Genomic DNA, 71,470 nt, shown 5'->3' with positions numbered 1-71,470 from the left:
GGTGTGTTTGAGAAGCAACTTCCCTACAGGCCAGAGCAGACTTGATTGAAAACTTTTAAGTTTTCCATCGTAACATGAATCTTTGAGAAAGGACATCATTTGAGACAGGATAAGTCCTTTTTTTTTCTTTTTTTTTTTGGCAGAGGCAGAGAGAGTCAAAGAGAGACAGACAGACAGGAAGGGAGAGAGATGAGAAATACCAATTCTTCGTTGTGGTTCCTTAGTTGTCCATTGATTGCTTTCTCATATGTGTCTTGACCCAGGGGCTACAGCAGACCGAGTGACTCCTTGCTTGAGCCAGCGACCTTGGACTCAAGCTGGTGAGCCTTGCTCAAACCCGATGAGATGGCGCTCAAGCTGGTGACCTCGAGATCTCGAACCCAGGTCCTCCATGTCGCAGTCCGACGTACTATCCACTGCGCCACCGCCTGGTCAGGCTCAACCTTTCATATTACAAATTTCAGTTCATACCAGTGTTATTTCCTATGGGCAGTGACCAGGTGTCAGTAAAATAAGAAGACTTTTACATGTTGTAAGTGAATTTTTATTAGACTCCTTTTTATTGGGTTGCCTCTCCAGAGACAGATGAAATTCTCAGATTTACTGTTTTGATTGTTTTGGTGAAGGATTTTGTGTATGGAGTAGTAAGACAATTATTCACAGCTTCAATACTTATTAGCTATGATAGTCTTAAGGTCTAAGCTTTCATTTGTTTCCTGTTTACCCTTGCTCACCTATGTCCCAGATGTCAGGGTCAGGAATCTGATTGGCAGCATTAGAAAGTTTTTCTTTTCTTTTTTCTAATGAGAGAAGGGGAGCCAGAGAGACAAAATCCCACATTTGCCACGACCGGGATCCACCTGGCAAGCCCACTAGGTGGTGATGCTCTGCTCATCTGGGGCTGTTACTCTGTTGCTTAGCAACTGAGCCATTTTTTTTTTTTTTAGCCCCTGGGGTGGAGGACATGGAGCCATCCTCAGTACCCGAGGCCAACTTGCTTGACAATTGACAATGGAGCTGGCTGCAGAAGGGTAAGAGAGAGAGAGGAAGAGAGAAAGAGAGAAGGGGGGGTGGAAAAGCAGATGGTCGCTTCTTCTGTTGCCCTGACTGGGAATTGAACCTGGGACACCCACATGCCAGGCCGATGCTCTAACACTGAGCCAACCAGCCAGGATCGAAAGTTTTCATTTGGTTCCAAACTCAGAAAAATTATCTTTGGAAGATTAAATGGCACTGAAGTAAAGCAGATCAGAAATTACAGAAGCAGAGTAGAATATTTCTTTTGTATTTTATTCCTCAATTGGTTAAGACTTCCATAGCTGTGAAATATGGAGGGCCAGCAGCAATAGAACTTGTTGCCACTTATCTGCCCCCAAAATAAAAACCTTCACCAATGGCAATTTTGTTGACATATTAGTTTCATGTTCCTTAAGCCTTTTGATTATGAATGTGTGACAAGCATTATATTTTCAGTTAGCCATTTTTTTAGCTAACTTTGGATTTTTCTAAAAGGCAAGTTTTTGTTAAATGGCCATCAGGTTTTACCTGTATTCCATCCTCCATTCCTTTCTGTAAATGCTGAAGACATACTATGTTCCAACATTAAGAACTGCTAAGTGCTATGTATCGATATGATCAGAAACTTGTTTTATTTATTTACTTTTTAAGGTCTTTAACCTTTTGTATTTTTAGCTTATTTTTCTCCTTCTAGTGACTTAATAGTTCTTATGAAGAAAGCTCACCTTTCTAAGGTGGTATTGTAACCTGCTGGCTGGCATCCTGTGGTTTGGGTTATAAGGACATGTTTCTAAGGCTTCTGGTTCCATGAGGCCTAAAGAGCAGGACCTGTTGATTGGCAAAGACAATATTGACATTTGAGATCAGGTAGTTCTGACATAGGTCTATTTTCTGTTCTCGAAAGAAGAGAGGTATAAAAGATATGGGGATCACAAATCCTACTTATGAAACTTTTGAATAATTAAAGCAATAGTTAAATAATAGAAGAAATTCACTGCTTATATGCCTTGGAAGACCAAAAATTAACATTTGTACATATTTTTTAGTTTTAGTGTTTGTTTTTTTTTAACTCAAAGCTCTTTGGATATTTAATCAAGAGAGACAAAGACAAGATTGCAGAGGAACTCAGGGCATTATTGGCAGGTGTGGGCTCCACTTTTATAAGATATTTTACATAAAGTGCTTTGCCCCCAAATATAATATAAAAGGCAGTATTCTTGGGAACACTCATAGTACTGGGATAAGATGAAGTTTATCATCATAAGCTTGAGTGCTGGAGAAAGCAAGGATGGAGCAGGTGGTTCCTTTACTTGTTCAGCATTGCCCCCTTCCACCTCTTCTCCAAATGTATCCAAGTTAAGCTCTTTGCCTGACAAGAATGCTACTTGTCAGGTAGGTCAGCACAGCTACTTTTGGGAAGAGAAGAATAGAAGAATGAACAACACCATGTTCAAGTTCAGGCCATTTTGTAATTATCTGAGGTTGCCAGTCTGAAGTCTCTAAAGTTGTAGGTATTAACATATAAAGACTCCCAGAAGTGAAATAAGAATACATCATCTCAAATCTGCTGAATTTTACTGCTGATAGGAGGCCTACTTTCCCTTAGGGTAGTGGTCCCCAACCCCTGGGCCGTGGACTGGTAGCAGTCCGTGGGCCATTTGGTACCAGTCTGCAGAGAAAGAATAGATAACTTACATTATTTCTGTTTTATTTATATTTAAGTCTGAATGATGTTTTATTTTTAAAAAATGACCAGATTCCCTCTGTTACATCCGTCTAAGACTCACTCTTGATGCTTGTCTCAGTCACGTGATACATTTATCCGTCCCACCCTAAAGGGCCAGTCCATGAAAATATATTCTGACATTAAACTGGTCCGTGGCCCAAAAAAGGTTGGGGACCACTGCCTTAGGGCTAGCTGTCTTTAGCTATCCCAGCAGACATTCACTTCAAGGACTCTCAAGTTTCCAGGCAACAGTTACAGCTGAGATTTCTTTCTTTCTTTCTTTCTTTCTTTCTTTCTTTCTTTCTTTCTTTCTTTCTTTCTTTCTTTCTTTTTTCTTTCTTTCTTTTTTTTTTTCAGAGACAGAGAGAGAGTCAGAGAGAGGGATAGATAGGGACAGACAGACAGGAACAGAGAGAGATGAGAAGCATCAATCATTAGTTTTTCGTTGCGACACCTTAGTTGTTCATTGATTGCTTTCTCATATGTGCCTTGACCGTGGGGCTACAGCAGATTGAATAAACCCTTGCTAGAGCCAGCAACCTTGCTCAAACCAGATGAGCCCATGCTCAAGCTGGCGACCTCGGAGTCTTGAACCTGGGTCCTCCGCATCCCAGTCCGATGCTCTATCCACTGCGCCACCACCTTATCAGGCACAGCTGAGATTTCTGCAAAGCAGGGACAGCATAGTCTGATAAGGGGTAAAATGATCAAGGCAGACTTGCATAAGCAGCAGGGATAAAAACGTACCTAGAATATCCCCTTTCCATTCTGCTTTGCATAATGCCTAGGGCATAGACAAAGGGCACAGAAATAGACTGTTAAATGTCAGTTTTCCTGAGGGCATTTAGGAGATTAAGTCCAGGGATTGAGTCAGGTACCTTTCAGAAACATGAGCCAGGGTGATTCTTTAAAGCTTACACTGCATATTAATGATTATATTAGAGCCATGAACACTTATTATGGAATGAATTGGAGCTCTAGAAAATAAAGGCTATAGAATGGCTTCTGGTCAAGACAGAGTAGGTTAATGTAGTGTGCTATCCTCCCACAAGCACATCAGAATTACAACTAAACTGTAGAACAATCATTACTTAGAACCACCTGAATTCTAGCTGAACAGAAAGAAGCCCTACAGCTAAGGATATAAAATAAGAAGCCACAATAAGACTGGTAGGAGGGGCAGAGACAAGTGATGGGCTGGTCCCACACCCACATGTAGCAGATAAAAATCAGGAGGGACCTGACCAGGTGGTGGCACAGTGGATAGAGCATCGGACTGGGATGCCGAGGACCCAGGTTTGAGACCCCGAGGTCGCCAGCTTGAGCACCGGCTCATCTGGTTTGAGCAAAAGCTCACCAGCTTGGACCCAAGGTCGCTGGCTCAAGCAAGGGGTTACTTGGTCTGCTGAAGGCCCACAGTCAAGGCACATATGAGAAAGCAATCAATGAACAACGGAGGTGTAGCAATGCTCAACGAAAAACTAATGATTGATGCTTTTCATCTCTCCGTTCCTGTCTGTCTAGTCTATGACTCTCTCTCTGTCTCTGTTAAAAAAAAATCAGGAGGGTTATCTTGGCTGCAGAGAGATCCCTTCTGAGGAGTGAGGGGTCCAAGCCCCACACCAAGTCCCCCAGCTTAGGGTTCTGGTGCCAGGAAAAGAAGTACCCTGGCTTTAAAAAACAGCAGGGATTGTGGCTGAGTGAGATGGAGGACTGCTGGAGTTCTAAGTGTTTCTCTTAAAAGGCCCATGCATGGACTTACTTGGACTGAGCTCCTGCACTGGGGCAGTAGCTTGAAGGGCATCAGGGACATAGGGGTGTGTGTAGGGGGACTGAAGTGGTTGTTATCAGCACGAGAGCTGGAGGGGCAGCTTTCTCCCAGACAGAAATGCTAGCAGAGGCTGTTGTTCCTTTTCTGAGCCCTCCCCCTACAGAGCCAGCAGGTGGGCACCATATGTGAGTCTTTGTCAACCAGCTGACATAGTTATCCCTGCCCTGATGATTCTCTGAGACTTCACCCCACCCAACTTGTGGGCCCACCCAAGCTGTTTCTAGTGGCTTTTCCATCTTGGCTTACGTTTCAGACTTTCTTATAATCTCTCAAACCAGCAGCATCTGGCCTCAGCAAGCTTTATACCTTGTGCTAAGTAGCCCCAGGCCCAGCACTAGCAGCAACCAGGCTTGGTTCACAGCCTGGCCTTGTATGGGTACCTCTAAGCTCAGCACAAGTAGCAGCCATCTGCAGATTGCTTTGTAGGTCATACTGGGCGGCACTGGGGAGAGCACAGGTGGTGGTTGACCTTGCCCTGCACCTCCTGGGAGGCCCCAGAGTAGCATGCCTGGTGGGCAGCTTCAGGCCACATGAAGCACCACCCAACCACCTCTACAAGTGACACACTCAAGGGGCAGACTCAGCAGGCCTCAGAACCCTGCTGAAGTAAGTCCTGCTCTGTGGGGTGGTCCCTGCAAGGTGGTCAAAGTCAGTCCTTGCAGCCAGTTTGCCTAGGAGTAAAACCTTCCCATTGATGTGTGTAATGCTGGTGGCCAAAGCCAGGCAGGTTCATATTGGATTCAGGGAGATGGTAGAAGAATCATGGAGCCAGAAAGCATAAGGCCATTCCCATCTAATAGATTCTTGCAACAGCAGGCGAGCAAACAGGCAGGGGAAAACTGCTTCTCATGGCAGCAGGCCAATGAATAGCAAAACAGTTCCTCACAGTGGTGGGCAGGCAATTCACAATTTGCTCTAAGAGAAAACACCTGTAGCCTTACATAGGCTATACACACCTGGCTCTGCCACATGCTCATGCACTGATCATGCAAAGTGCAAGTGAGTAAGCCTAATACAGCTGTTTTCCCAACAATCCACTACTTTAGGGTTGCTTGCCTCACAATCTTTGTGACATCACAGAAACCAAAATTACAAAGGCACAAGCTATCCTCAAAATGACAATAATTACAAAGGTGCCTTTTACAATGTCTCCCTAAGCACTCTTCCCAGGGAGTTAGAGGTTCACCTCTAGTCTCCTATCCCAGTGGTCAGCAAACTCATTAGCCAACAGAGCCAAATATCAACAGTACAATGATTGAAATTTCTTTTGAGAGCCAAATTTCTTAAACTTAAATTATATAGGTAGGTGCATTCCTTATTGAGGTAGTGCCTGGACGTGGTATTTTGTGCAAGAGCTACACTCAAGAGGTCAAAGAGCCGCCATGTGGCTCACGAGCCGCAGTTTCCTGACCACTGCCCTATCCTATGGCAGGTGGTTGAGCCTGTATAGTCCAGGACCATGTTTATTGAAGAAAGTGGTGCATCTCTGCTCTGGATGGGAGCAGCTTCCTGGTGCAGGAGGGTGTCCACCAGTGCCGTGCCCCTCCCATCAGGGTCTCTCATATTGTCCACAAGTGGCATGTCCATCCAGCAAGAGAGCCAATGCTCCTCTTTTGTCACAGTCTCTGCTTTAAAAGTCCATCACACTGCTCAATGATCAGTCCATGATAGACAGCCCAGCTGTCTGTGCAAATCACTGAAGGTGAAAGTCCATTACAGGCAACTAGCCATACAGCCCTTTGATAATGGACTTCAGTGCCTTGACATAAGCACTCTGTTCATTGCCACAAGCCCCATCCAAACCCCTCAGCAAGCTCACAGGGCCTAGCGCGGTCAAACACATTTAAGCCTTGTGCTACCTTGACAGTTCTCTTAGCTGCTGCTGCTGCAGTAGCAAAAAAAAAAACACCCATTATCTTCTAAGGCCAACACCTGCTACACATTAGAAGGGGACCCGTGGATTGCCAATTTCATATGGGGCCACTGGCCCCTGTCCATCCCTGTTTGATGGGTCCCTCAGCCTTCCCCCTATTCAAACTGGAACAACAGGTCTGGGAGATGCTCCTCTCCCACAGCTGTCTCCATCATACAATCCTGCAACTGTGCAATCCTGAATGCCAGCCATTTTCTTGGCAGCTGCTGGGGTTACCCATTTTTCCCACTTTTTCAGCGGCTGGAGCCTCTGTCCCAGCTTAAGCTGCTGCCAAATCTCTCACAGGCCTTTATTAGACCTGACATCTAATTTCTCTCTATCTCCCCTGGCCACAATCAAATTTACCCACATCTGTGTTTGGGTAACCTTTACAGGTTCATTTCTCTTGTTAGTTGGGGGGGAGAGCAGCATGGGTAGCAACCCACACAAACTTATGGTTCTGTACTGCCTCCACCTCCCCCAAATCTGACACCATTGATGGGCTTCCCCACATTAGGGCTCAAGATAGCCACTAGTGACCCAAAAAGGGCTGATGGGGTGCTACAGAGAATAAGCTTCCTCATCCCTGCCATAAATACTTCCTCATCTGGCCCACAGGACTTCAGGTTGAAAGAAGCATTCCTCATACCTAGCTCCTAGAGAACCTACTGCAGCTCAGTATATGAATGTCATTGACTCACTGCTCCGGCAAGTCTCCAGCATTCTGCCAGACCGTACAAATGGCAGCCATCACCCATTGTAATAGGGTATGGTTTTCTATTTATTTTGTGGTAGTTTTGAAGATGCTGCCTCAAGAAGGAGTACATGGTAATGCACTCTATTTGCCAAAGGTGGCAAATTTCTCCATCTCTGTTCTGGAGAGCATGATGCCATCTACTCCTATGTTCCACATCTGCAGAAACTGAGCTGTCAGGGACTCAGTGGGTTTCTGCCTGAATTTTGCTCCTAACTCTATCAACTCTGTCTGGGTGTAGGGCCAAACTATAGAGTGCTCCACTACTTATAAAGGAGGCTGTGCCTTCCCCTGAGGCACTTTCTGCTGCTGGGTTTTTGCCTTATGGATTATCACTGGCTGGGCTCTGAGGCTGCTGATGGTCATTTTAGCCTGAAACTCTTCCTCCTTCTTCAGCAACCACTTTGGCTTTTGCAGTTGCTGGCTCTTGGCCTAAAGCTGAAACTCGAGCTCTTGAACCTGCAGCTGTGTTTCTAACAACTGCCAGTGTCAGTGTTCAGCTTCTAGGGAAAACTGGAGTTCTCAAACTCAGGTGGCCTCTCAGATAGAGCTTTGAGTGTCTTCTCACAGCGTTGTAAAAGACACCCAGCCCATGGCCTTTGGTAGGATAGCCAAGGGAAACCATATGCTGGAGAAAAACAGCCACTCCTCTATTCTACCCTTCAAGGGTGTCGGCGGCTCCATACTGATCTGATCCATATCCTATCCACTATGCCAGATGTAATGCTGTAGTGGGCAAGATTATAATGTAATGTTGGCTGAGGCCAGCCAGGTTCCCATTGGATTCAGGCAGACAGTAGAGGAACTGTAGAGCTGGAAAGCATAGAGTCATTCTCATTTAATAGATTCTTATAATGGCATATGAGCAAATAGGCAGGAAAAAACTCCTTCTCATGGCAGCAGGCCAATGGACAGAAAGCAGACTCTTACAGTGGTAGGCAGGAAACCCACAATTTTTCCTAAGAGAAAACACTCATAGTCTTACATAGGCAAAAAGAGGGTGTACACAGCCCACATGTTGAGGGTGGTGGTTTCGTGGCATGCCCAGCTCAGGTGATTAGGGAGGTTGCGCCATTGGACCCTATAGAACTCCTACCACATAAGGCCACTCTACCAAGCCTGGGGGATGCAGCAGCTCTATGTAACACATAGAAACAAATGCAGGGAGGCTGCCAAAATGAGGAGACAAGAAAACATGTCCCAAATGAAAGAACAGAACAAAGCTCCAGAAAAAGAGCTAAACAAAATGTAGACAAGCAATGTACTAGATGCAGAGTTCAAAACACTGGTTATAAAGATGCTCAATGAACTTAGGGGAAGGGTAGATGAACTTAGTGAGGACTTCAACAAAGAAATAAAAAACTAATATGAAGACTACATTATAGGGAATCAACAACGGAGTAAATGAAGCAGAAGATCAAATGAGAGATTTGGAAGATAAGAAGGCAGAAAATACCCAATGTGAATAGCAAAAAGAAAAAAGAACATAAAAACTGAGGATAGTATTAGGAACCTCTGGGACTTCAAGATACCAACATTTGCATCGTGGAGGCTCTGGAAGAAGAGAGAGAGAGAGCTAGGAATTGAAAACCTGTTTGAAAAAGTGACAAAAAACTTCTCTCTCCTGGTGAAGGAAATAGACATATCAGTTCAAGAAGCATAGAGAGTCCGAAATAAGATGAATCCAAAGAGGCCCACACCAAGACACATCATAATTAAAATGCAAACGGTTAAAGACAAACAGAACCTTAAAAGCACCAAGAGAAAAGCAGATAGTTACCTACCTATAAGGAAGCTCCCATAAGACTGTCAGTTGATTTCTCATCAGTAACTTTCAGGCCAGAAGGGATTTGCATGAAATAGTCAAAGTGATAAAAACTAAGGACCTACAACCAAGATTACTCTACCCAGCAAAGCTGTCATTTAGATTTGAAGGACAGATAACGAGTTTTCCAGACAAGAAAAAGCTAAAGAAGTTCATTATCACTAAACCAGTATTACATAAAATGTGAAAGGGTCTTCTTTCAAGATGAAAAAAAAGATACAAAATATGAATTAGAAAAATGACAATAGCCATGGCCAGATAGCTCCATTGGTTAGAGCATTTTCCAGAAGTGCAGAGGTTGCCGGTTCAATCCCCAGTCAGGGCTCATACAAGAACAGATTGATGTTCTTGTTTCTCTCTCTCTCCCTCCCTTCCTCTCTTGCCAAAATCAATAAATAAAAATAAAAAAAAGACAATAAATGCATATCTACTAGTAACTGAATTTAAAAAACAAAATGAATGAATAAGCAGAACAGAAACAGAGTCATAGATACAGAGAACATTTTGATGATTGCCAGATGGGAGGTGGATTGTGAGAATGGGTCAAAAAAGTGAAGGGAATAACAAGTACAAATTTGTAGTTATAGAATAGTCATGGGGATGTAAAATATAGCATAGAGAATATAGTCAATAATATAATAACTATGTATGGTGTCAGATGGGTACTAGATTTATTGGGATGATAACTTAGTAAGTTATATAATGTTTAACCACTGGGATGTACACTTGAAACTAATATAATATTGTATATCAGCTTTAATTGAAAAATAAAAAAATTAAAAAAATAAAGGCTACATTAAAATCTAATGTTGTATATAGTTATCTTTAGATTCTTAAAGATAATGGGGAAAAGAGCTTTAAGGCCTAAATATTGTCCTCAGACAACCCTGAACCTTTATTTTAGTCAGCAGCCTAGAAAAGTATAAAGTTTGACCACGTTGATAAGGCTGGTCTTAATAATCAAAGAGTGCTTCAGAATAGGCAGTGAGAATTGACAACTTTGAGTCATTCATCTAATTAGTAGTAGTTGACTATGAAGTAGGGAGGCCAAGATTATAATGGATGCCATTTGGTTTAATACATTATAGGCTTGGTAAGACCTTGATTTATTTGACAACTAAAGATTTTGAGACTTACCTTATTCTTTAAGCATTTGTCTCAAAAATCCAAAGGGAAGTGTCACTTGAAGAAAACAATGATCTGTAAGGCAAAACAAGGCAAATAGCTGAAGTTTGAGGAGAGGGAACGCACTGTACCTTTCAGTCAAGTGATATGAATTAACTTTCTGTTTAGGCTATTCAATTCTTTTCCCATCATGTGTTCTATGGTTTCTCAGAGGTTCTTAAGTTTTTGATATTATAGATAAGTCTCTGAAAAGTGGTTCTCAATCCTGGTTGTGTATAAGGAACACTGAGTATTTTAAGGTGACAGATGGTTTGGCCCTACTCCAGCCAGAACTATTGAGTTAGAATCTTCACAAATGGGGTCTGGTTAACTGTGGCTTTAAAAGAGTTCCACAGCGGATTCTAATTTTTAGCTAGGGTTACTAGGCCCTGCTCTGAGGTAATTAAACTACCCTTGGATGAGCTCCTTTCATCTCTAGAAGAAACTACCACATGATCTCTCCAATGAAGTTTCTCTAAAGACTACCAGTTGCATGATTAACCCTATTTTTAAACATAGCCTTTTTCTTTCTTAAAAAAAAAAGAAATTATTAGGCCCTGGTTGGTTGGCTCAGTGGTAGAGTGTCAGCCTGACTTGTGAATGTCCTGCATTTGATTCTTTTTTTTTTTTTTTAAATATGGGGTATTTCTCTTATAATTCTTTTTTTATTTTATTTATTCATTTTAGAGAGGAGAGAGAAAGGGAGAGAGAGAGACAGAGAGGGAGAGAGAAAGGAGAGAGAGACAGAGAGAGAAGGTGGGGAGGAGCTGAAAGCATCAACTCCCATATGTGCCTTGACCAGGTAAGCCCAGGGCTTTGAACCAGTGACCTCAGCATTTCCAGGTCAACACTTTATCCACTGCGCCACCACAGGTCAGGCTGCATTTGATTCTTGGTTAGGGCACACATGAGAAGTAACCATCTGCTTCTCCATCCTTCCCCCTCCCCCTTCTCTCTCTCTTTCTTCCCATCCCACAACCATTGCTTGATTGGTTTGAGTGCATCAGCCCTGGGTGCTGAGGATGGCTCCATGGAGCCTCTGCTTCAGGCACTAAAAATAGCTCAGTTGCAAGCATGGCCCCAGATGGGCAGAGCATTAGCCCTAGATAGGGGTTGCCAGGTGGATCCCAGTCAAGGCATGTGTGGGAGTCTATTTCCTTTCCTCTCACTTGTAAAAGTGGAAATAAAATACATTGACTTTAGAGAGAGAGAGGAGAGAGAGAGATAAAGGAAGAAAGGAGAGAAAGAGACTGGCAGGAACATAGATCTGCTCTAGTATGTGCCCTGGCTGGGGATCGAACCGGCAACCTCTGCACTTCAGGATGATGATCTACACAACCAAGTTATGTGGTCAGGGCAAATGTAGCCTTTTCATTTTGGGGGTGTCAAATGGAATTCCACAGAAAATTATAAGCTCATACATACTCAGAAATCAAAATTTCACTTTATTGTTGGCATTCCTAATTTAATGTACAGATCTTAAGCCAAATGTTTAATCAGGGATGACCACCATTTTACAAGCTAGGAAAACAATGCTGTAGTGGTAGATAGCCTAAAGTTACAAACCTAATGCATGTCTGAGTACCATTATTATTATTTGAGGTAATTCATGTAAAGTACTTAAAGTACCTGGTTCATAGTAAATAGCTAGATCATCACTTTACATGTAGAAACTTACTTAATACATACAATAGCCCCTTGAGATAGGAAATATTAGCAATATCATCTTCATTTTACAGGCAGAGGAACTAGTTTGTAAAACTGAACTGGTAAGTAATAGACTTGGGATATGAATTCAAGCTTTCTGGCCCTAGAACCTGGGGCCTCAGCTTCTAAATCATAAGGTTTAGTTCACTGTGTTTCACTACCCAAAATTTGAATCTGAAAGTCTGTCTGATGCCAAAAATTTAGACCTATCCTATATATCAGGTCAGGCAAATAAGTGTTTCCAGGCTCCAGCAATCTTACAGGTCAGCTGAGGTGGCAGTATAATATGAAATAGACAAAGGTGGACCAGATTTTGGATGTAAAGTATGTACTATAGGTCAAGTATGTAGGAGTTCAGCAAGGGCTGGGCTTGAGTCTATTTGAGCTAGATCCAGAAAATTGACTAGAATTTGGGTTAGCAAGAGGGAAAGCATATGTAAGTGAGAAAGGCCGAAATGAACATAACATATTCACAGTACACCAAGAACATGGTTCCCACTTGGTTGGGAACTACATATTAGGAGATAGCAGGAAATAAGATTATTTCGGTATGGAAAGTCATCAATACAATTTTCAGGATGAGGATAAGAAATGCAAGTGAGAAAGATCCAACAGAACTCTACTCACTTGTAAGGAGGCAACTGTTACACTGCTGTCAAAAAACCAATAGAAATCCTACAAATCTCTTTAGTAGAACCTGGGTTTCTTTGATAACAGCAAGTGATTCAGATCTTCAGGGCTTTTATTCCTAATGCCATGCCCACAGCTTTCCAGGGATACAACTAGTAAATAAAGTAGAAGGCAAGTTCTATTTTCCAAATATGCAGTTTCCCTGCGAGATGTTTAAAATTTCATGTGTTAAGCATTGCTATCTTACTGTTTCTTTAAAAAAAATACGTTCTTGGCCCTTGCTGGATAGCTCAGTTAGTTAGAACATTGTCTCGATACACCATGGCTGCTGGTTCGGTCCCCAGTCAGGGCACATACAGGAATCAACCAATAATGCATAAATAAGTGGAGCAAAAAATTGATCTTTGTTTTTCTCTTTCCCTTCCTTTATCTCTAAAATCAATCAATCAATCAATAAAAATAAAACTAAAAATACATTCTCTTGGGAGAAAACATATTAAGTTTCTTAAATAATAATGCTAATCAGCCCTGACCTGTGGTGGTGCAGTGGAGAAAGCATTGACCTGGAATGCTGAGGTTGCTGGTTTGAAAGCCCGGGTACATATGAGGAACAACTACTATGAGTTGCTCCTCCCCCCTTTTCTCTTTCTCTCTCCTCTCTCAAATCAAAGAATTAAAATAAAATAAAAAAATGCTCGTCAGCTGCCTCCTCTCTCAGCCCTAGGAGGTAGTGGGACAATGTGAGAACCCTGGATGTGGAAACCAGAAATGATTGAAAAGTGAGGAAGAAGTGTTAGAAAGGAGGTAGATATGAAGATGATTCCGTTTGATTTAGAATTTTTCTGAGGACCTTCTGCCTTGAAAGACACTTGAAAGTGAGTTGGTTTTCTTAAATGAGGGACTTATAGCCTGGTTGGAATGGTGAGAATATTTTAGTGCTAAAATTCACCCAGTCTTCTAAGATTTAAAGTCTATTAATAATTTCCCTTGGGGCCCTGGCCGGTTGGCTCAGCGGTAGAGCGTCGGCCTAGCGTGCGGAGGACCCGGGTTCGATTCCCGGCCAGGGCACACAGGAGAAGCGCCCATTTGCTTCTCCACCCCTCCGCCGCGCTTTCCTCTCTGTCTCTCTCTTCCCCTCCCGCAGCCAAGGCTCCATTGGAGCAAAGATGGCCCGGGCGCTGGGGATGGCCCTGTGGCCTCTGCCTCAGGCGCTAGAGTGGCTCTGGTCGCAACATGGCGACGCCCAGGATGGGCAGAGCATCGCCCCCTGGTGGGCAGAGCGTCGCCCCTGGTGGGCGTGCTGGGTGGATCCCGGTCGGGCGCATGCGGGAGTCTGTCTGACTGTCTCTCCCTGTTTCCAGCTTCAGAAAAATGGAAAAAAAAAAAAAAGAATTAAAAAAAAAAAAAAAAGAAAAAAGAAAAATAATTTCCCTTGGTAAATCTCAGTTAATTTGGTTCTTTCTCATGGGGCCTATTTCCCAGTTTAATCTTAATAATTAAACAAATAAATAAGTACATTTATTGAGCGACTGCTGTGTCTAGGAGATGGTGTTTTAGATCAGTGTTTCTCAACATGTGTCTGATGGAACATTTGCACCAAAACTTTCTATGGTTCTTATAAATGCAGACTTCTAGGCCCCATGGTAGACCTACCAATCCTGAATCTCTGGAGATAGGGACTGATCTGCCATTCCTATGTACCTTTAAGAACCATTGTATTAGAGCAGTGGTTCTGGACTTGAGAGTGCATTAAAATCACGTGGAGGGCTTGTTAAAAACTGTGCTGGACTCTACCCTAGAGTTTGGTATTCAATAGGTCTGGGGCGGGGGCCTCAAAATTTCTATGTCTAATAAGTTTCCAGGTCATGCTTATGTGACCAAATTTTGAGAATCACTGTACTAGAGTATTGTGAGGTGTAGAAAAAAGTATTAGATACAATAATTTTTTTTATTTAGAAAATTAAATTTAATTGAGTGACATTGATCAATAAGAGTACATAGGTTCCAAGTAAACAATTCTATAACATTTGAACTGTTGATTGTTCAATTGATAAATACAATTCTTATCATTAAGGAGCTTATGATATAGTTGGGAGAGCTAATACATATACTTGAAATATAAGAAGAAATAGAATGTTATATATGTAATATTTAACATTGGATAGAATAATTAAGAAGAGCTGTGACTTAATTTGGGCCCTAAAGGATGGAGGGGCCTAGGGATCAGGAGAAAATAACACAGACATTCTTGGTGGGGATATAAAAGAAGAAAAGTATAAAGGTGTGTAGGAATGGAGTGGCCAGTATCTGTCTGTCTGGTGTAGAGCTTTATATAGCAAACCAGTGGAGGGGTAACGCCAAAAAAGGTTGATGCCAGACTGTGAAGAGCCTTGAAATCCTGTCTCTTCCCCCTGCCTCCACCCATTTCACAGTTTTAGCTGCATAGCTAGAAAGGGGAAGTCGCCCCTGCTGAATGTGCAAGAGGAAGCAACAGAGGATTCATTCTGAGGGCCTGTGAGCTGTACTGACTGCTTTTACCCATGAGCCAATTGTAGAGGCAACAGGAAGACCAGCACACCAACCAGGCTGGGTCCTTCCGCCCAGAGGGTGTCACCACCCAAGCTGAAAGTGTTTGGGGAGATCAGGGATTGCTGTTCGGTGTTCCACTCTCTCGGTGGCCATCATGTCGTTGACCTCCGCCTACCAGCAAAAATTAGCAGAAAAGCTCACTATCCTGAATGATCGAGGTCAAGGAGTTCTCATTCGTATGTATAACATCAAGAAGGTAAGCACGAGCAACTGGACTAGCACTAATTATTCTAGCAGCATTAGGGCAGGGAACCCTGAGAACAGCAGGTCCTGCGGCTGGTCTTTCTCCTCTTCCTGTGGCTTAACTGGCCTTTAGTCACTTGGATTATATAGGTGAAGCAGAAAGGGAGGCTTTTTTCAGGGCTTTCCCTTTCTAGGTATGATTCTTACCCTAATGAGAGTGTCTGCTTTCTGCTGGGTGTGTGGTAAGGGTGGGGTGGTAAATAATTATGTTCTGAGTCACTTGGAAAATGATGGGGGGTCCAGAATTCTGGGTTGTATTATCTATTGCTGATCCCCCACACTCTGACTATATCTAAAGTTGGGTCTCAGCGAAAACATCTGTGAAGTACTTCCCAAAAAGGAAAAAAAAATAGGTATGATATTTACATTAAAACACAAAGGGTAGGTGCTTTCTGAGGTACTTAGAGTCTGAAGTAGTTCATGCTGTGGTTGTGTATTTGTGCGTTAGGAAAGAAACTGGGGAATTGAGAGAAGCTGGTGGCAAGGGAAGTAAAGTAATAAAGACGGGGTGGGACTGGGGAATTTCTGGAAGAGAAAATAGTGGAATAGGGAGGGAACTTTTATGAATTTTGAAAATAAATCTTCAGGAACGTGGTTTCTTTGTCCCCATGTTTCCTTTAATAGCCCTTTGGGATGATTTACTTATATAATGGACATAATTCTGACTCTGAGTCTCCCACAAAGTCTAACTCCTGAGCAGCTGCTTTTCTCACTGCTTCCGGCTTCAGCTGAAGGGTGGGGAGAGCTTCCTCTTTGTGCTGGGACCAAGCAGACATTAAACTTTACACAGCAAGACAAGATGCCCAGGTTATTTAGCTCTTCTGATAGTTGATTTAATGTCCTTGAACTTGTTCCTGACCTACTCTTATGCTGTTATAATGAATTCCCAGATTCCCTTTCCCTAGGAAAGATTTTGTGAGAATGAGTGATGTAGGAAGAAATATGTTAATGAAGGGTAGGGGAAAGCGTTAAAATGTAGTATGGTTTATCTGTGCAGACTTGTTCAGACCCCAAATCCAAGCCACCTTTCTTACTGGAAAAGTCCATGGAGTCATCTCTCAAGTACATCAACAAAAAATTTCCCAACACAGATGTCCGAAACAGCACGGTGAGAATGTGACCCTTCTTTTCTCCTTTCTCTGAAATAAGTCTATGCTTGGCCCACAGAAGATGGTGTAGACTTCTTTTAGTTTCCCTAGGCTCAATCACAGGGCTTCAGATTATTGTAGTCTTGAGAATTCTGAGGAAGATGGAATTTTCCCAGGGTAAACTGGAGCAAAGCATTGCCCCTTTCTCTGTCACCAGATTAATGAGAACACTTTGTTACTGTACAGGAAGACAACTCCATCAACCCAGCAGGGTGCATCTATTTTACTGTTGTTCCTGTTTCCTACTCACTGTTTCCTTGCTAATTGTCTTAGAATTATGCATCTGGTGGGATATTCCTTACTCCTCCCTAATGCATTAACATTAGGTTTCTTATCATCTCACCTGTAACGTCTTCTCATTCTGCTTCCCCCCACACACTTTGATAAACCTCTAGGGACCTTGAAATTTCCTCTTATTTAGCATTCTGTATCTAGTCAGAATCACATGCAGCCGTCCTACCCTTAGACAAGGGATCTGCTATGTTCAAAGATCCCCAGAACTTTGGAGATTTCCCAACCTCCTCTGTCAGCGTATTTCAACTATCTTCAAAAACGTTTTATGTATAAACCCTGTTATTTTCGGGTTACCTTGATCACTTGTCTTCTCATTTATTTTTTTTTTTAACATTTTGTTTCGCGTTTCTCTCAGCAACATTTAGGACCAGTACATCGGGAAAAAGCCGAGATAATTAGGTTCCTCATCAACTATTACCAGTCATTTGTGGATGTCATGGAATTTCGGGTGAGCTCTATTTAGCTCAGGTCCCAGTGCGAATGTTGTCTTTCTGAGGTTATTCCTTTTCTATAAATGTTCATTTATGTTGTTAAATACTGTTTCTTTAAAAAACAAAATGTATGATATAAGAGGGTATCTAAGTTGCATTGTTAAATGAAAATGAGTTGCAGAATAGTGTATGATACAATTATATTTTTATTTTAAAAGATACAGAAGTTTAGCCTGATCAGTGGAGCACAGTGGATAGAGTGTCAGCCTGGGACACTGAGAACCCAGGTTCGAAGCCCTGAGGTTGCTGGCTTGAGTGCGAGCTCATCAGCTTGAGCATGGCATCACCGACTTGAATGTGTAATCACAGACATGACCCCATGTTTGCTGGCTTGAGCCCAAAGGTCACTGACGTGAAGCTCAGGGTCACTGACTTGAGCAAAGGGTCGCTGGCTCAGTTGGAGCTCTCTGGTCAAGGCACATATGAGAAAGCAATCAATGAACAACTGAGGTACTGCAACTATGAGTTGATGCTTCTCATCTCTCTTTTTTCTTTTCTGTCTGTTCTTGTTTCTCTTGCTAAAAAACAACATATGTTTTTATACTACAAATAGTGTTAGTGTATACATAAAAAGATTTAGAACATTATACACTAAACTAAAAAACAACTTATTTATTAAATTATACATTTTTGTATTATTTGAATTAAAAAATTTAAAGTATTATTTCTCAACATTTTATTACAAACATACCAAAAATTTCAAAAGTAGTATAATGGATATTGTTCTACTCTTTTCCTGGATTTTCAAATTGTTAGTATTTTGCCATGTTTGCTTATATTTATTTGTTTTTCTGAATCTTTCAAGTTAGTTGCAGACATCCTGACATTTCTTTCTCTAAAATACTTAAGCATACAGCTACTAAGAACAAGAATATTTTCTTACATAACCCCAATGCAGTCATCATATTCAGAAAATGTAAAATTTCTACAATATTATTAGTTAATATATAGCCCATGTTTACATCCCTCTAGTGCAGGGGTCCCCAAACTTTTTACACAGGGGCCAGTTCACTGTCCCTCAGACCGTTGGAGGGCCAGACTATAAAAAAAACTATGACCAAATCCCTATGCACACTGCACATATCTTATTTTAAAGTAAAAAAAAAAAAACCAAAACGGGAACAAATACAATATTTAAAATAAAGAACAAGTAAATTTAAATCAACAAACTGGTCAGTATTTCAATGAGAACTATGCTCCTCTCACTGACCACCAATGAAAGAGGTGCCCCTTCCAGAAGTGCGGCGGGGGCCAGATAAATGGCCTCAGGGGGCCGCATGTGGCCCGTGGGGCTGTAGTTTGGGAACCCCTGCTCCAGTGGTTTCAAGGATCATACATTGCATTTAGTTGTCATGTCTCTTTAGTCCTTAATCTAGAATAGTTCCAGCCTTTTTCTTTTGTCTTTCATGACACCTTTTTGAAGAATCCAAACTAGTTATTTTTACGAATATCCCTCAATTTGGATTTACTGATTGTTAACAGTATTTGGTAGCAGTACTACATGAATGATATTTTATTTGAACTTTAAACAATGAGTATGTATTATTTTTGTAAGTGTAAAAAACCAAAAACAATTATTTAGTACAATGTTTTAAAAGGCAAATTGATAATGTTTCAAAGGTCTTGCAATCCTACTTATAAAAATTTGTTCTAAGAAAACAATAAAATAGAAGTACAAAGATGTATGTACAAGAATGTACTCTGTTGCTTTGACTTTGGAGTAACCATTTAATAATTGAATATATCCAATAAGTAGAAGTTTGGTTAAAAGGTCAAAGGATAAGTCTATGAATGAATGTCATGCACTGTTAAAGATAATAATATATATTTATATTAATTGGTATGAAGCCTGATCAGGTGGTGGCACAGTGGATAGAGCAAAAGCCTGGGACTAAGAGGACCCAGGCTCCAAACCCTGAGGTCACCAGCTTGAGTGTGGGCTCATCAGCTTGAGTGCGGGGTTGTGGGCTTGAGCATGGGATCATAGACTTGACCCCATGGTCACTGGCTTGAAACCAAGGTTGCTGGCTTGAGCAAGGGGTCACTGGCTCAGCTGCAGCCCCCAGTCAAGGCATATATGAGAAAGCAATCAATGAACAACTAGGGTGCTACAATCAATAATTGCTGCTTCTCATTTCTCTCCCTTCCCATCTGTCCCTTTCTGTGCCCTCCCCTGTCTCTCACTAAAAAAAAAAAAAAAAAAAAAAAAAAAAAAAAAAAAAAAGATTGGTATGGAAAATGTTCTTCACATAGTTTTTAGTGAAAAAGCAAATTACAATATAAGCTTAAGATGAAGATGTCCCTAAAATAACATAGATAAACATGCATATACAGAAGATTAGAATTTCTAACTGGTGAGATTATGTGTGGTTTTTTTTTTTCGTGGCAGAGACAGAGAGTCAGAGAGAGGGACAACAGACAGGAAGGGAGAGAGATGAGAAGCATCAGTTCTTCCTTGCAGTTCCTTAGTTGTTCATTGATTGATTTCTCATATGTGCCTTGACTGGGGGGCTACAGCAGACCAAGTGACCCCTTGCTTGAGCCAGAGACCTTGGGCTCAAGCTGGTGAGCCTTGCTCAAACCTGATCAGCCCGTGCTCAAGCTGGCGACCTTGGGGTCTTGAACCTCAGTCCTCTGAGTCCCAGTCTGACTCTCTATCCACTGTGCCACTGCCTGGTCAGGCAGATTATTAGTTTTGTTTTTAAAAACAAACTAAAGGCCCTGGCCGGTTGGCTCAGTGGTAGAGTGTTGGCCTGGTGTGCATGAGTCCCGGGTTCTATTCCTGGTCAGGGCACACAAGAGAAGCGCCCATCTGCTTCTCCACCCCTCCCCCCTCTCCTTTCTCGCTGTCTCTTTCTTCCCCTCCCGCAGCCAAGGCTCCATTGGAGCAAAGTTGGCCCGGGCACTGGGGATGGCTCTGTGGCCTCTGCCTCAGGCGCTAGAATGGCTCTGGTTGCAACAGAGCAATGCCCCAGATGGGCAGAGCATCACCCCCTGGTGGGCATGCCGGGTGGATCCCAGTTGGGCGCATGGGGGAGTCTGTCTGACTACCTCCCCGTTTCCAGCTTCAGAAAAATACAAAAAGAAAAAAAAAACTAAAATAAAAAAGAACAAATTAAAATTATGCTTGTCTGTATTTTCTGACATAAACATGTATTTTTAATGCATTAAAAAATTAACACAGATTTTAGCCATTTGAGCAATCTAAGTTTATGATGATATTATAGTATCTCTTTAGGTAATAATATCATAGCAGGAGACCTGTCATTGGTGCCCTGTGTTCACCCTAGGGAGCTAATTCAGGCTGTTGATCAGGTCACACAATAAAAAGGGAAGTGGAGGCATGGAAAACTGTTGGGTTGAAGGAGAGTCAGGTCAGAGGGTATTAATCCAGGAATTGAGAGTAGTAATTAGGAAGAAGTGAACATTGGTAGAGGTAGTGGAAAGAATGCTGGAAGCATATAAAAAAAAAAAGACTCTTACTAGGAAAGTTACAATCTTAAGGAGATACCAGACATTTTCTGGTTACTGCAGTGGTAAAGTTCTGAGCCCAAGGCATTTAGTATGGCTGATTTAGGGCAGGAAGGGAAATAGAGACTCTGAGGTGTACTGTGCATTGGAAAGCAGGTAGGCTTTGAACCAGACAGGCCTGGTTTCAGATCTCAGCCTTACCACTTACAAGATATATGACTTTCAGGCGAGGAACTCTTTGAATCCCAGTTTCTTTATCTATAAAATGTAGAAATAAGATTTACTACATGGGGTATTTGTGAGGATTAAATGAGATCATATAATGGAAAACATCTAGCTCAATGTTTAGCATACAATAAAGTAATAGGGTCAACAAATGTTAATTCCATTCCCTTCTGATTCTTGTCTTTAAGAAGACCTATGTAAGTGACATTGGTTGTGTGAGTGGTTGAAAGTGAACCTTAGCTGTATTCCATGGGAAATGGGTTGCAGGAAGGAGAAGGACCTCCCTCCCTAGAAAGGAGGCAGCAAATGAGCATAGACCTGGACAGAGGATTTGGAAGTCATGTAGCATAGAGGGAAGATCATGGGCTTTGAATTCTAGTTCTGATACTATCTCTTACTAGCTTTGTAAACTTGGGCAAATTTATTAACTGCTCTTAGCCTCAGCTTCCCCATATGTTGATCTAGATACAGGCTTTTTGGGATGTTAAATTGGAAACATTTTTTTCTATACATTTTAAATAAGTTTGATAAATGTATATGCCTGTGTAACAACCATTATGATCAAAGTACAGAAAATTTCCATTACTCTATGTTCTCTGTGCCTTTTTTCCCCTCAGTCAATCCCTACCTCCCCAACTCCTGGCCCCAGGCAACCATTGATCTGCTTTCCAGATTAGATTTTTCTTTTCTAGAGGTTCATATAATTAAATCTTTTTCTTTTTTTTTGACGGGGGGGGGGGGGAGACAAATAGGGACAGACAGACAGAAAGGGAGAGAGATGAGAAGCATCAATTCTTAGTTGCGATACCTTAGTTGTTCATTGATTGCTTTCTCATATGTGCCTTGACCTGGGGGCTACAGCAGAGCAAGTGACCCCTTGCTCAAACCAGCGACCTTGAGCTCAAACCAGCAACCTTGGGCTTCAAACCAGAGACCATGGGGGCATGTCTATGATCCCACACTCAAGCCAGCGACCCTACACAATCTAGTGACCTTGGGATTTCAAACCTGGGTCCTCCGTGTCCCAGTCCAACGCTCTATCCACGGCACTACCACCTGGTCAGGCATAGAATATATACAGCATGTATTCTTTTGTGTCTAGCTTTTTTCACTCAGCATAAAGTTTTTGAAATTTACCTACATTGTTTTATGTATTTGCAATTCATTTCCTTTAAAAAAATTGTTTTTTTCAGCCCTTGATGGATGGTTTGGTTGGTTAGAGAGTTGTCCCAAAATTCAGAGGTTGCTGGTTCAATCCCCAGTCAGTGCACATACAGGAACAGATCTATGTTCTTGTCTCTGTCTCTATTTCTCTCTCCTTTCCTCTTTCTAAAATCAATAAATAGAAAAGTATTTTAAAAATTGCTTTTTTTGAGAGAGAGAGAGAGAAGAGAAAGAGGGAAGTATGTGTGTCGCGGGAGAGAATCATCTATTTGTTGTTCCACTTATTCATGAATTGGTTGATTCTTGTATGTGCCCTGAGCAGCAGTGATCAAACCCACAACTTGACTTATCTGGATGACAGTCCATCCAACTGAGCTACTTGGCCAGGGTTCATTACCTGTTTTTGATGAGTACTATTCCATTGTATGCATACAATTTGTTCATTTACTTATTGAAAGACATTTGAATTATAATGGTCCAGTTTTTGCCATTATAAATAAGTTGCTATAAACATTTGAGTACAAATCATTGTGAGGACATATTTTTATTACTCTTTAGGTAAATAATCTAGATGTTATGTTTAATTTTATAAGAAAATACAAAATTTTTTCCCAAAGCGATTGTTTCATTTTCTCCTCCCATCAGCAAAATATATCAGTGTTCCAGTTATTCCACATTCTTGTCTACACTAGCTATTATCAGACTTAAATTTTAGCCATTCTAGTGGGTATGTAGTGGTATCTTTGTGGTTTTATTTATATTTATTGATTGATTGATTTTAGAGATAGAGGAAGGGTGAGAGAGAGAGTAAAAGAGATCATTTTGTTGTTCCACTTATTTATGCATTCATTGGTTCCTTTTTTTTATGTTCCTTGGCTTTTATGTTCCTTAAATCCGCAACCTCAGTGTATTATGACAATGCTTTAACCAGTTGAGCTTCCTGGCCAGGGCTCTTATTGTGGGTTTTTGTTTTTTTTTGTTGTTGTTTTTTTGTATTTTTCTGAAGCTGGAAACGGGGAGAGACAGTCAGACAGACTCCCGCATGCGCCCGACCGGGATCCACCTGGCACGCCCACCAGGGGCGACGCTCTGTCCACCAGGGGGTGATGCTCTGCCCCTCCGGGGCGTCGCTCTGCCACAACCAGAGCCACTCTAGCACCTGGGGCAGAGGCCAAGGAGCCATCCTCAGCGCCCGGGCCATCCTTGCTCCAATGGAGCCTTGGCTGCGGGAGGGGAAGAGAGAGACAGAGAGGAAGGGGGGGGGGTAGAGAAGCAAACGGGCACCTCTCCTATGTGCCCTGGCCGGGAATCGAACCCGGGTCCCCCACACGCCAGGCCGACACTCTACCGCTGAGCCAACTGGCCAGGGCCTATTGTGGTTTTAATTGGTGTTTCTCTGGTAACTAATATTGTTGAGTATATTTTCATGTGCTTATTGGGCATTTGTATATTTTCATTTTAAAGAGCCTGTTCAAACCTTTTCACAATGTATTTTAAAAATAAACAAATATATGTATGCCTTTTGATCTAGCAGTTCCACTTCTATAAAACCGAGAGAACCAAAATGCAGTGGATAGGCCAGGAATAAGGAACAAAGCAAATGCCTTCGGTGGGAAAGAGGCTGAATGAATTGGCTATACCGTGAGTTATTATATAGCCATTAGAAAGGAATACACTAGTGCTCTACCCAATAACTTTGAGGACTTTCATCAGATAAGGTTGATGAAAAAAACAAAATGACAAGAAGGGTGTAATACTATCTGAATTTATTTTATTTTTAAATTTTTTTCATAAGTGAGAAAGGGGGAGGCAGAGAGACTCCTGCATGTGCCCGACCAAAATCACCCGGCTAACCCCCTACCTGGGGATGCTCTGCCCATCTGGGGCCATTTCTCCACTACTTGGCAACTAAGCTATTTTAGCTCCTGAAGCGAGGCCATGTAACCATCCTCAGTGCCTGTGGCCAACTTGGTCTCACTAAGCCATGGTTGCAGGAGGGGATGAGAGAAAGAGAGAGACAGAGAGAAAAAAGAGGGGGTGGGGTGGAGAAGCAGATGGTCGCTTTTTCTGTGTGCCCTGGCCGGGAATCCAAGCCAGGACATCTACATGCCGGACCAATGCTCTACTACTGAGTCAAAAGGCCAGGGCCAACTATTTTAATTTTGTAACATGAATGTTGACCAAAAATACCTATCTCTAGCTCTCTTTTTCTCACTCTCTCTAAATAGGATTATATAAATAGGGAGAAAATTAAGAAAGAACACACCAGGTTGTTAAACTAGTTAGTAAGTACTTAGCACATAGTAGATAGTCAGTAAATAGAAACACAAGAAACTGGTTATAGTCTCATTTGTTAATGATTAACTTTTTTGAAAATGACTAACTTTGGAAATAATCAATAAAAATGGGTCTGATTTTTGGCACTTTAGAAACAGCTTATCAAATGATCTGCATTTTGCAACCTTTTTTTTGTTTTGTTTTGTTTTGTTTTGTGGAGAAAGAGGGCACTGGGATAATAAGATCAGGATGAGTGTATGTAATGTAGTAGTGACTTGTGCTTGTGGAAATCTGAATGTATGGCAGGGTAAGCCTGATAGGGGCCTGTGGACACCTTACTGCATTACTATTCAGCAATGCCTTTCTTATGTTACTCAGTGGCTTCCTGCGACCTGTAAGGGAGAGAACCTTTCCTTCAAATGCTGGTAGTACAAGTCATCTTCTCTTTATTCTTTTTTCATTCTCATCTCCAATTCTACCCCTAGGATCATGTATATGAACTTCTCAACACCATTGATGCCTGCCAGTGCCATTTTGATATTGTAAGATTCTTTGCAATTTTCTTCTGTCCACAGATAATGTCTTAGTTGGGACTATGTGTGGTGGGATGGGACTAGAAGACTAGCTATTCCTCCAGGAATATATATGTAATATATAATGTATTGTAATATATATACAGGGGTGGGCAAAAGTATGTTTATAGTTGTGAGTACATGAAACACAGAGTTTATTCTTTGAATCATTTTTTATTAATTATTGTATTATTTATTTATAGAATAACTGTAAGCCTACTTTTGCCCACACCTGTATATAATATACTATATAATGAGTGAATGGCTATTCATTCCAAGACTATAATTCTTTCATAAAATGTGCTGAAGTTAATGTGTGTTTATATGTGAAGCAGATCAGCAATGTGACTTATTTAAAACAAACATTACACAAAAGTTCTTATTCTACTCTCTCCAATCTCTAAATGCTACCTTGTTTCCTGGACTTCTTGTAACTTGATCTCACTGTTGGCCCCCAACTTTTGTTTTAGTTTTCAATCTTGTGAGGTCCTCCTTCTATTTTTTTATTATTATTTTATTATTATTATTATTATTATTGTGAGGTCCTCCTTCTAAATAGGCTCTTTCAGCATCTATCTGGCACTGTCTGGAATGGTTATGGTAGTAGGGATGAATTGACCTTGCTCTTCTTGGGCTCCTCTGTATTTTTCTTGTAGAGTCTCAACTTTGACTTCACTCGAAGTTTCCTGGATTTGATCGTGACTTATACCTCAGTTATTTTACTTCTGTCACGGATTGAGGATCGACGGGTACTAATTGGCATGTACAACTGTGCCCACGAGATGCTGCATGGGCATATGTGAGTTAAGGGAATATGGGAGATGAAGAATCTCATATGTGGTGCTGTGAGGTAGGGAGTAGACACAAAGGAAATAGATGCCATGCTTTCTCATGTGAGAATTGAGATGATGATTCAGGCAACATAAAGCAACTTAGTACTTGTAAGTGTACACACCAACAAGTGCATTTTACATATAGTTAACTCTTGAATATCTTTTAGTAGGTTATTCAGTTTGCATTGTCTCTGATTTGTTTTTAATCCTGGACTGGTTCCCCCTCCGCTTTGCAGATTATTGCAAAAAACAAAGAAAAAGTTTTTTATGTTAGTAGGAATACTATTAGCAAGGTAAAGCCATTAGAGGTAAGTAATGTATAATTACATTTCCACCCTCCTTTTCCAAACAAGAAGAGAGGAGATAGAGAGACAGACTCCTGCATGCACCGTAACCAGGATCCACCCAGCATCCTCCCTCTGAGGCTAATGCTCTGCCCATTTGGGGCCTTGCTCACAACCAAGCTATTTTTCATGCCTGAGGAGGAGGCCACAGAGCCATCCTCAGTGCCTGGGGTCAACTTGCTCCATTTGAACTATGGCTGCAGGAAGGGAAGAAAGAGAAAGAGAGAAGGAGGAGGGGGAGGGGTGGAGAAGCAGATGGTCACTTCTCCTATGTGCTCTGACTGGGAATTAAACCCAGGACATCCACACTCTGGGTTGATGCTCTACCACTGAGCCAACTGGCCAGAGCTTATATTAATACAGTACATTTGAAGCCAAATATAAATGGATTTTGGATTATCTGCAATTCTGTGCTCCTCAGTGCAAAAAAAGTACTTAAGGGCTGAGAAAATGAAGACCAGAGGGATCAGAATAGGCTGTGGCACATTGTTCTATGCATGGTATATATTTTCATGACTGCAAGAATACTGATGTACATGCCTTACCCATTAGCTTTGGACGTGTATATATCCTTTTGGGTTGTATGAGGAATTGAATACAGGCACATTACTTGATTTATAATTAATCCACATAAAAAAGAGTACCTATCATGTGTCTAACCCTATTTTGGGTGCTTATATGGAGGATATTTTTATAGACCTGCTCAGAATTATGTGGTTCTACCGAATCATAGCTTAATATACCTGGGCCTGGAATGAATTATAGATACATGAATTCACAATTTAGTATGTATTTATTTGGAGGTGGTGGAGAAGATGCCAGCCGGCCTATGCACATGTTTTAATCCTGTATCAAAAACAAGAGTTGATCATGGTTAAGGGATGCCTATAACTCCTCTTCCCTCTGCTTTCTTCTAGTGACCCCAGTTTTCCCCGTCTGAGTCAGATGGTCTTGGAGTATGACCACCCTCTGAAGAAGCTGACAGAGGAATTTGGGCCTCACACAAAGGCAGGTTCCCTGAGAGAGTAAGGAATTCCCCAGGCAGAAGCATACTCTCCGCTCATTGACATTAGGGATTCATTTGTTTTTCCCCACAGGCTGTGAGCGGAGCCCTCCTCTCTTTGCACTTCCTCTTCTCCAGAAGGAACCAGGGGGCTGAGCAGTGGCGCAAGGCCCAGCTTCTGAGCCTCATCAGCAGCCCCCCTGCCATGATTAACCCTGCTAGTTCAGACACAGTGAGTTCTCCTTTCCACTTATCAGTGGAGGTGTTCTTTCTGCCAAGGCCATCTCTGTAGAGGGTGCTCCTTTCAGGAAATATCAGCCCTAAGAATGCTTTAGGACTCTTCCTGGACATGCTTCTAAGTTGATCATGTCTTCAGCTAAAAAATCGTGGTTGGGTTGGATATTTTGTTTGGACTAGGGTTAGTGTGTACCTGCCCATAGAAGGAGTTTAGTAAATATTCACAAAATGAGTGGGTCAAACTGAGTCAGTAGGCACCTATTAGCCCAGAAGGAACTTGAGCGTAGGCATCAATTAACTAACAAACATTTTTATTCTACTATGGTGAGCCCAATGCCCTTGCTTCAAAGAACTTATTGTCTAGTAGGAAAGGTATGCCATGAAGTCATAAAAATACAACTGATTGCATAAAGAAATGAGAAGTGCCAAATGAGTGAGTTATACTTTAAGTGGTAAAAGAATCCAAAGGAGGGAGAAATCATGAGAAGATTTTGAGTCTTGCTCTCCTATTATTGAAACCATTGATACGGTTAGAGAAGTTATGTTAAACCTTTTGTTTGTCCTGACTTCCATCCCAACCTCTTTTCCCCTTTACTTCACTTCTAGTGCCTTACGTCCATTATTGGCAAGTTTCCTAGCTATTGGTTTATCGGAGTGCTGTAATCCACTCTGCTAAAAATAAAAGCTGGTTTTGGTACTCGCATTCTAGCTTGACTACATTAGTCTTTAGGGGGAGACCGAGTTAAACAACTGCTTGACCACCTCAGTCTCTCTTCATAGATGGCCTGTGAATACCTGTCCATGGAAGTGATGGAGCGCTGGATTATCAGTAAGTTTTGTGGGATTAGATGGGAAGAGATATATGTTACATGAATAGCAAGTTCTAAAATCTCCTCTGTACTGTTTTACCACCTGCAGTTGGCTTTCTTCTTTGTCATGGGTGCCTCAACTCCAATGTCCAGTGCCAGAAGCTGTGGAAGCTGTGTCTGCAAGGCTCCCTGTACATCACGCTCATACGGGATGATGTGCTGCAGGTGCACAAGGTCACTGAGGACCTGTTTAGCAGTTTTAAAGGGTGAGACAGCAGAACCAAACTCATCTCCTTTTGGGATTTTTAGCCCCTTCTCACGTGCTTTTTCAGTCTCCATGAGTGTTCTGAGTATGGGTGGTAAGGATTAATTCTATACTGCTCACAAGAATTAGGGGATATTTCAGACTGAATATGAAGCGATAAAATATCCCCTAATTTTTGTGAGCAGTATAGTTATTGAAGAAATACTTATTGAATACCTACTATTTACTAGGTACTTCACTGGATTTTAGGGATTCATTAATTAATAAGATAGCATAGAGTTTAAGAACATGGGCTCGGGAAACAGACTACCTGGGTTTAAATTTTAGCTCAATGATTTACTAGCTGTGTGATCTTGGGCAAGTTACTTAACTTCTCCATGCCGTACCTCTAGGTCCTCATCTATAAAATGGAGATAATAACAGTACTGCCCTGTGACCTACCTCATAAGGTTGTTATGAGGAGTGAAAGAATTATTATTTATAAAGAAATTTATAGAAAATTTCCCAGTACATTGTAAGTGCTATATATGTGCTTATTAAATAAAAAAGACAAAATTTCTATTCTGAAGGAGATTACAAATTGGTGAAAAATAGACAAACTGTTGTGATATAGTATGGGATTATGATGTATAAACAAAGTGTTAGGGAAACATTTAGAAGGACACTTAAACTGGCTCTGGAGGATCCAGAAAAACCTGGAGACAGACAGACCTGAAGAGTTAAACAGGTAAAGTGTGTGTATGTGTGTGTGTGTGTGTTTGTGTGCGTGTGTGTAGTCAGGGAATTTGCTTGAGGCAGAGAAAGACATCCTAGGCAGAGAAAGAGGTAATTTCTGGCCTTGTATGTCCTGTTATAGAGTTTGAACCTGTCCTAAAAAGGATAGAGAGTCAGTGACTGATTTCAAACAGGGGAGTGACATAGTCATATTTGCATTTTAGAAAAAAATCACTCTGGCTACAAAGGAGAAAAGTAGAGGGCAAAAGTAGAGGTAGAGATTAAGTAAATTAGGATTTGAGGATGAAGTCAAGCTTTCTGGTATAGATACTTGGTATTCCTTAAGATATATAACATGTAAATATAAGCAAGTTTGTTGGGGAAAGATTATAAATTTAGTTTTGAGCAGATTGAACTTGAAGTGTCTATAGGACACTGAATACAGATGCATTTAGACCCTTTTTTTTCTTTTGTGGTTCTGGAATTTACAAGTGAGATCTGGATTTATATAAAGATTGGTAAAATGGTAATCAAAGCTATCCTTGTACTCAAGGAGAATATGTAGAATGAGAAGAGACTTGAACAGAACCTCTGGGAATATTGATATTTAAGGGCCAAGAGAGGCAGAGAAATCAGTGAGAGATGTTGAGAAGAGGGAAAGCAAATGTCAAGGGAAGACATTACAAGCTGGAAGGACTGGTTATCTCTGTTAGCTGATGTTGAGAGGTCAACTAAAGTGAGGACTGAAAAGTGTTTATTGTATTTGACCACATATAAAGATGGTCTTACTGCCCTTCTGTGGACAACTGAAGTTGAATGGTGAGGTTGAAAACTGGGTGGCAGTAGGTTTAGGAGCAAATGAGATATAAGGGATTTAATAAATAACTCTTTTGAAAAGTTTGACCATGATGGAAAGACTAGAGAGAAAGCTATAATTAGAAGGAAGTGTAGGATTAGGGAAGGGGTCAAATGCCTTTATTTTATATATATATAAATTATATATATATAAATATATATATTTATAAATTATATATATAAATATATATATTAGCAAGAGAGAGACACACACAGAGAGACAGACAGGAAGGGAGAGAGGTGAAAAGCATCAACTTGTAGTTGTGGCATCTTAGTTGTTCCTTGATTGCTTTCTCCTATGTGCCTTGACTGGGGGGCTGCAGCTGAGCCAGTGACCCCTTGCTCAAACCAGCAACCTTGGGCTTCAAGCCTTTGGGCTCAAGCCGGCGACCATGGGGTCATGTATATGATCCCACACTCAAATCAGATGAGCCCACACTCAAGATGATGACCTCAGGGTTTCAAACTTGGGTCCTCAGCATCCCAGGCCAACACTCTATCTGTCTGGTCAGGCTTTTTATTATATACTGATCACAAAAATTAGGGGATATTTCAAAATGAATACAAAGCTATAAAATATCCCCTAATTATTGTGAGCAGTGTGTATATATATATATATATTTATTTAATTTTATTAGTTTTTTGTTGCGCATTGCGACACCTTAGTTGTTCATTAATTGCTCTCTCATAAGTGCCTTGACCATGGGCCTTCAGCAGACTGAGTAACCCCCTGCTCGAGCCAGCAACCCCAGGTCCAAGCTGGTGAGCTTTTGCTCAAACTAGATGAACCCGCGCTCAAGCTGGTGACCTCGGGGTCTTGAATCTGGGTCCTCGGCATCCCAGTTCGACGCTCCATCCACTGCGCCACCGCCTGGTCAGGCCATGAGCAGTATATTTTATAGTTGCAAAACTAACATCCAGAAATGTAAAGAATATAAGGTAGAAGTTGACTATAATCTCACCTCCCAGAATAGTTTGGTGTATGTCTTCCGGATTCTTGTCTTTATATATAAACATGTGAAGGTGTGCTTGTATTTTCAAGCTTATATAAACAATTTTTAAAAAACAGTGAATCCACACTCTTATGTTCTACAGTTTGCTTTTATCCTGCACTTAGTGTAGTTTGGATATCTTTGCATATCAGTCTTTAGAAACTTACCTTATTCTTCTTAACAGTCGAATAGCATTCCATTATGTGGTTGTAACGTAATTTATTTACCCAATCCCCTATTGATGAACATTTGAAATATTTCCACTCTTAAAAATAATTACAAACAATGCTCTAATGAACATCCTTAGACATATATCTTTGTGAACATTTCTATAGGCTAAATTCTAGGAAGTGAAATAGCTGAGGTAAAGACATTTTAAATTTTAATAGCTGATTGACCTTTATACAGATATATTATCTACAGTCTATCTGAATACTTATTCTTTATACTCTCAACAACTGGATGTTATAGAAGAACTCATTGCCAGAATTAAGGAAGAGTAAATCTAAAATTAAAAACTTGAAGTTATAGGAAGTAGATTTGGATCTATATCTATAGACCTAGATCTAGCTGTATCTATATACCTAGATAGATCTAAATATGGAAAAACTTTCTAATGATTACCGGTTCTGAGAAACAGAAGAGATGTTTGAAGTGTTCAGTTCTCCATCACTAAGAATAACAACTAACATAAGATTTATAGAGTAGAGAGTCTTTGACATGAATGATATAATTTGATCTTCATGATACTTATAATCAGGTATAAGTATTAATGTCTTTTTAAATCAATAATAAAATGAAAACTCAGTCTACATGTCACTCAGTTAAGAGATAAGAATTAGGAAATAATTCCAGATTTTTCAACTCTTAATTCTGTCTCTTTCCATTGTACCATGTAGATGTTAAAATAATTATTTGCCAGGAGAGTTGAATCCTGATTTAATTAAAATATGTTCCAACTCTAAATTTCTTTGATTGTGTGCTAAGTTCAATAAGGGAGTGGCTTGAAGAAGGGAAACGAAAGGTTATGAAGTTTGACTAATGTGGCAACAGTGATGCAGGACAAGAGAAGGCAGATGTAAGAAAGAGAGAGAGAAAGAGCCTAGGGTAATGTGGGGTTTGAAGCATGGGTTGCTTGTAGGAAATAAAAAAAGATATTGTGAGAAAAATCGAATATTACAGACCAAGAACAATGAAAAGGCCATTTAATTTGGTGACTTCAAAGTTCACATTAACCTTAGAGAGAGCAATTTGTTTGTCAAAGGCCTGTGGAAGTCAAGGGTCAGTGAAAGGTGAAGAAGTAAAAAAAACATAGATGTCTCTTTGGAGGAGTTTGGTGGTGTGGGAGAATGGCCAAAATTTAGTAGATTGTCATGGTCAAGTGAGGGTCTTTCTAGACTAAGGGGGAGGCTTTGTTGGGAGAAAAAAATAAGCCAGTGGGGAGGGAGATATTTAAATGACAAGGGGATAACTTATAAAATTTAATTCTAAGAGGTGGGGGTGGGTGGGAATGGGACTCCAGGTAGAGCCAGAGTAATTATTTTACTTGAGAATAGAGTGTGTGTCACACTTACGCATTGCTGTTTTTTTATCTCGCTCAAACCTGGAACAGTATTTTGGCTTGAAGGTGTCAAGGCACCGGCAGAGGACAAGAAGTCCACTTCCAGCTTTGCCATTAAGACCCTACTTGACCTTAGGCGGGTCATTTTTGCCCCTAGGTATTATTTTCTTCATCTGCAAAATAATGAAGAGAACTGAATAGTCGCTAAACTCTATGAGTATCTTATTAACAGGCCAGGGTAAAAGTAGGGTTTGGAAAGATCCTGATAATCAGGGCTGCCCGCCCCGACAGATTGCATTTGGAAACTCTGAGGACTGGACAGGTGGGACAAGGCCTCTAACCAATGGTATGGCTAACCCTGCTGTGCTTGTGTCAATCCTCAGGTATGGCAAGCGAGTGGCAGACATAAAGGAGAGCAAGGAACATGTAATTACGAACAGGTAAAGGTCGGGAATGGGTTCTCCAAGAAGGGGTGGTATAGGAATCTCTCCTAATCTTTGTTTTCATGGAAGCCACTCCCAGTTTCTAGATAGCCTTATTGCCTCAACCCAAGAACCTGCTGCTGCTTTCCAGAATCTTGTGTTTTCTTACAAAGTCTAAATGTAGCATTGAACTTTCCTCTGCCTGACACCTTCTTTTTTTTTTTTTTTTTGTATTTTTCTGGAGGCAGACAGACAGACTCTTGTATGCTTGCAACCGGGACCCACCTGACATGCCCACCAGGGGGTGATGCTCGACCCCTCTGGGGTGTTGCTCTGCTGCAACCAGAGCCATTCTAGTGCCCGGGCCAACTTTGCTCCAGTGGAGCCTTGGCTGTGTGAGGGGAAGAGAGAGATAGAACTAAAGGAGAGGAGGAAGGGTAGAGAAGCAGATGGGTGCTTCTCCTGTGTGCCCTGGCCAGGAATTGAACCTGGGACTTCCACAAGCCTGGCCGAGGCTCTACCACTGAGCCAACTGTCCAGAACCTGATGCCACTTCTTAAATGCAGCTCTCTTCTGTGCTGCCATTAGAGGATTGCTAAGGGTGGGAAAGGCCATGTTCTCGTTTCTACTTTTTTTTGTCAGTGGTCAGTTTCACTGTCGACGGCGCCAATTTCTGCGGATGGCAGTGAAGGAGCTGGAGACTGTGTTAACTGATGAACCAGGACTACTGGGTCCCAAGGTAAGAGAAAGAAATGTTGGGAGAGGGGGATGATGACAAAAAATTCTGTGTGGGGAGTGATTTGGCATTCATGAGTTTTTGTATTTCTGAATCTTCTGCTATCTATTTGTATGTATGTGCTAATTCCCTTGAATCTTCCTGGAGTTCTCCAAACATCTTATATCTCTTTTTTGGACACTATTATAAGTTGTATACCACGTATTTTAGCTATTTGTGGAGGAAAGGAGATTGACTATAAGCGAATGTTAACACATGTACAGATCTGATTCTGTGTCACATAGTTTTTTGTGTGTCTCTGTATTTATTGAATACTATAGTTGGAGTGGTTACACAATTGTATCTATATACATATTTTCATGATAATTTCCCTGTGCTGTGAAATTCATTTTTAAATTTGAACATTTTCATAGTTCCTGTCCTCTCCTTAGGCTCTTTATGCTTTCATGGCCCTGTCCTTCATTCGTGATGAGGTCACCTGGCTGGTTCGCCACACAGAAAATGTCACCAAGACAAAGACACCTGAGGACTACGCTGACTCGTTAGTACTTGACATGGTTAAAATCTTGACCTTAGATGAACTGGGAAAAGGACCAAGTGGGCATCAAATGATCTTAGGAGATCTCAGTTTCTTCCCTGTTATCACTGTCTTTGTCTCAGTTCATATTCCTAGTCTCACACATCTCTCTGTTCTCATCATCGTCTTCGTAGGAGCATTGCAGAACTGCTTTTCTTGTTGGAGCAGATCAGGGCCCTGGTCCGAAGACACATCAAAGTGATCCAGCAATACCACCTTCAGTACCTGGCCAGATTTGATGCTCTTGTGCTCAGTGACATCATTCAAGTATGTTTAATTGGTTATACTTTGGAAATTTCAGGGTGCTCCCTGCTTATATTGCATGGAGAACACCTTGACTGAATCTCAAAAAGCCCAATTTTCCCTTCTACCTTTGTTAAAAGAAAGAAAAGACTAATAATCTCAGCAGCCTTCCCTACACCCTCTTCCTTTCCCACCAAGGTAAAACTACATAGGGATAGAAGAGAAAAATAAAGAGAAATTAGGTGTTAGCATGGCAGGGAACCCAGGAAGTTTCCTCTATCTTTCGCTTGGCTATTTCTGTTTGTGGCACTTAGCAGTTCTTTCTCCCTTCGTACACTGACTGAACCTTGTGGTCCTCATTTCTATCCTGCTAAAACCTATGGCCACTTGATGGTAACTCCAACTTGTCTCTTAGAATCTTTCCGTGTGTCCTGAGGAGGAGTCCATTATCATGTCCTCATTCGTCAGTACTATCTCTTCTCTGAATCTCAAACAAGGTAACTGGAGGGAAGTGGAGGAGGCAGGGTACATGGGAGGGTGAACATCTTTTTTCTTTTTTTTTCTAGAAATATTAATCTCTTGAGCCAAGGAATGGGACAAGAAGAATTTGAAGAGTATCTATTAGTCTGTGTGGTTGGTTATAGAGTGCTGCTTTGGTATTTCCTTTTAAACTTCTGTTTTTCTTGCAGTTGATGATGGAGAGAAATTTGATTTCTCTGGATTGAGGCTGGACTGGTTCCGCCTACAGGTAGGTCTGTTCCTACTAGGGGGCCTCCATTCTTAGGTTCTTCCTCCCACACAATCTCTTCTCTTTTTGTCTCCTAAGCTCTACTATCTGGAGTGATTCAACATTGAAAACTGTTAATTGGAATGGAAAAAACCACAGCCAAACTGTAGCCCCAACATTGTTTTGTTTTTGTTTTTTTCTCCATTTATCTTGTTTTTTTCCACCCTTGTCTCAACTCTCACCATAGGCATACACCAGTGTGGCTAAGGCTCCCATGCACCTGCATGAGAATCCTGACTTAGCCAAGGTGATGAATCTCATTGTCTTTCACTCCCGAATGCTGGACTCAGTAGAGAACATGCTGGTGGAAACTTCTGACTTGTCTACTTTCTGGTACGTCCTGATTCAGAATTCTATCAACTGACCTGATCTTTTGAATGGCCTATGTGGAGGACTTTATTTGCCCAGACAGATAGGAAAGTCTTGTTTTCTTTAAGATTATTCTTAAAGGCAGAGGCTCAAACTCCATAGCTCACTCATTCTAGCTTCCACTAAGTGATAGGAATGTGAAGTTGATTCCCTTTTGTTCTGGCTTTCTTTAGGAAAACCATTTAGACTTTAGACAGCCTTCCCTTTTCTGGGATAATTCGTCAATGTATTGTTTTACTCACTGTTATCTTTGGAACCTTCCTTTATTCTTGGGACATTGTGATGTAGAAGAGCCATGCAAAACTTGATAGTTTAGTGGGAGAACTGAAAATAATCGAGAGGGCTGGAGAATAGGGCCTTTAGTGAACAAAAATGTTTGTCTTGCTCAGTATCATTTAGCATTTATTAAGTGACTACTGTTGTGCATAATTTAACCATTTGAGCTGGTCAAACTAACAATGCAGTATGTTGTCTCTGTTCTGTGCATTGGATATAGATGGGAAGATAAAACATTCTTGTGTAAAAGGGATATCAACATAATACTTACAAATGTAAGGAAGTGTAAAAAAGGAGCAGATGATGTTGGGGCATGTAAGGTTAAGGAAAGATCAGTCTTAATCTGAGAAAGTTTTCTGGAGCCTGAGTGTTTAATTTTGGGAGTAATGTGAACCAATAGTCATGAAAGACTTCTAAATTTAGGGGGAATGGCCCAAATCATGCAGAGGTTCTGAGGGAAGAGTAGCAAATTTTGTACAAGAGAAGGGAAGAAGATTATCACCAAACTGCCCTGGTATCCAGTAGAAAAGTCTGAAAGTTTTAGGTTTCTTGAGTTCCTGTCTACCTTAAGGGTAGGACAATCATGAAGGGAGTGGTGAATATCAACAAATATTTGTTGAAAGAATAAATATTCTCTCCACCTCAACATGGCCAGATCCTAAGCCCTGGTTTTAAGCCTGCTTCCCTTGTTCTTTTTTTTTTATTTATTTTATTTTATTTTTTATTTTTATTTATTCACTCATTTTAGAGGAGAGAGAGAGAGAGAGAGAGAGAGAGAGAGAGAGAGAGAGAGGAGAAGCAGGAAGCCTCAACTCCCATATGTGCCTTGACTGGGAAGCCCAGGTTTTTGAACCGGCAACCTCAGCATTCCAGGTCGAGGCTCTATCCACTGTGCCACCACAGGTCAGGCCTTCCCTTGTTCTTGCAGCTTTCATCTCCGTACCTTTGAGAAGATGTTCGCTATGACCCTGGAAGAACCTACCATGTTGCGCTATGCCATTGCCTTCCCCATGATTTGTGCTCATTTTGTTCACTGCACTCATGAGATGTGCCCAGAGGAGGTGGGTACCCTGAACTCCAAACCCTGTCATCTTTCTTAACACATCTCATTTGTTTTCCCTCAAAACATAGTCCCCAAGAAGAACATGGACATAGGTATGTGATAGGAGTCCTTAAATGTCTCAGCTTTCTGTAGACTCTGTCCTCTCTCTGGGTCACAGGTTTTTTGTCTGTTGAAGGAGTGGGTAGCTCAGGCCAGAGGAGCAGAGCAGTATTATGAGGAAGAAGTGGCTGTCTTGGTGATGATCATGTTTTCCGTGCTTCCTTTTTCCCAAAGTACCCCCACCTGAAAAACCACAGCCTTCATCACTGCAACTCCTTCCTGGAAGAGCTGGCCAAGCAGACCAGTAACTGTGTCCTGGAGATCTGTGCTGAGCAGCGAAATTTAAGTGAGCAGGTAGGCTCAGCCCTCTCCCTGCTTAAGTTTCCCCTCTGCCATTCTTCTGCACTTCCCCCTCTATCTCCCTTTGTCTTCCTCTCAGCCGTTAAGTTCTCTGGCCTCTTTCTCTCCAGTAGGGCTAGAGCTTTTGTGTAGTTGAGTTTATGGCAGGATTCTTTTCTTAGTGTGTCCCCTTAAGTCTTTACTACCTTGGGACTAGATCTTTTTTTTTTTTTTTTTTTTTTTGTAATTTTTCTGTAATTGGAAACGGGGAGGCAGTCAGACAGACTCTCGTATGCGCCCAACCAGGATCCACCCAGCATGCCCACCAGGGGGCAATGCTCTGCCCATCTGGGGCATTGCTCTGTTGCAACCAGGGCCATTCTAGCACCTGAGGCAGAGGCCACAGAGCCATCCCCAGTGCCCAGGCCATCTTTGCTCCAATGGAGTCTCGGCTGCGGGAGGGGAAGAGAGAGACAGAGAGGAAGGAGAGGGGGAGGGGTGGAGAAGCAGATGGGCGCTTCTCCTATGTGCCCTGGCCGGGAATCGAACCCAGGACTCCTGCACGCCAGGCCAACACTCTACCACTGAGCCAACTGGACAGGGCTGGGACTAGATCTTAAAATACTTATTTGAACAGCTGCACTGTAACAAAATCTGTGCTGTTATTTGAAGAGTTCTGAGAAATGAGTTAACTTTCTCATTTACTTTCCTTTTTCTCCCTGCCCTGTGTACATAGACCTGGACAGTGATTCCCTAATCACCTGTCTTGCTTCACCTTCTGTCTATGTGCACCCTAATCTGTGGCTGTCTGCACATTTTTAGGCACCTCGTCTGTGCTTATCCTTGTTCTTGTGTGTTTGCTTTCCCCGCCCCTCCCCTCCCCTGACTCACTCAAAGCACCTGGTCAAGATTAGCTTAACCTAAGTTTCAGAAAATTTGAAAAGGAGAAACTTGTTTTGCTGTTGCCCTGGAGTTTTATAGGTTGCCCAGACTACCCACTCCTTTTTGGGTTTGAGTCAAGCTTTGAAGCAACTTTGGTAGGAGGGGAGCCAGGTTTTGTGTATATGCACAGCTATATTATTACATAACCTTTCCATTTTCTCATTTGTAAAATGGGGATAAAAATAGTTTCTTCATAGAGGTATCACAAAAATTAAACGAAATAAAGTATGTTACATATTTAACATACAACTCTGGATAGATGTTAGCTGTTACGTGATTTGGTACTTACTGGGTGCTAAGCTGGCTTTTTGGAATGGGGTCCTGGAAGGAAGATACACAGCTCCTGCCCTAGGGGAATGTCCTAGTTTAAGGGGGAAAAAAGGAATAAAAACACATATTTGAAAGACATTTAAATAATTAATGCAAGGGAGATTTGTAAACAATTACATTTTCAGGACACAGTTTTGCTCAGTGCTGAATCAGGGATGACTAAAACATGTGAGCAACTGTTTCACACACCAGAACTTTTGCCATCAAATGAATATTGGTCCTTCCAAAGTTATTATTTTGAATAAGCTATTAGTGATGTTGCTATTATTAATGGAATTACATTTTTTTGGCATTACTTTTGGAATTTACCATGAACACTTTTGCATAATTTCAAGGCTGATACATATTTGTCCATCAAGGTGGACTTAATTTTTTTTTGAAACAGTAAGAGCTTGGACTTAAAAAATGAAGTGTGATTACAAAGTAACGAAAGTAGTTTTTCCCATGACTCTTATGCTGCTCTAAAATTAGTTCCAAATGAGGAGTTTCCAGATGTGCTCTCTGCACATGCTCAACAGCATTTGATGGCCTGCCCTGTGGTGGCGCAGTGGATAAGGCGTCAACCAGGAATGCTGAGGTTGCATGTTTGAATCCGCAGGCTTGCCTGGTCAAGGTACATACTAGAAACAACTGTGAATTGGTGCTTCCTGCTTCTCCCACTCCCTTGCCTTTCTCTCTCTCACCTCTTTCTAAAATCAAGAAATAAAATCTTTTTTTTTTTTTTTTTTTTTTTTTTTTTTTTTTTTTTTTACAGAGACAGAGAGAGGGATAGACAGGGACAGAGAGATGAGAAGCATTAATCATTAGTTTTTCGTTGCGCATTGCGACACCTTAGTTGTTCATTGATTGCTTTCTCGTACATGCCTTGACCGTGAGGCTACAGCAGACTGAGTAACTCCTTGCTCAAGCCAGTGACCTTGGGTCCAAGCTGGTGAGCTTTTGCTCAAACCAGATGAGCCTGCGCTCAAATTGGCAACCTCAAGGTCTCGAACCTGGGTCCTCGGCATCCCAGTCCGATACTCTATCCACTGTGCCACCGCCTGGTCAGGCAAAAATCAAGAAATAAAATCTTAAATAACAACAACAAAAACAGCATTTGACTAAAAGGAGAACATTCCTTTTAGGTGGTTACCTAAAGGTGGTTACCATGAAGGAGACACCTGAATATGTAAGGTCTATCTTAAATTTTCTGTATAGTTAACTGGGATATTTGGGTGAAGAGAAGGATGCAGAATTGATATTTAAACTAGCTAGCAAGAAATATAATAACTTACTTAAAATGAAGAAACAAAAGAAAAGAAAGACATCAAAAGAGAGAGCTGACCATGTTGTGAGCTCTGAGTCTTCAGTGGGCTGGGGTAGTGTGGGTAATTGTCTCCATCAGACAGAATATAAGGAATGCAGCAGGTGAGATGGTTGTTCCACACCAGCAAAGAACAACTGTCTTCCAGGCTGGAAGACCCTAGAAAGTGCAGTTGAGTGGAGCTCTTGTATTCTATTCCTTTTACTTAAATTTTCCATCAGGAAAGACTCTTTCAGGATGTGGGTGGGAGATTGATGATCTGGTCCCTGAAAGACACTGCCATGTTGAGATGTTAAGCCTCAACATGGGGTGACATTTAATAAAAACTAAAAGAGGTTAGCATTTTGCGAATAGGCGCCATTAGAGAAAGAGATGCTAGATAGAGAGAGAAAGGAAGAAAGATAAAAGGACAATCATGGAGGAACATTTTTATAACTGTTAGATGGGATACTTGGCAGTTTTAGGAACTGATCTCATTTCTCCATTAACTGGTGTTTGTTTCGAAAGCTTCTGCCTAAGCACTGTGCCACTACCATCAGCAAGGCCAAGAACAAGAAAACCATGAAGCAGAAGCAGACTTCCAAAAAAGGAGAGCCCGAGAAGGACAAGCCAGGAGCTGAGAGTCATCGGAAGAACCGCAGCCTTGTCACCAAGTGAGGATCTGGGCCCTACGGGGCCAACTGGGCAGTGGCCCAGAGAAAGGAGAACAGGGGGGAGGGAAGGCGATACAGCAAAAGAATGCAGGAGTGGAGGTGGGGGATGACAGATATGAAAAAGCACTTACATGTGAATTCTCTACTTTGCCTTTGTAGTCAGTCTCAATGTGTACTATCCTAGTCTGAGTGTTCCGAGAAGGTCAAAGGGGTCTGAAGATTGTGGCCTGGCAAACCCTTCCTAGTTTATGGGCAGTGCCCGACCCATAATCAAGACTCATTTTATTTTCTCCATGTTATGCAGTATGGACAAGCTGCACATGAACTTGACAGAATTGGCACTGACAATGAATCACGTACACAGCTTCCCTGTGTTTGAACATACTCTCTTCCCTTCTGAGTATCTCAGCAGCCACCTGGAGGCCAGGTTCAACAGGTATCACTCTTTCCTTGTTTTCTATGTTTGTGTAGTATGGTCATTTTCAAAATTGGGTTCCATTCGATTCACCTTGGCGGTCATGCAACACCCTAGAGATTTTGATGCTGTTACTCTGGCATAGGCTCCCAAGCATTTCTGTTGAAAGCAATAAGTGAAAAAGAACCCCACATCTCTACAGGTGGTTCTGATGAATAGCCAGGTTGATCAGCACTGGTTTAGTGGAACCAGGGAAGCTTTTGCTGTCAGCAGAAATGTTTTGAGATCCTGGTCATTAGCTAAGACGCTCAAGTAGGTTATTTAATTGTTTGGGCCTTAGTTTCCTACCCTGTGAAGTGCGGATAATGATATTTACCTTCATTGATAATTGAGGTCAATAATTGATTGATAATTGAGAATTACCTATAGTTGAGAATTGGTAGACAATTAAAGGTTAAAATGAGTGCAAAGTTCCTGATGTACATATGTATAATAGGCCTCCATAAAACACATTCTCGCCCTGGCCGGTTGACTCAGTGGTAAAGCATTGGCCTGGCGTGCAGGAGTCCTGGGATTGATTCCCGGCGAGGGCACACAGGAGAAGCGTCCATCTGCTTTTCCGCCCCTCTCCCTCTCCTTCCTCTCTGTCTCTCTCTACCCACCCAGCCGAGGCTCCATTAGAGCAAAGATGGCCCAGGCGCTTAGGATGGCTCTGTGGCCTCTGCCTCAGGCGCTAGAATGGCTCTGGTTGCAACAGAGCGATGCCCCAGAGGGGCAGAGCATCGCCCCCTGGTGAGCATGCTGGGTGGATCCCGGTCGGGCACATGTGGGAGTCTGTCTGACTGCCTCCCCGTTTCTAGCTTCGGAAAAATGAAAAAACAAACAAACAAAAAACACACATTCTCTTTCCTCTACTTTGCCCCTCATTCCATTGCCCCCAAAGTAGAAGGAACATCTCTCATATTGGAATTGGGCACTATAGTCACCATTTAGGGGAATGAGGGAAGGAATTGTTCTGAATAATCCCTTAGTTTTCTATGGGAATATGTTGTATATTTACTCATTTATTCAAATATACTGCTCACAAAAATTAGGAGATATTTAAAAATGAATATGAAGCAATAAAAAAGAGAAGCATTTTATTTTTTATTAAAGAAGAACATTAGAAAAGCAAATGATAAGTCAAAGAAAGTTGTTTGATTATGCAAATGAGATGCAAAAGCAGCTTTTATTTCATTGGTGAAAATGCACCAATGCTGAAAGTATTGGAGTATCTGCACCTTTCCTGATCCCCTAATTTTTGTGAGCAGTGTATTTATCGAACAAGCTGTGTTTGTTAGCAGTGTTCTAGAAGTTGTTAAAACAGCAGTATACAGAACATAAAAATCCCTGCCCCCAAAATGTTCACCTTCTAGTGGGGAAGGTAAATGAACAAAAGAAAGTAGAATATATACTAGATTAGATAAGTGCTAAAGTAAAAAACTATATGAGGAAAGGGAGATAGGCAGTGGCGTGTGTGCATGTGTGCATGTGTGTGTGTTGCAATTTTAATAGAGTGGCCAGGAAAGGCCTGCTTAAGAAAGTGACATTTTAGTAAACTCCTGAAGGAAGTGAGGAAGCCAAGCACGTGACCGTTTGGAAAAAGAACAGACAGAGGAAACAGCAAATGCAAAGGCTCTGAGGTGGGAGCTTGCCTGGTATGTTCAGTAGACATGGAGGAGACCAGTATGGCTGGAGTAGAATGAGCCAGGGGAGACTGGTAGGACATGAAGTTAGAGAGGTTGAAGGAGTAGCATCCAGAAGCTTCTGGCATTATAAGGCCTTTGGCTTTTATTCTGAGTGAGATGGGGAACCTTGGCAGGGTTTGAGCAGAGCAGTCCATGATTTCATTCAACATTTCAATAGGATTACTCTAGCTGCACAAAGTGGGCCTGGACAGTAGTAGGGAGAACGGTTAGGCGTCTGCGTGCTCATTCTAGAGATGCACATTTATTTTTTCAATTAGGTTTTTGCTTGTGTGACAGTAAATTTAGTTGTTTTTTTTTTATTCTATATACTAGCATATCTCAAGTGGATACACAACTTCAAGAAGTTAACAAGTTGATAATTGTCCATGTATAAACCTTCAGAGTTGGCAGTGATTTATAGGCCTTGGAGCAGCGTGGGTGTGATATTCTAGTTTTTCCTGAATATCTCTAATACTTTCTTCATGGATAAAGTTGTTTCTAAAGCCCCAACATTGGCCTGGAGGTTTGGCATCAATGAAAACCCTAAAGTAGATGAAGTGAAGCCCAGGCCAGGTAGTGCAGTTGGTTAGTGTCATCCTGACAGGCCACGATCACAGTTTTGATTCCCAGTCAGGGCACAAATAAGAATCAGCCAATGAGTGCATCAATAAGTGAAAGAACAAATGATGTTTCTCTCAGTCTCTCTCTAAAAAAAGATTGGGCTTGCCCCCAGTCGGTCCCTTCTGTATTATTTTCCCTCAGGTGGGTTCTTTTCTCTTCTTTCTCCTCTGAGTAGCAAGCCCTCCTGCTCCCTTCCTCTCCCCTGCTATAAACATTATGCCTGAAACAAAACATAAAGCTCCTCAAACTGTGGTTTTAGGAAAAATGTGATTACTGTTTTTCCCCATGTGTAAGACACTCCCATGTAAAAGATGCATCTTAATTTTGGGGTCTGAAATTTGAAAAAAAAGTATTACATAAAGTTACTGAACTCAAGTTTTATTCATGATAAAATTCAGCCTGACCTGTGGTGGTGCAGTGGATAAAGCGTCGACCTGGAAATGCTGAGGTCGCCGGTTCGAAACCCTGGGCTTGCCTGGTCAAGGCACATATGGGAGTGGATGCTTCCAGCTCCTCCCCCCTTCTCTCTCTCTCTCTCTCTCTCTCTCTCTCTCTCTCCCTCCCTCTCTCTCTCCTCTCTAAAAATGAATAAATAAAATAAAATTAATTAAAACTTACGCAATGTCATATGTCAATTACATCTTCATAAAAAGCTGGAAAAAATAAATTAAAAAAAATTCATACAACTCCTCATCACTGTCAAAACTCCCATCCATTAGCTTGTCCTCATCTGTGTCTGATGACGAATCACTGTCTTCAACAATGAGTGCAAAAACAAGCGTAAGTGGAAAATGCAAGTAAAAAAATCTACAGCCACTGTATAAGATGTACCCAGTCTTTAGACCCCAATTTTTTCAAAAACGGTGTCTTATACATGGGGAGATAATGGGAACTCATTCATATTGAGGTGTGAGTGACTGGCAAAGGCTTTGGCAAAGTGGGATGTTTCTCTTCCCCCTACCTTTTAACAAGGAAAATTACCTTAGGTCAAAGGACTGACTGAATTCTCAGGTTCCTGGGGAAAGTATTTTATTTTATTTTATTTTATTTATTTATTTATTTTATTTTTATTTTTATTTTTATTTTTTTCATTTTTCTGAAGCTGGAAACAGGGAGAGACAGTCAGACAGACTCCCGCATGCGCCCAACCGGGATCCACCCGGCACGCCCACCAGGGGCGACACTCTGCCCACCAGGGGGCGATGCTCTGCCCATCCTGGGCATTGCCATGTTGAGACCAGAGCCACTCTAGCGCCTGAGGCAGAGGCCACAGAGCCATCCCCAGCGCCCAGGCCATCTTTGCTCCAATGGAGCCTTGGCTGCGGGAGGGGAAGAGAGAGACAGAGAGGAAAGCGCGGCGGAGGGGTGGAGAAGCAAATGGGCGCTTCTCCTGTGTGCCCTGGCCGGGAATCGAACCCGGGTCCTCCGCACGCTAGGCCAACGCTCTACCGCTGAGCCAACCGGCCAGGGCCCCTGGGGAAAGTATTTTAGAAAGAGATGGGGTGCAGTGGGAACGGGTGTTCCTGTGTGCCCCTAAAATAATAGTTAGTCCTCATTTAATGTAGTTGGTAGATTCTGTGACTTCAAGTGAAACAACATATAAGAAAACCAATTTTACCATATAAAAAAGAGTTAAGTTCTTATGGCATCTCATCAACATTACAATGAAAGAACAATGTTGGAACAAAAAGACATTATACAAGGGCCTGCTGTCCAGTGTGAACAGTTCTCCCACCTTCCCTAGGGTTGGCTCCAGCTGTGTGCGTCAGCCAGCCCTGGCGTCCCACAGCCACTGGGGACTGCACTGCACTTCCTGGGACTTCTAGGTGTGGTTTTCCGTTTCTGAACGTGGTTAGAATTCTTTCCGTGGAGAAAAGACAAAGTACTGGCCCTGAGAATGAAGGTGGTATGAGCCCTCAAGTAGAATTAGATGACATTTGGGAGCCCAGATCTTTTACCACCTGAACCAATTTCTCCAGAGGAGGCAGAAGAGCGTAATGGTTAGGACCCAAATGTTCTTGGATTCAAGTCTCATTTCTGCCACTTGCCGGCGATGTGGACTTCATAGATAGCAACTGATTTACTGTCTCTGTATCTCAGTTTCTTCATCTGTAAAATGGGGATAATAATTATACCTATGTTATTGGGTTGTTATGAGGTTTAAAGGAGATAATGCAGGTAATAAAATCAGCACAGCACCTGGCACACTGTAAATGCAATAACTGTTCCTATGTTTGTCATTATGTTTGTAATTATGATTTTTATCACCCAGAGCCATTGTGTGGCTGGCTGGCTACAACGCCTCGACCCAGGAGATTGCAAGGCCTTCTGAGTTATTGGCAGGAGTCAAAGCATACATCAGTTTCATACAGTCACTTTCCCAGTTTTTGGGTGCAGATGTTTCCAGAGTGATCCGCAATGCCCTCCTACAGCAGACACAGCCGCTGGACTCATGTGGGGAGCAGACTGTCACCACTCTCTATGCAGATTGGTCAGTGTGGCTTACCCTCACTTTACCTTACCTCTTTGTTAGCACTTTCCCCTTCACACAGCAGGGCTCGGTCCCTGGACTTTAGCTCCCAGGGTCACAGACCTTCAGATGAAGGCTTGTTTCTGCTTGAGGCCCGGAGCAATGAGCTGGAGCAACCCAGGTCCCCTTTGGTCCACTCTGAGTTTTCTTTCTGATCTTCCATGTAATATCCATTGACCTACTCTGTAGCAATTTCACCTTTTTCTTCTTAATTTCAAGTTTCCAACCTTCCTTTTCTGGATTTTGTTTTAATTTCAAATAATCTCTCTCTTTCTTAAGGTTTCTTATTTCTCTTTTCTTCCTCTGAAAACCATTCTAACATGATCTCTCCAGAACAATATCTCTTCAACTCCAGACAAGACCATTTCTTTAGTAGGTTGTTATAAATATGAAGGAGATCTCCTCCCCCAAACCAGAAGAGGTAGGAGCAATTATTTGTTTTGAGATTTAAGGATAGAAAGGAGCGGGATTTCTACCTCCCCAAGCCACTGGGTGGTGCTCTTAATCCAATGTCAGCTCAGCAGGAAAGAGCTGCAAAGAGCCCCTCCAGTAGTGGGAAAGACCTACAAGGTTTGCAAATACAAATGCAAACAGGAACGCAGGGAAGTAAGGGACCTGGGTGTTGTGGGCTAGGTGGGAACTTTGGGTAGATGGGGAGGGCATGCTTCTTTAAAGGAAGCAACTGCTGCTTAGCTCTTCCTGTTAGTTGCCCCACTAAGTACTTATTTTTAATATAACCTCTCTCAGTCTCCAACTTTTGAACAACTAATTCAAATTAAAATAAAAAATCACATGGGTGAGTTAGGCCCACTGTGGTTAGCTTGAGACTTCCGGAAGACCTAAGTCCAGAGCTGCTAGTGCGTGGGTGAGTGCACAGGTTGGCCAAGCCCTTGTCTGCAGACAAGGACGGGAGGCGTTCTCTGGAGGTCAGCAGGGGATATTCGGAGACTGGATGACTAGTGTCCAGGGGCTTCTCTCTGTCCAAGAGGTTTGAATTGAGACCCACTTACTAGGTATTCAGTCTAACATTCTCATTGGAGAGGTTGAGGCTAAGTATATTTCAGAGGAGCCCAAGTAATAGGAACATTTTTCTTGTTGTCTTGGGCTTGCTTTACTGGACAGAGAAAGGCCAAGGGTAGGGGAGTGCAGTAGCTGGCAAAGAACAGTCTGAGGGCGGGGAGTGCATGTCGTTACCTTTGCAGCCCTGCAAATTAGAGGCGAAATAGAATTCCATTACTGCCTGTTGTTTTTGAGCCAAAGGTTTGAGGTGTTAGGGTGTTTTACTGTCTTTGAGCCTTGTCTCCCCACCTCAACCTTTACTGGAGCTTCTCGTCCTGAGCCCAGTGGTAGTGGTCAGGAACAATGGTAGGGAAAAGAAATTGAATGCTAACTTTCTGTGCTTTTTGGCCAACCCTGTAGGTACCTAGAAAGTCTGCTTAGACAGGCGAGCAGTGGGACCATCATCCATGCCCCAGCCATGCAGGCCTTCATCAGCCACCCCAGAGAGGAGGAGCAAAACTTCAGCGCAGAGGAGTTCTCTGACATCTCTGGTGAGCACAGGCCTGGGGCCCCATCAAGGAGCTGAGTCTTTCCCCTCAGTACAGAATCTCAGCCTATGGACCCCATCTAAATCCTCAGATCTTCCCAGAAGTTCACTGTACATTATTCTCCTTAGCCTCTCTGCTAGATTCTACCTTAGGGACAGTAAAAGAAGATTCTAAGCAAAACCCAGACTTGAGGAGTGGCCTGGGAGTTGAAGGTAGAGAAGAAAAGTGAAGGGAGTTAAGAGTTGAGCAAGTTGAGCAGCAGCACTCAAGTCCCTGAAAGGATTTTTTTTTTGTATTTTTCTGAAGCTGGAAACGGGGAGAGACAGTCAGACAGACTCCCGCATGCACCCGACCGGGATCCACCTGGCACGCCCACCAGGGGGCGCCACTCTGCCCACCAGGGGGCGATGCTCTGCCCCTCTGAGGCATCGCTCTGCCGAGACCAGAGCCACTCTAGCGCCTGGGGCAGAGGCCAAGGAGCCAACCCCAGCGCCCAGGCCATCTTACTCCAATGGAGCCTTGGCTGCGGGAGGGGAAGAGAGAGACAGAGAGGAAGGAGGGGAGTGGAGAAGCAAATGGGCGCTTCTCCTATGTGCCCTGGCCGGGAATTGAACCCGGGTCCCCCGCACGCCAGGCTGACGCTCTACCACTGAGCCAACCATCCAGGACCAGGATTTTTTTTGAAGAGTAGTAAATGGTTATTTTCCATCTCCATAAGAAATAAATCAGTAGGACATATAACAAAGGGTAAAGATTAAGGTAGGGAGGACATTCACATGCTTGAAATTATTAAACACTAATCTGATGTTATGGTATCTTCTTTCTTAGGGATATATTTTAGAGCCTTAACCAGTGCTTAGATTACTAATATTTAATGATGATGAAATAATGTATGGCATGTATTGTGGGCTAAGTTCTCAATATTCTTATATATTAACTCATTTAATCCTTACAAGAGCCTTCAGGTAGCTATCCTTATTACTCCCATTTTACAGATGAGGGCACTGAGACACAGAGAGGTTAAGGAGCTTGCCTAAAGTCACATATTCATAAATGGTAGAGCTGGGATTTCAACTCAAGACAGTCAAATTCCAGACCCTGGTGTTTAATCACTATGCAGTGCTGCTTTCCAGTGTACCGAAGTGCTTTGTGTCTCAAGGGAGACCAGGTAATGAGTGTATAGTGATTGAGTTGGGAAGTCATTCTCTTTTTAAAGAAGGCTTTAAGCCATACTGATACTTTTTCAGAGATTTGTTTTACTGACTGACCAATTGATGAAGTCTCCTTTTTTTTTTTTTTTTTTTTTTTTTTTTTTTTTTTTTTAGGCTAGAGGAGGGGAGATAGTGAAACAGACTCCTGCATGTGCCCCAACCAGGATTTACCTGGCAACCTTGTCCAGGGCCAATGCTCCAGTACCAAGCTATATTTAGCACCTGAGGTTGATGCTCTCGATTGGGACCAGCTGAGTTATCCTCAGTTCCCAGGGCCACACTCAAATCAATCAAGCCACTGGCTGTGGAAAGGAAGAGAGAGAGAGAAGAGGGGGTTCGATTCCCAGTCAGGGTACACAGGAGAAGCAACCATTTTCTTCTCCACTCCTCCCCCCTCCCTTTTCTATATCTCTTTCTTCCTCTCCTGCAGCCATGGCCCGGTTGGAGCAAGTTGGCCTCAGGCACTGAGGATGGCTCTATGGCCTCTCTTCAGGCCCTAAATTAGCTCAGTTGCTGAGCAACAGAGCAATTGCCCCAGATGGGTAGAGCATCACCCCATAGCGGGTTTGCCAGGTGGATCCTGGTCAGGGCACATGTGGGAGTCTGTCTCTTTGCCTCTCTGCTTCTCACTTAAGAAAAAAAAAAAAAGAGAGAGAGAGAAGAGGGAGAGTGAGGGAAGAGAAGCAGATGGTTGCTTCTTCTGTGTGCCCTGACCAGGAATTGAACCCGGGATGTCCATATGCTGGGCCGATGCTCTATCCATTGAGCCACAGGCCAAGGCTGAACTCTCCTACTGCTTCCTTTTTCCTCTCACTTCTGTATTAATCATGACTCCTGCAGGATATCAGGGACAGGTAGATGTTTCAGTGACCTGCCCTCTCCATCATACCCCTTCCTTGGGGGTGTTATGAAAGTCAGAGTATGCAGTCTTGTTTTCTGGCTCTGCCTTTTTTCTGTGCTCATTCTGACTCCATCAGTAAGTTAATGCTCCTCTTCGTCTGCTGGGGGTTTCAGATGTCCCCTTCTCATCAACACCACCCACAAACTGTAGGCAGCATCTAAAATCAGCTTTAGGTCTTGCTGACAACTGACAAGCAGCAGGAGGTAATGCTGATTCCCCCTTATACCACCCCACCCCAACTTCCCTGGGTTACCATGGTAATGGGACAATGCTACTCCAAAAATAGAAAGATGGAAAGAAGAGGATACCCCTAGGGTTACTAGCCTGGACTAGAGAAGACTAGAGGAAGGAGACATGGCTGATTCAGACCTGTCAACGGACCTGCAGACCAGTGTGTTTCCTCGCCATCCCCTCTAGAGATGGCAGTTCAACCCCTCCCCCCCTTTTTGTCAGCGATTTTAGCATGATCTAGGTTGACTAGTTAGGAAATCCTTTTCTAGTGCTCAGCTCAATCTTCTTACTGTAAACAGGTGACTCTAAAAATGTGTTAACTCTGGACAAGGCTCTGACCAGTTCCATGTCCTCAAACATTGGGGGAGGTGGAGGTCAACTGGTCCTGCTTTCAAAGACTGGAGTGTGGAACCTTGATTTTCTTTACTCTCTGAACTCATATTAACCATGCTAAACTCACCTTTTTTCCTACTGCTCTCTTGTTACTTCTGCTCTTTTATGCTTTTCTTTGCTGCGATGGCCCATACACAAAGACCCTAGCTAGAGTCCCGCCCATCTGAATTTGTCACTGGTGTTTCTAACATGCGATTCTCCCAGGCAGCTTTATTTGATTCACAAAGGGTCAGAAGCAGGCTGAGTAGAAAGGGATAAGAGTGAGGCAGACTAGAGCAAAGAAGGATTTAGAAGAAAAGACAGTTGGAACTCTGGGGATATGTGTTGATTATGAAAAAAGAAAATGTAGCTTAAGGAAAGGAAAACTTGGACAGTGAGATGTTAAATAAGGGAAGTGGAGGAAGGAACATAGAAGAAGCCAGACCTTAGGAACTAGTTGTGGTATCTTCTGGGGCACAAAAAGGGGCAGTAGGGCATTGTGCTGGGTTTCTGGTACCAGCTCTTGACTTGGTAAGTGACCTTGGACAAGCACTTTACCCCCCTTGTCTATTAAATTACATATCTCAGAGGATTGTTAATAATTATCATAATAATCCCTTACTTATATATATCTTAAAAATTTTTTTTTCTTTTTCAAGTGAGAGGAGAGGAGATAGAGAGACAGACTCGTGCATGCACCCCAACCAGGATCCACCCAGCAACCCCCATCTTGGGCCATGCTTGCAACCAAGCTATTTTTAGCACCTGAAGCAGAGGCTCCACAGAGCCATCCTTAGAGCCTGGGACCTATGTGTTCCAATCAATCGAACCATGGCTGCAGGAGGAGAAGAGAGAGAGAGAGAGAGAGAGAGAGAGAGAGAGAGAGAGAGAAAAGGAGGAGGGAGAGGGGTGGAGAAGTAGATGGTTACTTCTCCTGTGTGCCCTGGCTAGGAATCAAACCTGGGACATCCACACACCAGGCGATTGCTCTACCACTAAGCCAACCGGCTAGGGCAGGAGTCCCCAAACTATGGCCCGTGGGCTGCATGCGGCCCCCTGAGGCCATTTATCCAGCCTCCGCCGCACTTCCAGAAGGGGCACCTCTTTCATTGGTGAGAGGAGCACTGTATGTGGCAGCATTGCTCATGTACAGTACTACTTCTGGTGACGCGGGATGAACGCATCACGGTTCTGGAAGCACGTCAAATCACTTGTTACAGCTAACAGTGACAAATATGGAACCAGACATTGACCATCTCATTAGCCAAAAGCAGGCCCATAGTTCCCATTGAAATACTGGTCAGTTTGTTGATTTAAGTTTACTTGTTCTTTATTTTAAATATTGTATTTGTTCCCGTTTTGTTTTTTTACTTTAAAATAAGGTATGTGCAGTGTGCATAGGGATTTAGTCATAGGTTTTTTTATAGTCCGGCCCTCCAACAATCTGAGGGACAGTAAACTGGCCCCCTGTGTAAAAAGTTTGGGGACCCCTAGGCTAGGGCCACATATATATTTATATATATATCTTTTTAGTGTTCTAAGGTTTTTATATATATCTTATTTATTCTTATATCAACTCTGTGAATTAATTTTCTCATTTTACAGAAAAGTAAACTGAGACTCAGAGAGGGTCAGGGACCTGTTTAAGGTCTTACATCTAGCAGAGCTACAATAGCTGGTCCAGCAAACATGAAACCCAGGCACCACATAAAGGGACTTGGGAAAGTATAGATTCTTTTAAGAATGTAAATAGTTATTGTTTGTGGCAAGTCTTGGTGTGAGTACCAGTGGGGAGAGGGTACACTGGCTCTCGGGCATGCCAGACCTATCACCTGAATGTAGGATGTCAGGTCACTTTTGCTCCTCAAATTTCCATTTCTTTCCCCTGCTGAAAAACATTTTAAATGTTCAGATTACCCTATTGCTATTATGCAAATGCTCCAGTGCCCTCTGAGTCTTACCTGGGACCTCTGTAACTCTATTCCAGAGATGCGGGCCTTGGCTGAACTCTTGGGCCCCTATGGCATGAAGTTCCTGAGTGAAAACCTGATGTGGCATGTGACCTCTCAGATTGTGGAGCTGAAGGTACTGTGGCAGTGAGCTTGTGTGGAACGTTTAGCCTCGGAGGAAAAGGGTCAGGAGTAGGAGACTGGGGGATGATGTACCATGGGTCTTGTCTATTGCTGCTTAATGTTTCTGTGTTCCGGCTGCAGAAGCTAGTGGTGGAAAACATGGATGTACTTGTTCAGATCCGATCTAACTTTAGCAGGGTGGACTTGATGGCTTCTCTGCTGCCCCAGCTGATGGGTGAGCACCTCCCCTAAAGGGAAAGGAATTGTGGGAAAAGCATTGTGGATGACAGGGCTTTGGGGGTCTCTGGGGCTAAACTGGGTCTGAAGTAGTAAAACCATCACTATTCTCCTACGTTCTCTTCCCTAACACTCTTTTTTTCTCCTCAGGGGCTGACAGTGTGCTGAAGCGCATGACCATCATTGGAGTTATCCTCAGTTTTAGGGCCATGGCCCAAGAGGGGCTTCGGGAGGTGAGTTGGAGGAGAGAAGGCTGCCTTAGGACCTCAGATGCCTCCATGGGGAGGCCTCGTGTGAGAAGCTGTGGAAGGAGTTGGGGAGCAAGGGGAGAAAGGAGCTTAATTTGGAAGAGGTCCTGGAAAGTCTCTGGGGACAGATGAGCTGAAGAGGGGAGGGGTGGGAAGTTTATTTAAGCTGATGTTCTTATTTAAGCCGATGCCTTTTTTTGTTAGTTTGTTTTCATCTATTTTTTGAAGGCTCTGGCCGCTGTCCTGTGGATTCATTTATCTTCTATTTCCTCCAGGTTTTCTCCTCCCACTGCCCATTTCTTATGGGTCCCATTGAGTGCCTGAAGGAGTTTGTCACTCCAGACACAGACATCAAGGTAAAGGATAGTACAAACTAGAATCCAAGTAGGAGACTTTTTGAAAAAGGATATAGCTAGGATCTTGTAAGGGAAGAGGGCTCTGGAGAATACAGTAGGGAGGAGAGCCAGGATATGAAGAGGAAAACACTGGGGAATATTTTATGAAGGCATCAGTCAGACAAATATTCCTGGAGAGAGAGGGCAGCGCTGGGGCGACACGGGGAGGATGGAAAGAAGTGGGCACCTGGGAGAGCCTGTGGGGCGGGGGGGACACTACAGGACAGTATCTGCAGGTTTCCACTGAAGATGTGCACACGAGTTCTCCCTTTAGTCATGAGCTTAGGTACTTCTTGTAAAAAGATCTGTTCATTTCCACCCACCCTGCCTGCTGGCAGAGCTTCCTTCCTTTTTTCCGGCCTTTTCTTCCTTCTAGTTCTGAAACCTTCTGGTTCCTCTATTCATGTCACCTGCCTCAGGCCCTGTTCACTGTAGAGATGAAGAAAGAAAGAGGGGCTTCTGTAGATACCCCAAGTTAAACACCCCCCCCTCCCACCTTGCATTATCTTGTCTTTTGAATCACCTGGAACAAATATTATGCAGGAAATACAGCTGAAGGTTGGGGAACAAGGGCCTTCTGGAGCGCAGGGCTAACTAGTTCTTTTGTTGATTCCTTTAATGGAGAGAGGTCTGTGATAAGAGGAAACTAGTTAGCAGGAAGAATCAGAGTTAGAGGTTAAGAAAATCATCCTTATCTCTAGATCAAAAGAATTGGGAAATATCCCCCTCTTTCTGTGTCAGATCAGATGTGGTCATGTTGGCCGTGAGGGGGAGATGTTTCATTGAATGGCTGCCCCTTTGACCAGTCTTTGATTTTATGATTTTATGGTCAGCCTATATTTCTGGCAGCTGCTGATGTTGGGTCGAATGCTCTAGCCATGAGCTTGTCTAGCTGATGTTTCCTGGGCAGCCCTGAGCTTTAGGCTCTGCCTGCTTGTGAAAATAGCCAGGTGGAGGTGGAGAGAGGGATGATCTGTCCATCAGAGATTCTGTTACTGCCTCAGGGGGTAAAAAGATTCAGAGAAGAGAAAACAAGACCCCTTCAGTCATGCCTTTTTTCATCCAGAAAACCATAGGTCACAGGCAAGTCCCTGATCTCCTAGGCCAGGGGTCCCCAAACTTTTTACACAGGGGGCCAGTTCACTGTCCCTCAGACAGTTGGAGGGCTGGACTATAAAAAGAAGTATGACCAAATCCCTATGCACACTACACATATCTTATTTTAAAGTAAAAAACAAAACAAAACGGGAACAAATACAATATTTAAAATAAAGAACAAGTAAACTTAAATCAACAAACTGACCAGTATTTCAATGGGAACTATGGGCCTGCTTTTGGCTAATGAGATGGTCAATGTTCGGTTCCATCTATATTTGTTACTGCTAGCCATAACAAGTGATATGACGCGCTTCCAGAGCCATGACGCGTGTGTCCCGCATCACCGGAAGTAGTACTGTACGTGAGCAATGCCGCGCTTTGCAGCGCCACCACATATAGTACTCCAGGACCTCTTACTGACCACCAATGAAAGAGGTGCCCCTTCTGGATGAGCGGCCTCAGGGGGCCACATGCGGCCCGCGGGCTATAGTTTGGGGACCCCTGTCCTAGGCCATGGTTGTCATAAGCAGGGTGATCTAGTTAGTAGGGAATTTAAATGAAGGACAAAGCAGAATGTGGTTAAGGTTTTTTTTCTGTGTCAGGCACCATAGCAAAGTATGTGCATATTATTGTGTTTGTGCAGTTCTTTGCATACAATACTCTACTTGCCTACTATTAAAACAATTACCCTTTGTTCTCTAAGAACATTTAAAGTTTGTTTTTTGTTGTTTTTTTTTTACCTCAAACCAGGTATAAGTACTAGGTATGGGAATGGGGGGTTTGGGGACTGTGTTCTAGGAACCTGATTTTAAGTACAATCAGGGATTCAGGGATTAATCAGTCAGTATTAATTGAGTGCCTTCTATGTGCTTAGCATTGTGTTAAAAATGAGAGAGGATAAAAAGAAATGCAAAGTTTCTAGCTTTGAGATAAACTAAAGGAAGAGGGAAAGGAATAATGTCTATTTGTCTATTAGTGACCATTAGTCCCTAGGGTAGAGGCTTTACACATGCCATCTGATTAACCTTCACAACAATTCTGTGAGGTAAGCACTATTATCCCAGCTTTACAGGTGAGAACACTAAGGCGCTAAGAGGTTAAGTAACTTTCAACTAAGGTCATACAATTTCATAAGTGGTGGTGGTAGAATTTGAACCCAGATATTCGCACTCCAAACCCCTTTTCTCCCTTTTCCATGCTATGAGTTTTTGTTTTTTTCTTTTTTAAATTATAGTCTAGTTCAGGGGTCTCAAACTCGTGGCCCGCGGGCCGCATGCGGCCCGCCAAACAATTTTGTGCGGCCCGCAGACTAATCCACGAAGTTCAAAATATTTTGGATAAAATTAAGTAAGCCTAGGGGCCTACTTGTATTTTTCATTTCTCTAGCATCCTAGCTAGATATTAGCTTAGTTAACAGCAGTTGTGATGCGAACTACAGTTTCTGGTCGTTTTGTGACACTGAGTAAACTGCATGTACGATTGTGCTTGTTGTACTGATTTTTTTTTGTTTTCAACTGCAGTGAGAAAAGTGTTGCGTAACAGTTGCCTTTTGTAGACCTAGTGCTGCCCACAGAACGGCTGTGATCTTGCTCTGCAGCCCACATGCTGAGTTGAGTTTGAGACCCCTGGTCTAGTTGGTGAGAGAAGCCATATGTCTCACCTCCTATCTGAAAAGGCAACTGAAATGACCAGGTGTTGTGTGTGACCAATGCTAAGTCAGTGGTATCAATTTAAAAAGGGAGACATGGGTTTGGGCTGAAGTAATCAATGAGAGCTTCACAGAAAATATGAGATTTGAGATAAGCCTCAAGGAATGGGTGTCACCTTGACATAAGTAGAGGACAAAAAAGGATACTCTGGAAGAGGGAAGCATGTGAACCAAAGTATGGAAGTAGGGAAGTAAATTGTAGTTTGGAGAGGAAATAAATTACCCTGGCTGCATTGACTGTAGTAAGTATTTGGGGAAATGAGGTTGAGAAAATAAATTTGTACCAGAGTATGTGAATGCCAAGCTGAAGCATTTGGGCTTCTTTCTCCTGTAGGTTAGGGAGAGCTATGAAAGGAATACCTAGAAAGGTGATAGTACACTAAAAGTTTAAAATCATTGATCTAGGCCCTGGCCGGTTGGCTCAGTGGTAGAGCATTGGCCTGGCGTGCGGGAGTCCCAGGTTCGATTCCCGGCCAGGGCACACAGGAGAAGCGCCCATCTACTTCTCCACCCCTCCCCCCTCCTTCCTCTCTGTCTCTCTCTTCCCCTCCCACAGCTGAGGCTCCATTGGAGCAAAGTTTGCCCGAGCGCTGATGATGGCTCTGTGGCCTCTGCCTCAGGCGCTAGAATGGCTCTGATTGCGGCAGAGCGATGCCCCAAGATGGGCAGAGCATCGCCCCCTGGTGGGCGTGCCGGGTGGATCTCCGTCGGGCGCATGTGGGAGTCTGTCTGACTGCCTCCCTGTTTCTGGCTTCGGAAAAATACAAAAAAAAAAAATCATTGATCTAAGAATCCTGACTTCCTGTAGCTTTTGTCAAGCACTTCTCTCCTGGGAATCATCTCCAGAATGTTGTTTTCTTTTCTACCAGGTGACCCTGAGTATCTTCGAGCTGGCATCTGCTGCAGGAGTGGGCTGTGACATTGACCCAGCCCTGGTGGCTGCCATTGCTAATCTGAAAGCTGGTAAAATTGAGGAGGGCTTAGGCCATATTTTTGGGTGGGAAAATGTCAGTGTCAAAGAAGCCCTTTATTTGGGATTGTGAATTCAGTGGATGTAAACTGAGAGCTAAGGCAGGACTTAAAGCGTGGTCTCTAACCCCCAGAAAATATTTACACAGGCAATTTAGATTTCTAGTCAGAATCCAACCAGTTGACCTGTCAATCAGATAAAAAATATTAAGCGAGAGTCAGTTAGATGACAAGTGCTCAAAGGAATTTACAATCTGATTGGGGACATAAGATGAATGCAGTGACATGACGGGAGAACAATGCACAGTAGTTGAGGACTCCATGCTGACCTCTGTGGTGTAGCATCTGAGTTCCCCAGAGTGACTGGTGCTCTTCCCTCCCATATAATCAGACCACGACACTGTTCACTTCTTCCCCAGGTCTCACACTAGTCTGTCATATTTTCCATTATGTATTTCTTCTGATGAGCATGTTCACATTGATACACGCTCAAAAGAGGATGGAACCAAGGAGCTGATATTAAGCCCTTTCAAAATTGCCAGACCGGGGCCCTGGCCAGTTGGCTCAGTGGTAGAGCGTCGGCCTGGCGTGCAGAAGTCCCCGGTTCGATTCCCGGTCAGGGCACACAGGAGAAGCGCCCATCTGCTTCTCCACCCCTCCCCCTCTCCTTCCTCTCTGTCTCTTCCCCTCCCACAGCGAGGCTCCATTGGAGCAAAGATGGCCCGGGCGCTGGGGATGGCTCCTTGGCCTCTGCCCCAGGCGCTAGAGTGGCTCTGGTCGCGGCAGAGCGACGCCCCGAAGGGGCAGAGCGTCACCCCCTGGTGAGCGTGCCAGGTGGATCTCCCGGTTGGGCACATGTGGGAGTCTGTCTGACTGTCTCTCCCTGTTTCCAGCTTCAGGAAAAAAAAAAAAAAATTGCCAGACCGGTCCTCACTTTTCTCTCTTGGTTTTGGTGAGACTCCTTTCCTTTACCCTTCCACCCCATTGCAGGTGACAGCATGTCCTCAGACAACTTGTCAGCAGAGCTCTTTGCTAGGAGCTCTGCTTAGTCACCAGAGAATGCCTCCAAGGACTCAGGCCTTTACTATAAGTGGAGGCTAGTCCTGTCCCCTTCAGCAATAGTGACTTGCCTATAGTACTTTATAGTGTGTATTCATGATGTTTTCTCATGTGATCCTCAGTCTGTGAAATAGGACCCCTATAAGAGGATGACTCCTATTGGCCAACCTTACTTCTTTTCTTTCCCTTCTTACCAGACACTTCATCTCCTGAGGAGGAATACAAGGTGGCCTGCCTGCTCTTGATCTTTCTTGCAGTTTCCCTCCCACTCCTTGCCACAGACCCTTTTTCCTTCTATAGCATTGAGAAGGATGGTAAGTACGGAGTAGGTTTGAGAAGCCAGTGCTATTTAGGTTACTGGCCTGGGGTAGGGAGATGAGATGGAGATCATTATCTATCTGGAAAATACAGACTGCTGACTCAAATGTAAAGTTCTATTTCAAAAAGCACTTGAGAATGAACTATCTATAAAATTAAATCCCAGTAAAAGTTCATAGGAACATCCTTATCTCAATCCCCAAATCCCTCCTACAGGTGTTAAATAGGGGTGACCCAGACTGAAAAAGTAAAAGCTTCCCAGCTGGGGTCAGCCTGGGGTGACTCTGTTATTTCCTTTTGTTTTTTCTCTCTCTCTATCAATAACTACCTAGGTTACAACAACAATATTCACTGCCTGACCAAAGCCATCATTCAGGTGTCTGCTGCCCTATTCACACTCTACAACAAGAACATTGAAACTCACCTCAAGGAATTTCTGGTGGTGAGTGGGTCTAGGTGATAAGGAATGGAAGGTTGCAGAGTCTGGAGAGAATTGGTTTGCCTTAAATCCATCGACATTTATTGTTGGGCAGGCCTCGGAGTCTAACCTAATTCATTCAGTAAGTAGTGAGAGGCCACTTTGTGAAAGGCAGGAGTGTCTTCTAAGTTCTTTCACAGCTAACATGTCAGCCTCTGCCCAAATACTTGGAAAAAGCATTGGACTAAGAGTCAGAAAATCTGAGTTCTAGTTCTGGATCGACTACTAAGAAGTTGTATTACTTCTGAAGAGCCAAACGTTCGGGGCTTCAGTCTTCCCATTTATTAAATAGGGCAACTAAACAGAATCCATGATTCACTCACTATCTTGGTGTGCAGTCAAATCCCGGGGAGCTTGTTCAGTACAGGTTGCCAATTCTACCAGTTCTAGGATGAGCCCAGGCCTCTGTTTTTAATAAGATCTCCAGGAGATCTGAATCACAGTAATGTTGGAGAGACACTGAGTTTTATAACCTAGGCCCTATCCAACTCTAATACTGACAAAAAGCCAAACCTTTTTCAAATTCTTTTAATTTTTTTAAGTGAGAAGAACAGCGACAGAGAGACAGACTCTCATGTGCACCCTGACCAGGATCCACCCAGCAACACCTATCTGGGGCTGATGCTTGTACCAACTGAGCTATTTTTTAGCACTTGAGGCTGACATGTTTGGACCAATTGGGCTGTCCTCAGCCCCCTGAAGCCGGGGGTGGAGAAGCAGATAATTGCTTCTCTTGTGTGCCCTGACCGGAAATTGAATTTGGGACATCCATATATGCTAGGTTGACACTCTATCTACGAGCCAACTGGCCAGGCCTTCAAATTCTCAAACTTTAACATAAATCAGAACCAGCTAGAGAATTTCTGAATCAATGGATTAGAGGTGGGGCTAGAAAATTCTCATTTCCAACAAGTTCCCAAGTTATATTGATGTTGCTCATCTTGGGAGCTCACTTTGAGGACCAATGGCCTAGATTTCTAGGGACTGGTGTTGTCAACCAAGCAGCTGATTCTACTGTAGGCTATGTTCAATTTGTTTGAAAAAAAGTTGTTTTAAAACAAATTTTAACCAAAGTTAGACTCCTTGTAACTACCATCATTGATCTTAGCTTTCTTTGCCTCTGGAAAAACACAGAATGAATAATCTTTTTCCATTACTGAAAGAGGCCTAGAGTTTTTCCATTTTAACTCCTCCATGGAGGAGTCCTATCCATACACTTCTGATACATGGTTCATTACCCACGGCCTGCTTGCATGTTCTTGGCAATGGGGAGCTTATTCCTTTGCAAAGCATGGTCCTGATTTAAGAACCAGGGCTTCATGGCTGACCAGCTGGTAGCACAGTAAATAAAGCTTCAGCCTGGGATGCAGAGGACCCAGGTTTGAAGCCCCGACCAGTTTGAGTGTGGGCTCATCCAGCTTGAGTGCTGGGTCACTGGCTTGAGCATGGGATCATAGACATGACCCCATAGTCGCTGGCTTGAGCCAGGTCACTGGCTTGGCTGGAGCCACTACCCCCAAGGTACATATGAGAAAGCAATCAATGGACAACTAAGGTGTCACAATGAAGAATTGATGATTCTCATCTCTTTCCCTTCCTGTCTGTCTTTATCAGTCCTTCTCTCTGTCTCTGTAAAGCCAGTAGCCGCGGCCACCATCACAGCTGCCTGGCCAGTGCAGGTTCGCATTAGATTCAGACAGACAGTAATGAAACAATGGAGCCAAGAACTGGTGGGCCACTACCTTTAATCCTAGCTTGTACCCGGTGGGCAAGTAAAAACACACACTGGGCTCCAAAACCCACTCATTCAGGGCTCACAAAGCTACTGACTTATCCGAGTTTTCCTAGGATCAAAGGTATCTACCTCACCAGCCTTATTCACCTCTGTTCCCTATCTCCTTCTCTCTGCTCTCCTACAGCATGGGCTCCTACTTCAGCACTCTGCCATCTTGGCTACTTCTCTCCTCTCCTCCACGTGGCCTTTCTCTGCTCTCCTCTCTAATGCTAATCTCAGGAACCGAGAGAGAGCGAGCTCCTGGTCTGCCCCACTTTATAGTGTAGATTCAAACCTTTAATCCAATATACAAACAAGGAAGTTTCTGATACAAAGTCACTTATCTGAGGCATAATGGGATTCCTCATGAGAGTGCACCACCCCACATCAAAAAGGGTGGGAAAGGCTTAGTCCCCAAACCAAGCCCCAGGCTACAAGGATCCTGCCTGCCCATAGCCCACCCGAACACACATTAATATAATCACACCCATCCCAAGCAAGAAGGGCAACCAATACCATCACCTGGGCGACGGGCTTCCATGTGGGCAGCGCCATCTTTAACAAAGTGAGCATAACATATTTTATCTGCCCAACAGTCTCTCTCACTTAAAACAACAACAAAAAGAACCGGGGCTTCACCTGTTTTCCTTCAGGGGGAAACACAGTCGATCATATTTCCTCGGGAATCATACCATTGTCTTGAGAAGCACACGCCGCACACGCGGAGAACTTGGAAACTTAGTGAGTGGGTCTCTATTTAAACTGAAACAGCCAGTCAGAGAGAATGGACTCTGAGCATCTTATATATAGAGAGGATTCACACCAGATCTAAGTTGGGGTGAGGAGAGAATTTCCACCCCTCCTTTTTTCTTGTATCCTCTTTGTTTGCTAAATGTAGGAGACCTGGGCAATTAATCACATTTCTTCCTCCCTCTTTGATTTGTTGGGGACCTGGAGGTGAATGGAGAGGGCAGCTATCTGGGAGCTGACGGGAGGAGAATATCAAGAGCACTGCGTCTGAATCAGAGGCCCAGCTCTGTCCCTAGCCGGTGGGAGGCAGCTGTAAACAGCCTGACGACAGTGGTGTCTGCAGGGGCCTGGGGAAAGACTGATCTGGCTCACAGTATCACCCACCTTTATTCTCGGTTCTTTTCTCGCCCTTGCAGACGCTCTCCCAGCACCCCAGGCGGCCTCTTGTTGTCTGTGCTGGCTGGTTTACAGGCAGAGTGCATCTCTGAAACCTAGGGAATTGGCCACTTTTCCACCCTGAGGCTCCAGGAACATCCCAACATAGCATAATTTTCCTCCCTGATCTTTCAACTTCCTGTAGCCTGAGGTTGTCCTACTGTGACCTCCATAAATATCTGCTTCCCTTACAAACTCTTCCCTTACAGGTGGCCTCTGTCAGCCTCCTGCAGCTGGGCCAGGAGACTGACAGGGTTAAAAGCAGAAATCGGGAATCCATTTCTCTGCTCATGCGCTTGGTATGTATCTCATTTAAGTTGCTCTGGGGGAAGAGAGAGGGAGAGCCAGAAGGAGAAGCCTCTTTAAGGTCTTTTGGTCCCTGGCATGGTCGTCACTCAAAAGTATTAACTAAAAACTTAATTCTGCCTGACCCTCAGGGTCTAGTCTTCATATTCTCATATTCTGGTTAACATTCTAGACTTGTCCTCTTATCTGAAGGTAAAGTCTTCAAGGACTTCCTTGCAGAACAGGGCCTTCCTGACCTTAGCTGACTGGATCCCTTTTCCTGCAGTGTTTGTTCTCAAGTCTGACTTGGTGAGGCAGCTGTGCCTCTTGTCCATAACTACCTGTCCAGTGCATGTTTGCTTTTACTTGACCACTTCCTATCACTGTACTTCTTGTCCTTAAGAAGAGGGTGCTGGATAGCACTGAGCTGAACTGGGAAGGGAGGTAGGGGGCGGGCCCAGAGGAGGAAGGGATTTTAGATGAGAAGCTATAAGGCAGGGAGCCAGGTGGGCTATGCGTCAGGCAGCTGCTGCTATCTCTTCTCTTTTCTTTCCAAGCTGTGGGCTTTTCCCTGCTCTGGCAGAAAGTTCTGGGAACTCTGACTCAGTTAATTTAAAAAAATTTTTTTCCTCATGACCTTTTTCTCTCTTCAACACACTTACTCACTGTTTTGCTCTAAAAGTCTAATTCTTCAGGCTAGTACTGCACTTAGATATGGACAGGAAGGGCTCCTGCCCAGGGCCCTGTGTTTCAGAGGCCCTCCCCTGGCCTATGGGGAGAGGGTATGCCCGCCTGGAGGCTGTGCCCCACCTCAAAGCCCACAATGAAGGTTTCTGGGACCTTGGAATTCTTTGTTGAGCAGCTCCAGCCTGCTTGTGGAGCTTATGCAAAGCTTCTCCCCCAAGTCTGTCCTACTAAGGCAGGCTGCTGCTGGCAGGTGTGCCCCCAGTGCCCCGTGCTTAGCTGTGCAGATAGAAAATCTAGTGTGCATGCAAAACCCTTCAAACTGGGGCTAGGTCCCACTTACCCATTCTGGTGCAGAGCTCTGAATAGTCTAAGAATTCTTAATTCAAAGTCGGCCTTCCAGGAAATTATAAAAGTATATTGTGAAGGTTGAAATATAGAATATAATAGTTTATTTGATTTATTGTATTTAGTCATATGGTATGTGGGCTTTCATTTGGACTCTTGGCCCAGGACCACAAATGTTAGGGGTAGGCAAGACTGGGGTTGCCTGTGGCTTCCTTTAAATACATAGACACTGAGTGGTACCTGTGTCTCAGTGTGTCCTGATAGAAAGAGACCCAGGTAGGCTGATTAGGGATTATGATGGAGAAGACAGCAGAACTGACATGAGGGTATGTGTGGTGAGGGATGAGAGGGCAAGGGAGGCAAGGAAGGCCAAGTACCACTAGTGTGCTAGAGGAAGCACAAGTTTTAGAGCATCATGACCTTGGGCAAGTTAATTAACCTTGTGAGACTCTGATTCTTTATCCATAAAAATGGACAACAATCCTTATTATCATGAGAAAATATATGTGAGAGTATCTAAGACATAATAGCTGCTCAGGAAATGTTAGTTCCGTCTCTCTGCTGTTCATTTTAGTTTCTCCATGGTTTAGCATGCGTCTTCATTTCCTTGGCAGTTTTCACCTCTGTAGGGCTGTAGGTTATTCTGTGTTGCCACACAGCCCAACCTCCTCCTCTTGCTTTGCTCCCCTCTCAGCCCCAAAGTGTGAGGAGATGTCTGCTGCGGTGGCATTGCGGTGAGGCCTGCAGAGTGTCTGGAACAGAGCGTGGACCAGGTGCTTTTTATTGAAGGGAGTGACAGAGGGACTAGCCGCTGCAAAGCAATTTAAATGCAAATGTTTCCACGGAGAGATTGGAAATTACTGAAGGGGAAGGAGCTGTATTTTGATATAGGAGGCTACTCATGTAGCCCCCAGTTCTAGCTGGTCACTTCTTTCCTTGGGGTCTTTCTATCTTGGTTGTCAAGCCTGGGCATTGCCCACCCCAGTACTGCCAGCCTGTTTCTGGGTCTCACAGGGGAGAGAGAAGACTCTCTCATAGACTCATGGAATCTCAGATGTCAGAACAAGGCCAGACCCTGGCAGTTAGTCCAGTCCTTACAGTTCTTAGGTGAGGAATCTGAGGATAGGGAGGGAGAGATAACATTCAAGATTTCTCCAAAACATAGGGGCAGATTTGGAACTACAACCCAAGTTTCTTGGCCTTCACTCTAGGACTGTTTTCACTACTATGAATCTCTTCCAGTTAGAAGTCCTGTTTTTTCTGGACTTAATGGAGCAAAGAATAGGAAGTCTTGGGCTAGTGAATTTTTCCTGAAGCTGTCATTCATTTCTGTGGACCTGAGAGTTTCCTGGAAAAGAGATCTTATCTCTTTCCTGGCTTACAATCTGAAAGTCTTGCCTAGCAAAAATTCTTTCCGTTATCCAACCTAAGCTCAGAGCTACAGTTTCACTGGCATATTTCCTGCCCTGCAACCTGCAGCGTCTGCCCTTCTGGGTCTGTTGTTTGCATTGTGTGTGCATGTGTTTGACAATAGCAGAATATTACAACTTTTAAAACCAGAAAGAACTTTAGAGAGAGAAATGCTAGAGTAGAAATGGTAGGTTCTCTTTTCTGAGTGTGTTTTCAGGACTTCAAATGCCAGCCATATTGGGAAGGGCCCATCGGTGTGAATTGCCAGAGGATGTGGGTCACTTCTCTCCAGAGTGTGTCTTTTAGTTCCAAACCTCTTGATGAGAAGAGTACTGAAGGAAATAATACCCTGCTCCTTCTGCAGAGACAGGGACCCTCAGCCCAATGCTAGGTTGTGCTGCTCTTTGCTAATACGCACCCACCCTCATCCTTTTTTTAATTATTATTAAGTGAGAGGCAAGGAGGCAGAGACAGACTTCTGCATGTACCACAACCAGGATCCACCTGGCAAGCCCCCTACCAGGCAATGCTCTGTCTGTCTGGGCCACTGCTCCATTGCTCGGCAACTAAGCTATTTCAGCACCTGAGGTGAGGCCATGGAGCCATCCTCAGCACCTGAGGCCAACTTTGCCCAAACCAATCAAGCCATGGCTGCAGGAGGGAAAGGGAGAGAGAGAGAGACATGGGGGTAGGGGGGAGAAGCAGATGGTGGCTTCTCCTGTGTACCCTGACCTGGAATTAAACCCGGGACTTTCACATGTTGGACTGCCACTCTACCACTGAGCCAACTGGCCAGGGCTAAAATTATTATTATTTATTAGTCCCCCCTGCCCCTCATCTTAGCCTAGCATCTTGATCTGTCTTTCTGCTTGGCTGTGCGGGCTGCTGGGATTACCACAGCACACAGCCTTCTAATTAAACAAATTAATCATGCCCACTCCTTTATGCCACATCCTTACTGTTCCAAAAGCACTGTACTGAGGGGGGGGGGCACGGGCCCAGCACCAGAGGGCCCATGTGGGTTCCAGGCAGGCCCCACTTTCTCAGCCTGCAGTGGCAATTGTTTCTTTCTCTGCCAAGCTTTGTCATTATCACTTTTATTCATCCTTACCTGCATCTGTGCTGCCCAGCCACATTTGCTTTAGCATCCAGAACAGGAGAGAAGGGGAGTTTTTCTGCCACAAGAGAAGTGACTCTTTCCTGCCTTCTGCTTCTGAGCCCCTTATATACCCTTGAGGAGGGGAACAGGGGCCATTATAATGGAGATGATGAGGCTACATTGCTTTCCAGGAACTAAACCAAGTGGGGGACGAAGGGGAGTATGATTTGGAACCCTGTTCATTTGTAACTATGAGGGCCCAGGGGAGTGAATGAAGAGGAACAGGGTGTCACAGAGGCAGCCCTACCTGAGGTTCTCATCTCTTGGCTCCTTCTCTTCCAGGTGGTAGAGGAGTCCTCCTTCCTGACCCTAGACATGCTGGAGTCCTGTTTCCCTTATGTCCTGCTTCGAAATGCCTATCGGGAGGTATCTCGGGCCTTCCACCTGAACCGAGTGCCAGCTAGTGTCCACTGAAAGGCCCTTTGGACCTGCCTAGACCTACGCCATACAGGAAGCCGTGGTCATTTTCTCAAGGGGTGGGAATGGGTTGGGGTCTAGAGCCTGGGCAGATGAATAGACATATGGATGAACAATCCAGGGCTGAGAAACCATAAAGAAGTAGGGCAGGCTGAGGGGACGAAGGCCAGTTTAAAGGAAAAGTTAGGGGCATGGAGCCAAGTGTGTGAATTTTTATAATGAAAAGACTGCGTGACATACAAATATGTTTTCAATTTCTGGTGACTAGGGCTTGAGCTCTGACTGGCATGGGTCTGTCTGACCTTCATCACTATTCTAGTATAATGCTGGTGGACTGAGATGATCAATCATCATATTAAACCATAATGAGTTCATAATCCTCCCACTGGGGCTGCTATTTATTGTCTTCTGCACATTCATTAGGATGATTATCTCCTCTCTTCCTTTTCTAAATGTGTTCAGCAAACATTCAGCCTGCTCCTGCTGCAAAGTTGTAGCAAAGGAACGCCTTTTCTCTTCTGTGGGGGCACTTTTAGGAATCATAGGTCTCTTCCTCTGCCTTCTGCTCTGCTGCCTCTAGGGCAGTGGTCCCCAACCTTTTTTGGGCCATGAATCGGTTTAATGTCAGAAAATATTTTCATGGACTGGCCTTTAGGGTGGGACGGATAAATGTATCACATGACCGAGACAAGCGTCAAGAGCAGGGGTCCCCAAACTTTTTACACAGGGGGCCAGTTCACTGTCCCTCAGACCGTTGGAGGGCCGGACTATAAAAAAAACTATGAACAAATCCCTATGCACACTGCACATATCTTATTTTAAAGTAAAAAAACAAAATAGGAACAAATACAATATTGAAAATAAAGAATAAGTAAATTTAAATCAACAATCTGACCATATTTCAATGGGAACTATGCTCCTCTCACTGACCACCAATGAAAGAGGTGCCTCTTCTGGAAGTGCGGCGGGGCCGGATAAATGGCCTCAGGGGGCCGCATGCGGTCTGCGGGGGCCGTAATTTGGGGACTCCTGGTCAAGAGTGAGTCTTAGATGGATGTAACAGAGGGAATCTGGTCATTTTTTTTTTTTTTTCATAGTCCTTCTACTTCTAGAGCCTTTTCTTTTTTTTTTTTTTACTTTATTTATTCATTTTTTTTAGAGAGAGGAGAGAGACAGAGGAGAGAGAGACAGAGAGACAGAGAGAAGGGGGGAGGAGCTGGAAGCATCAACTCCCATATATGCCTTGACCAGGCAAGCCCAGGGTTTCGAACCGGCGACCTCAGCATTTCCAGGTCGACGCTTTATCCACTGCGCCACCACAGGTCAGGCTGGTCATTTTTAAAAAATAAAACATTGTTCAGACTTAAATATAAATAAAACGGAAATAATGTAAGTTATTTATTCTTTCTCTGTGGACCGGTACCAAATGGCCCACGGACCGGTACTGGTCCACGGCCCGGGGGTTGGGGACCACTGCTCTAGGGGGAATGAGGAAGTGCTCCAGAGAGGTTTTCACTGCCCCAGACCCTTTCACCAGCCCTACACATCTTGTGGTAGCAAGTTAGTTCTCTCATCTGCTTAACTTTTACCCCTCCTGCTTTTTCTCTGACATCACCACCACCTGGAGCGCATGGTCAGTCTAGGTAGTTCTAGTCCTCATGATGACTAATTGGACCAGAGTCATGTGGTTTCCTTCCTGGACCATTTGGGGTACTCTTCCTCCGATCTGGAAGGGCTAATTTAATCCATATCCCCTTGTCATCCTGGGTACAGCTGTTGCTCCAGGCAGGGATTTCTCTTCCAGATCTTAAATTTCATAGACTTCACTAGGTTATAGGATCCTGAGAACAAATATACTTTAGGGAGTACAGGCTGTTTCAACTTAGCCTTTTTCTGCACTAATTAGAATTTCAAGTGTCACAGAGCCTGAGGCGGTCAAGATTGCACTAGACTAGGCTTAGTTTACTCCATGGCAGGAGACCGTGGCCTCCATCCATCACTTCTGTGCACCCACTGCCAGGGAGGCTAAAGCAACAGATCACGGGTTTAGAGTGGTTGAAATGGGCAAATAAAATTAACTACTGGATCAATCAGGGTCATGTTCATACTTCCACAATAAAAGAGAAGCAATTGTTGATTTCCAGCAAAACCATCGGCCTTCAATAAAGCTAGTTAATAGCTGTTTTTGTATTTTGTATGTGCGTTTGACTTTTATATTTTGAGACCCAGGCTTAGGCCATACTTTTTAAACTTGGCTTTCATAATCAACACACAAGTTTTTCTTAGCAACAGTTGCTTTTATCTCTAGGATAAAATCAGCAGAGGGTCCCACTTCGTGCCTCTGCCAGCTGTCCTTCCTTGCTACAAAAAAGACATTGTGTTCTAAGGACTGATTCAGGGTCAGGTCTACTGAGACTGAGGACAAATTTGATGAGGAAGAAAAGGCTCAAAAATATCTGAACAACTTCTCTTAAACACATACCTCTGCTGGGACCATCATCTTGAGGAGACAAGACCCCTTTACATCGACCCGTGGGGCTGCTGAAAAGGAGCCTCCCATAGGACAGAAGATAAGTGGCTGTAGGGGAAGAGAGTAGACATAATACCTTTATTATTTTAATTAAAAATTTTATTAAGAGGCCCTGGCCGGTTGGCTCAGTGGTAGAGCGTCGGCCTGGCGTGCGGGGGACCCGAGTTCGATTCCGGCCAGGGCACATAGGAGAAGCGCCTATTTGCTTCTCCACCCCCCCCCCCCTTCCTCTCTGTCTCTCTCTTCCCCTCCCGCAGCCGAGGCTCCATTGGAGCAAAGATGGCCCGGGCACTGGGGATGGCTCCTTGGCCTCTGCCCCAGGCGCTAGAGTGGCTCTGGTCCCGGCAGGGCGGCCCGGAAGGGCAGAGCATCGCCCCCTGGTGGGCAGAGCTTCGCCCCTGGTGGGCGTGCCGGGTGGATCCCGGTCGGGCGCATGCGGGAGTCTGTCTGACTGTCTCCCCCCGTTTCCAGCTTGAAAAAAAAAAAAAAGAAAAAAAAATTTTATTAAGATAGTTAATCCTATAAACTAATGCAGAGAGAGTCTGTGTGTTTTTTGCCAGTTTCCCTCAATGGTAACATTTTACAAAAACAATAGTATACTATCACAGCCAGGCTGCAGACATTGATACAAATCCCTGGTCTTATTCAGGTTTCTCAGTTTTACTTATACTTGCTTCTCTGTGTGTACATATTGAGTTCTGTACAGCCATAGATCACATGTCGGTTTGTGTATCCACCACCGCAGTCACAAAGGTCCTTCATGTTGCTCTTCTATAGCCACACCCACTTCCCTCCTGAGACCCTCTTTCCTTCCCTAACCCTGGGCAACACAAATCTGTTCCCCTTTTCTAAAATTTTGTCATTTGACATAATATTTTTTATAAACATAATTACACATATATTTCTCTATCACATATACTTTTTCAAACTGTTCTTGCATCGTTATGACATTTCTGCAAGGTAGCCAGGGAAGGCTTCCTTATTTCAGGCCATTAAACAAATTCAGAGATGTTAAATTACTTTTAATGATCGTCACATGTTTAGCAGTTCATCTAGAATTGGGAGCTGAGTCTGATAATTCAGTCCCAGATCTTTTCTCCCTGACCAGACTGCCTCTTCATCTGGGAGGATCCGGTTGTTACAATCCAGAGACTCTAGAACAAGAAAAAAAGTAGAAGGTAAGGACATGATGGCCTTAACCACCTGAAACAAAAGATGAATGTGTAGAGGTAACAGGACCCATCAGCACTCTAGGCAATTTGCTTCCCTGGTCAGGAGGGTCTCTGACCCCTTACAGCCTAGGTCACAATCAACTATGACCCCAGCTTGCTTTGTTCACAGCAAATAAGGAACTGAGGAATGAGTATCAGAGAGAAATTCTGACCTTGATTGCTTTGTCTTGCAGGCAGAATAGGTTCCAGCCTCAGCATTTTCATTAGTGCAGTGTTTTCATTACAATCTCCATTAACTTGTTTGCAGCAATGAGATGGAATTATCCCTCCTACCAGGTCTGCAGCAAGATGCTTGCAGAGGAGCTCTCCTTCCTTTGAGCAGTAAAGACATTTCAGTGTTCAGTCCAGTGGGCAGATGAGGGCAGCCTCTAAATGCGGTGGATATGGGCCTGGGTGGCGGGTGGGGGGTCTTGCCCTTTGGCACTTTGCCTGGGAGGTACAGAACAGCTAGGGTTTGAGCTCTAACCCAGGAGAGGTAGGTCCCAGCAAGGACAAGACTTCTTTAACCTTGGTTCCTTATGCCTATATCAGTTCTTCTCCAACAAAGTTTCACTTTGAGAAGAAGCTGGCACATGGTTAAAATGCACTTACTCAGTTGGAGGAAAAGAATGTTCTTCCAGTTCTATACCCCACAGGGCCTCCTGCTCCTCCTAAGCACCTGTCATCAGAAGATATGAAGATGAATCCCCCTTCAGCCCCCACACCTCAATGAGATGTCAAGTACTCTCCCTCCCACCTGAATAGGTAGCAGGAGCAGCAGGCTGTGTTGCAGGTTTAGAAAGTCAGAAGTTAACTTGAGCTGAGTTTGCAGCTCTGGAGAGATTGAGGAGCAGGCTTTTCTCTTGTCACTTTGGAAGGAAAGGATTAGGAGGCCTCCCCTTTAAATAGTATTCCTGTAGGAGGTTGATCACATCCATCCGTCACTATTGCCAAAATGTCATTTTTGGTTTCTATCAAACTCAAAGCTTGTTGGAAGGGATTGTGGGTTTAGGTGAGTGATGAGGCACCATCTCCAAGGGGCAGGGGTATTTTGGAAGCTGAAATGGAGAGGAATGAGGTTGGGCAGAAGCAGCCTGGGAAAGGTAGGGGCAGAGGACAAGAGAAAAACACAGGGAGAGAAGAATAGCGAGTCTTTTGAGTCTGTGAATGGAATAGACATGCCCTGTCCAGAAGGGAGGGTAAGAGAAAAATGGGATTAGATTGCAACAAGAGGAACAAGGTTGAGGTTAAGTACCAGGACTGATGACTAGAGAAGAGAAAGAGAGCCACAGAGCGAAAAAGCACTAGAAAAAGGCCAGGAGACTTGGCCCACGCTTGGTTGTTTACTATGTGGGACCACATACTTTTTCTGGGCTTAACTTTCCCATTTGTTAAATAAAGTGAGTTGGACTAGAGTGAAGTCTAAAATCTCTTTTACAAATAACTATTGGGGGTTATGATTTTTTGTTTGTTTGTTTGTTTGTTTTGTTACAGTGGGTTAGGAGATAGGGGTCTGAGGGACAGGGGTGGGATATACCACTCTGTCAACACAAAATGTTGAGAGTTTCTTCTGGAAGTACATCTCCCCTCCTGTTTCC

At 43.4% G+C, this 71,470-nt stretch overlaps 1 protein-coding gene across 2 annotated transcripts; it reads left to right on the top strand.

The window, feature by feature from the left end:
* Positions 1–15,178: 15,178 nt before the first annotated feature.
* On the top strand, positions 15,179–68,258 carry NCKAP1L (NCK associated protein 1 like). Of its 2 annotated transcripts, XM_066258507.1 has the most exons (31): positions 15,179–15,351; positions 16,396–16,506; positions 17,196–17,288; positions 24,954–25,010; positions 25,697–25,839; positions 27,135–27,225; positions 27,315–27,452; positions 28,238–28,286; positions 28,376–28,532; positions 33,037–33,093; positions 33,718–33,814; positions 34,243–34,352; positions 34,523–34,655; positions 35,047–35,128; positions 35,321–35,379; positions 35,606–35,751; positions 36,992–37,124; positions 37,400–37,519; positions 40,587–40,732; positions 41,037–41,168; positions 45,768–45,986; positions 47,445–47,575; positions 52,275–52,372; positions 52,501–52,594; positions 52,747–52,829; positions 53,120–53,200; positions 56,915–57,008; positions 58,271–58,387; positions 58,724–58,833; positions 62,038–62,127; positions 65,997–68,257. In XM_066258507.1, exons 1-31 carry the CDS (start codon positions 15,250–15,252, stop codon positions 66,126–66,128), a joined length of 3,405 nt encoding a protein of 1,134 aa, XP_066114604.1. In that variant the 5' UTR covers positions 15,179–15,249; the 3' UTR covers positions 66,129–68,257. The 2 variants fall into 2 exon arrangements, with proteins under 2 accessions (XP_066114604.1, XP_066114605.1); XM_066258508.1 differs by lacking the exon at positions 45,768–45,986 and having other exon boundaries at positions 65,997–68,258.
* The last annotated feature ends 3,212 nt before the right edge of the window (positions 68,259–71,470 follow it).

This window comes from Saccopteryx bilineata, chromosome 2 (genome assembly GCF_036850765.1).
Source record: "Saccopteryx bilineata isolate mSacBil1 chromosome 2, mSacBil1_pri_phased_curated, whole genome shotgun sequence".
NCBI lineage: Eukaryota > Metazoa > Chordata > Mammalia > Chiroptera > Emballonuridae > Saccopteryx > Saccopteryx bilineata.
Note: the sequence above shows the minus strand (reverse complement) of the source record. Positions and strands in the feature narration are given on the sequence as shown.

Coding starts and splice junctions, on each gene's coding strand:
- NCKAP1L (XM_066258507.1), top strand. CDS start 15,250: ATGTCGTTGACCTCCGCCTACCAGCAAAAATTAGCAGAAAAGCTCACT. Junction 16,507..17,195: donor CAGATGTCCGAAACAGCACG/GTGAGAATGTGA, acceptor CGTTTCTCTCAG/CAACATTTAGGACCAGTACA. Junction 28,287..28,375: donor GATGGAGCGCTGGATTATCA/GTAAGTTTTGTG, acceptor TACCACCTGCAG/TTGGCTTTCTTCTTTGTCAT.